At 37.2% G+C, this 72,089-nt stretch overlaps 2 protein-coding genes across 4 annotated transcripts; one reads left to right on the forward strand and one right to left on the reverse strand.

The window, feature by feature from the left end:
- The first annotated feature begins 27,318 nt into the window (after positions 1-27,318).
- Positions 27,319-31,746, forward strand: LOC132641217 (two-component response regulator ARR11-like). Of its 3 annotated transcripts, XM_060358131.1 has the most exons (6): positions 27,319-27,456; positions 27,562-27,721; positions 29,150-29,302; positions 29,386-29,754; positions 29,906-29,982; positions 30,340-31,746. In XM_060358131.1, exons 2-6 carry the CDS (start codon positions 27,577-27,579, stop codon positions 31,321-31,323), a joined length of 1,728 nt encoding a protein of 575 aa, XP_060214114.1. In that variant the 5' UTR covers positions 27,319-27,456; positions 27,562-27,576; the 3' UTR covers positions 31,324-31,746. The 3 variants fall into 3 exon arrangements, with proteins under 3 accessions (XP_060214114.1, XP_060214113.1, XP_060214115.1); XM_060358130.1 differs by lacking the exon at positions 27,319-27,456 and having other exon boundaries at positions 27,467-27,721; XM_060358132.1 differs by lacking the exons at positions 27,319-27,456; positions 27,562-27,721 and adding an exon at positions 28,145-28,596.
- A 180-nt stretch (positions 31,747-31,926) lies between these two features.
- On the reverse strand, positions 31,927-38,290 carry LOC132641216 (protein WVD2-like 7). Its single transcript, XM_060358129.1, has 12 exons — positions 37,976-38,290; positions 35,996-36,658; positions 35,540-35,908; positions 35,379-35,437; positions 35,150-35,215; positions 34,695-34,797; positions 34,534-34,605; positions 34,107-34,205; positions 33,850-33,948; positions 32,750-32,881; positions 32,511-32,642; positions 31,927-32,341 (listed from the first exon to the last, which is right to left on the reverse strand). Exons 1-12 carry the CDS (start codon positions 38,039-38,041, stop codon positions 32,120-32,122), a joined length of 2,082 nt encoding a protein of 693 aa, XP_060214112.1. The 5' UTR covers positions 38,042-38,290; the 3' UTR covers positions 31,927-32,119.
- Positions 38,291-72,089: the final 33,799 nt, after the last annotated feature.

Consider the following 72,089-nt stretch of genomic DNA (forward strand, 5'->3'; position numbering starts at 1 on the left):
TTGTGTGTGTGGTGGGGGGGGGGGGGGGGTCGTTATCTTGAACTATTTGCCTATAAGTTGAGGTTAATTATGTAAATGGCTAAAGACATGTTAGTTCAACTTAGTGTTCTCTTACCTAAACATTTGCACTATTTTGTAAGACTTGAACTTTTCTCTTTTTAGTTGACTTTAGAGCAACAACATTTGCATGTGATGAAAATGACAGAGCTAATGTAGCTATTATTGTTTCTCTATTCTGCATCAAATTCAACTCAACTATTCTAGATTTAGTTAATCAGGTCTCATATTCTACAACTTCAGCCTATGTTATGTTTTTGACCGTCAAAATCTTTAGAGAGAGACTTGTTTCAAACCATGTACCTTTTAGTTTTTCTATTGACACTGAGTTAATTAAGGCACAATTGCATACTTGCCACCTAGTCTATATATTGAGTATGATTTTTATCCTACTTTTTTGAAATGTGCATTTTTATACCTAGCTTGTAGATGTTGCGTACTTTTATCAACTCCTATAATTAATGCGCCTATTTATATGATTTTATAAATGAAAACATGTTTTTAACCCTAAAAGTATATAGCCTCGTCAAAGAGTCATTCGCAAGGCACATAATATCTTCTGTCAAAAAATAATGTCATTATAATGAGGTCCTATATTTTCTAAAGTGTTGTCTAAGTTGAAAAAAAATTACACATTTCAAAGAAGTAAGGCAGAAAAACGTACTGCTCCCTCCGTCCCAAGTGGTATCTTTTGGATTTTGAGAGTTATACAAATTTTTCTTCGACCATAATTTTTTCATATGTCTTATAAATATTTTAAATTGACTTAAATATTTCATGTTTAGATTCATGGTCAAAATTGAAGAGTTTGACTCTCGAAATCTGCCATATAAATTGGGACAAAGAGATTACTCTATTTCTTATAAGCAAGGTATTCAAAAGATACAATTAATGTAATTTGATATTTGAAGAAAAAAGCAAACAAAAAGACCAAAGTCCTACAGAACCGTTATAACAACAGAAATAGCCGGCGCCAAATAGTGATAGTTTCACGAGTCCGGAACCTAAATAAACCAAAAAAAGAAGAAATGAACCAAAATACCCAAGAAAAAAAGTGATACTAAAGTACCCTTAACGCAACAAATTACTACATTAAAGGACTTAACTGTAACAGCTCGGTTAAGTCCTTTAGCGCCATAATTTACTGCGTTATACTGACTTCTATAACACAGGAATTTCTTGCGTTATACAAGTCAATAAAACTAGGGCAGAACCTCCATTTTCCAACACTTCTCCATAGAACCTCCATTTTCGAACACTTCTCCATTCTCCTCCATTTTTCACTCTTTTTCCATATTTTACCCCCCATAAGTCATGTCTCAAAACTCCGAATCATCGTTTCATGCTATAGAACCCCACATATGTTATTGCGGTGTATTTTGCCAGCTCAAAATATCAAGGACCCAAGAAAATACGGGCCGTCGTTTTTGGCGTTGTAAAGTGCCCTAACTAAGTTTATTTTGCAACTTTTTATAGAGTTTTTGTCACACTATCTACATTTTCTACTTTACAAAATTTATTTTTTATTTTGTTATTTTATTAGGCAAATGGTGGGTGCTCATATTCTTGGTGGGAAGATCAAGTTCCCGTGGATAAAGTGGTGGCGCCGAAGTTTAAAAAGGCACTAGTTGATGGAGATACCGCGACTTTTTCGGCGTTTAAGTGGTGGCGCCGAAGTTTAAAAAGGCACTAGTTGAAGTTTAAAAAGGCATTGATGTAGCACGACTTTTTGGGCGTTTAAGTCCAAATGCCCTCAAGTTTTGTTACAGTGCTGCAACCTCCCTAACACGCCAATTTCATTCATCTGTCATTGTATTGTTGTAACGTTGATTGTATTTCTCGTTCGGGTTATTCGAGTATACGAAATATTCACCCAATTCCCATGACCTACCCATTACTTCAAATATGCCTCTTGGAAAGAATGATGTAATACGACTAATTTTTTCAAATTGGTTAAAAAATGGCATAATAACTCGATTTTCTGTGGTTTCTAGTTATTCTTCAATTTCTTTATATAACACTCGCTAGCAATCATATTGATATATAACTGTCACGCCCCGTACCATGGCCTGGGCGTAACACGACACTCGATGCCTGACTGCATGTGACCGAGCAAATCAATTGTCTGGTTGAATCAACATGTTATAACGGCCCGTTTGGTCGTTATTGTGTTCCCGACCCTTTTGATCCCTTTTCGAGTCTTTTTAGCTCATATTTGACCGTGAGGGCCGTTGGCATGCTTCCCAAGGTCATCAGACTTGATTTGGGTATGTTTTGAAGAAATTTAGCTTTTAAGTGAAAAAGGAGTTGACTTTTGGGTAAACGGACCTTTATCGAAAATTTGTCAATTCCGATAGGTCAGGATGGTCGTTTAGAACTTGTGTGTATATTCGGTTTGGTTCCCAATGCACTCGGGTGCATTTAGAGATAAGGGTTGAAAAGTTAGCTTTCAGGTATCGGGGCTTGACTTGGTCAACGAGACCTCCTATGGGAATTTCGAGGCCATGATTGCATTCGTAGCACATTTTTATGTCTATCTATATATTTGGTTTGTGTCCGGGAGGTTCCGGGATGTTTCCGGGTGTCGATTCCATGTTTGGATAACACCAAAAATTTCTTGTGGTAGGGTAGCGCTATAGCAGTGGGTTGACCGCTATAGCTGTTGACGGAGCAGATTTCTTATTTAAAGCCCTAAGTCCCTCATTTTTTATTATTTCGACTTTAGAGCTTTTAAAGGTGATTCTTGGGGGAAACTCATGGTGGTAAGTTCTTCTATCTTCCTTGCTATTTCACTTTCCATAATCACTTTAGGATTCTATTATCATGCTAGTTCACTAAGAGTTCAAGGATTAAAAGAGGCTTCAATGAGTTCTTCTTCTAGGCTTTGTAATCTTGATGTATTGATTGAGTTAGCTTCTTTAAACATGGAATTGATGACTTAAATCTATTATTGTATGATTTCTTCCTAATTAGTGGCTAATTTATAGGATTGAAAGTAAGGGTTTATACCCAAATTTGAGGCTTTTGCCTAGAATCCGAATTTAAGTAATTTGTTGGTTCTTCTAGCTTGTAATTGATGGGAATTGATCACCTAGAGCTTTAATTTCATGTTGAGACCTATATTTCTAATTTCACCCTTCTAGTTCATAAACCCCATTCAATAGGTTGGGGATTTGGGTCTTGAATAGAAGTAGAGTTTGAATGATGTTCTTCTTGATTCTAATTTCATGATCCGGATATGTTTAGACTTTCATTATCTCGAGGCTCAAAGGAAAGGAAAGACTAAGGTGTGATTGTCGGAGACTTTGGTGTTCGGCCTTCCAGGTAGGTTACGGTTTACCTTATGGTGAGACTTCGATTGGCGAAGCGCATGTTTAGATGATATTATCGAAGAATGCATGTAAGTCGTCGGGTACGAAGTTGCGATGGATATTGTCTTAGGTTGGGCCTTGTGATATTATTTGAGGCTAGCCATCCCGTGGTGTTGTTGACTCATCTTGATCTATTTACTTATTGGTTCGTTGACACACTGAGACATTGGTAATTATGGCTAGTGATATATCATGAATTTGATATTGCGGTACTTACTCGTTCGATACTGAGATGAGAATGGTGATTCATTGTGGCTTATTGTGTAGCCTTACTGTTGATGTTACTTGTGTGTCATGTGTGGTACTATTTTGGATTACGTTGGTTGTTGATATCACATTTCATCATATACATACGCATTTCCATGATACATTGACATATGCATGATTCTGGTACTGATGATGATATGTGAGAGAGTGTAGCCTCCGAGGTTTCTGCCGGATAGCGTAAAAGAGAGATGAGTGTTCGTTGCCCGAGGTTTCTTGCCTGGAACGATGGAGTGTCCGATGCCCGAGGTCTTTGCCGGGATCGTGAGTGTACTCGTGATCCGAGGTCATATTCCGGAGTGAGTGGTACATGGACTTCGCAGGTCCCCCGTGGGTCATGATCGCCAAGACGTGGAGTCATTCTGTCCGGGACGTGTTGTACAAAGTCGTATATGTATTACATTCATCCTACATGCATTATTGCATTGCATTGTATATTTATTACTGTTGATTGTTGTGATACTACTGTGAGGTATTGATTCGGATTGCTATATTGAGATTTGACACAGTTGGGTTTAGATGCTACAACATAGGTGATGACTTGTACCATGGATATGGCTTATTGTTGACTTGTACTTGTTGGTTTATGTGTTTATCTTTCTTTGTTGTCTTTATATACGTTAGCTATTCTTAGTCGTCCTATGGTACCTACTAGTACTTGTTGTTTGTACTGACCTGCACTTGCTGCATTCTTTTTTGGATGTAGAGTACTTGCCAGGTTTTGCCTCACCTCCTCGTGGTTGATTTTCAAGTTGCTGTTGAGTCTATTTAGGGTGAGCATGATACCGTTCGCTGCTCGAAGACTCCTCTATCTACTATGTCTTTATTTCAATTCTAAGACATATGTTTTAAGACTAGTGATATATTTTTATTATTCAGACTTGTAGTATTTAACTAGATGCTCTTGTGTGACCAGACCAGATACTGGGTGTATTTTTGTTTTTCGCTTTCTTATATTGTTATCGTCAGACTTCCGTTAGTCTATTTTCTTCCCCTTATTATTACCTAATTATGTGTTTATGAAATGTTGGGTTAAAGGTTCGCCTACCGAGGTGAGAAAGGTAGGTGCCCTCCTGACTTAGTGAAATTGGGTCGGGACAAGTTGGTATCAAAGCCCTAGGTTAACCGGTTTATAATACAAGAGCGTGTCTAGAGAGTCTTGTGGATCGGTACAATGAGCTTCGTCCTTATCTGCGAGAGGCTATAGGACATTTAGGAAATTTTCAATTCTTTCATTCTCTCGTGTGACTTCATTCAAATTGTACCTAGTCGATTCCAATTGGTATCTGAACTTTCTTATCTCAATCACCCACGGAGGGTGGAAACTCATCCTTGAATTCTTATACGAATGGTCGATCTATGACGTGTTATGAAATTGCACGAGATGTGTTATCCTGATTCGAACGCGTGATCAAGTTCAGTCTCTAGTATGGCCTAAGGATTCGATTGTGTGGAGTCGCGATTAGACTCGGTTGTTATGTGGAGTCGGGATTAGACTCGTTTATTATGGGGTTAGTGAGAAATAGGAAAGATAGTTCAGAGGGTTACGTGATCTCTATGTTTCAGCGTTGGGTTACTCGTAAGTGACAAGTGCATTGATGTCTTTACAATAGTGGGTTGCTCAGTGATATGACCGGTTGACTTTAGCTTCGTCAAGGATTTATTATGACATTGGTGAACCAATGGCGGGTCGACGATTCAACAACAGTAGAGTATTAGACTTCGGTATGTGAGAATAAGTGCAAGTTCGGTGATGACCATCGAATGTGGGCAAACGTATTGTGATCGCGAGTAATAAAGAAAAGAAGTTGATAATAAGGACATGAAGGAAGCTTTTGTGAAAATCATGTAGCGAAGTAAGACTTCTTAGAATATCTTGGATATGAGTACTTTTCGTGATATTGGGAAAGAAAAAAATTAGTACCTGACATGGTTGTCAGGATAAGGTTGATATTGATGCAAAGGCAAATTTTATGTTAGATTGTGAAAGGTAAAGGGGGTTTCGGCATGACAGAATGGTAACGATAGAGGTGGTCGTCTGAGTTAGGGTTGTTATGGATATTGAATTTTGTGGGAACAATTAGGCATGGTTTGGTAACGGTCGTACTTACAGGTTCACGTGATATCTCGGGGATGTGGTACTAAAAGTCATTCTTGATATAAGCTCATTGATGTTAAAGGACTACTCTGTTATTAAGTGAATCCTATGGTCACATTGTTTGATCAGTAAATTTGACTGGTTGTAGGCTTCTGAGGAGCTAGTAATCGACTGATAGAAATGACTTCAATTATGGGCGAGCGCGAAGAGTTAATGACTTGAGGGGTTACTGGTTGTTTCACTTAATTTGAGGAGAAATATGGATATTGTTTTGTGGTTCGTTTGACTTGGATGATTAGTTTAGAGGATCAAGTGAATTTGAGTGTTTATTGCTTGATAGTGATTAAGTGATTTGAAATGAAATATGGGAATTGAAGGATTACAATGAGGCATCTTGCTATCAAGTTTAATAGATTAAGGTTCGTAAGACTCTAGGTGGGGTAACATGAGTACTTGAGTCGTGTTTGGATTGCGTGGGCATTATATCATGACATTTAGTAAAAGAGTGACCGATGAGGTTGATTGGTGTCTTCGAGGTTAAGGGAAGAAAGAAAATCGTGGAAACAAGAGTTAGTGATGTGAGAGCTTGGTTGTGATTGTATAGTGTAGAGTGGGCTTGAGAGTTTATGGATGAGTTGGTATGTTCGGTTATGTCATAGACTAACTGAGGTCAGTAGTGGACTAAGGTTGGGAACCTTGTGTTCATTGGGTAAAATTGTCTAGATCCCTCTACTAGTGGTGTTATTACTCGTCTTATGTGGTGTTAGAAGAGGGATTGACGTGCGAATGGCTAAATTCTTCGAGGACTAGTAATGTTAACGATTTGAGTAAGGGATTAGTGAACATGGATACCTAAAATGGTGGATCAATGATAGGTTAACTGAGTTGGGTTCGGGATAACATTTCAGGAATTGAGTAAGGCAATTCGGGTAAGGACACTTCAGTGAGATATCTGAGGATATTAGTGAGACTGTTTGTGTGATACGTTGGATTTAGGTAGTGTTCAATTTAGAGTTGTCAGCTTTAAGAAAACTCTAATGTGTAGAGTGTGTGTGATCCTATATCCTGGATTGATTCGGCTAGCTTACAGAACTTATTATTATGCGGTATTCGATTGAGTGGATTCGAGGATTAGTTACGGTATCGATGATCGAGAATTGATTAGAAATTGGGAAATTGACGAGTCGATAAAAGGTATAGTTGATCGAGAGTCGGCAAGAATGAGGTACATCTTGGGATTACTTGAGTCAATTTGATTGTTGCGTCGTTGTCTTGCATATTCATATGAGATGTGATTGTTGCGTGAGCTTAAGGAAGAAAGTCTACAGAAATGGACTAAGTGATATGAGGAAAATCTTGTGAGGTTTGTGATCGGCAACTAGTGATAAGCATGTTTCGGTGAACCAATATGTTGAGCTTTATAATAAGTGGCTTCGTGATACGCCGTTGGATAAGTTTCGTAATATTCTACAATGAATGGGTTAGCGTGCTTAAGAGAAAAGCTTTGTGGAATCCCTATCATATGAAGACTAGAGTTATAATTTTGAGGTGAGACCCTACTCATGGTAAGATATTATGTTGCAAGTATTATTGACTGGATAGCTTGGGTAAGCACTTTGGATATTAAGGACTTGGGAGTAATTACGTGAGGTTTATTGCGGTAGTTGAAAGATTAGATACCTTCGAAAAATTTATGGGAATATCGAGGTGATACTATGAGAGGTTCAATGGTTAAATGATTATTATATGAGGCTTCAGGTTTGGCATTGAAAAGATTGGGGTTTTATCGGATTTGCGTATCGGGTAAAGGGTAAGAAGCATGTTGATTGAAATCGTAAGGTATAGCTCTTCAATACTAAGTTGATAACTTGAATAGGACTCAACTTGTGCAGTCGAAAGTGATAGACATGATTTGTTACGTGTGAGGAAAAGATTAGAAATGGCCTCCACAGTTGTGCGATAAGACTTTGATTGGTTTCGGACATTCGGAGTCAGTGAAAAAAACTATTAGAGGTATTCAAGAGTTGTGCATTAATTCAGGGTCAGCATTGTTCGAGTTAAGCTTAATGGTATATATTTATATTCCAGTGAGATATTTAAGGATTCGATGTGTTTCAGCTCAGATTTGAGGTATGACGGATTTACCGAGCTTTGTCAGGGTTTTTTAGTAGATTTGATGATATTTTCCGAGAACAGTTATTTGGATACAATAATGGTTTACAATGAGCTTAGTGCAGATTTGAGGAGGAACTATTGTGCGAGAGGTCTTTATAGTGACTAGTTGAGTTCCGACGGACTTTGCTCGGCGAAATATTCAGTGGTTTGGTTCTTGTATTGTGATTTGAAGGTTTAAGAAGACTTGGAACTAGCCAAGTTGGCTGTCAGTAAGGTCAGTTTTGATGGAATTTTGTAGAGAACTCAGGTGAATCAAGGATTCATTTCTGGCAAGAGTAAGTCATGGTTTCGGGCTTGTAGTGTGTGCTTATGTATTTCTAATAAATAACGGTGCGAGTAACGGCTTTAGAAGATGTGGGAGAAAGAATTAACGGAATCAGAGTATTTTATCGATTCAGACTGGGATATGGTTTGTGACCATGTTTCAGAGGATTACGTTGGTTTGGAAAAGTGTTTGTGGGGCCTATTGATCGCGTTCAGAGTTGCGGTTTTATCTAATTAGAGAATTTGAGCTAAGCAATTCGTTTATTCGAGGATCAGTTGCGAGGGAAATTCGAATATGGAGATGTGAGAATTGGAGCTTGAGCTAAGTTTAGAGAGTTGTGACTGGTAAGTGAGCCCGAGATGTATTGGCCTGTTTGAGACTATATGTTGTATTGATCTTGTGTTTTGTGAGTTAGTTTTTCACCAGGCCTGTCAGGTGTTCATCCGATCTTCCGTGTTTCTATGTCGAGGAAGTACCATTCCGATAGTCCTATATCATTCGTTGGGATTTAGTTTTGTTCGATAAGAATCTTTCCTATAAGGAGAAGTTTGATATGCGTTCTAAACATTCAATTGTTGCGAATTCAGGTACTTCCTGACCTCTCTTCCTTGTCGCTCGAGGACGAGCGATTGTTTAATTGGTATCTGATGTAATGACGCATTTGGTCATTATTGCGTTGTCGACCCTTTTGATCTCTATCCGAGCCTATTTAGCTTATATTTGACTAGCGGGGACCGCTGGCATGATTCCCGAGGTCATCAGACTTGATTTGGGAAAGTGTTGGGGAAATTTGGCTTTTAAGTGAAAAAGGAGTTGAGTTAAAGTTGATTTTTGGGTAAATGGACCTTTATGGAAAATCGGTCGATTCCGAGAGGTCTGAATGGTCGTTTAGAACTTATGTGTATGTTCGGTTCCCAATGCACTCGGGTGCATTTGGAGACTTGGGTTGGAAAGTTAGCTTTGAGGTATCGGGAGTTGGCTTGGTCAACGAGACTCCAATGGGAATTCCAAGGCCACGAGTGTGTTCGTAACGCGTTTTTATATATATCTGCATCTGTGGTTTGTGTCCGGGATGGTTGCATGTGTCATTTCCAAGTTGGGAAGACACAAGAAATTTCTGGTGTTTGGTGAGTGCTATAGCGGTGGGGTGACCGCTATAGCGGTAGCGCTATAGGTGGGGTGACTACTATAGATGCTGACGAATTAGATTTCTTATTTAAAAGCCCTAAGTCCCTAATTCTTTATTATTTCGACTTTAGAGTTTTTAAGAGCTTTTCAAGGTGATTCTTGGGGGAAACTCTTGGTGGTAAGTTCTTCTATCTTCCTTGCTATTTCACTTTCCATAATCACTTTAGGATTCCATTATCATGCTAGTTCACTAAGAGTTCAAGGATTAAAAGAGGGTTCAATGAGTTATTCTTCTAGGCTTTGTAATCTTGATTTATTGATTGAGTTAGCTTCTTTAAGGATGGAATTGATGACTTAAATCTATTATTGTATGATTTCTTCCTAATTAGTGGCTAATTTATGGGATTGGAAGTTAAGGTTTATACCCAAATTTGGGGTTTTGCGTAGAATCCGAATTTAAGTAATTTGTTGGTTCTTGTAGCTTGTAATTGATGGGAATTGATCCCCTATAGCTTTAATTTCATGTTAAGACATATAGATTCCTAATTTCACCCTTCTAGTTCATAAACCTCATTCCATAGGTTAGGGATTTAGGTCTTGAATAGAAGTTGGGTTTGAATGATGTTCTTCTTGATTCTAATTTCATGATCCGGATATGTTTAGACTTTCATTATCTCGAGGCTTAAAGGAAAGGAAAGACTAAGGTGTGATTGTCGGAGACTTTGCTATTCGGCCTTCCAGGTAGATTACGGTTTACCTTATAGTGAGACTTCGATTAGTGAAGTGTATGTTTAGATGATACTGTCAGAGAATGCATGTAAGCCTTTAGGTACGAAGTTGGAATGGATATTGTCTTAGGTTGGGCATTGTGATATGATTTGGGGCTAGCCACCCCGTTATGTTGTTGACTCGTGTTGATCTATGTACTTGTTGGTTCATTGACACGTTGAGACATTGGTAATTGTGGCTACTGATATATCATGGATTTGATATTGCGGTACTTACTCCTCAATACTGAGATGAGAATGATGATTCAATGTGGCTTATTGTGTAGCCTTACTGTTGATGTTACTTGTGTGCCATGTGTGGTACTGTTTCGGATTACATTGGTTGTTGATATCACATTTCATCATATGCATACGCATTTCCATGATACATTGACATATGCATGGTTCTTATACTGATGATGATATGTGAAAGAGTGTAGCCTCCGAGGTTTCTGCCGGAGAGCGTAAAAGATCGATAGGAGTTCGTTGCCCAAGGTTTCTTGCCGGGAACGATGGAGTGTCCGATGCCCGAGGTCTTTGCCGGGATCGTGAGTGTGCTCGTGATCCGAGGTCACATTTCAGAGCGAGTGGTACATGGACTTTGCCGGTCTTTCATGGGTCATGATCGCCGAGACGTGGCGTCATTCCCTCCGAGACATGTTGTACAAAGCTGCATATGTATTGCATTCATCCTACATGCATTATTGCATTGCATTGTATATTGATTACTGTTGATTGTTGTGATACTACTGTGAGGTACTGATTCGGATGGCTATATTGAGATTTGACACAGTTGGGTTTAGATGCTACAACATAGGTGATGACTTGTACAATGGATATGGCTTATTGTTGACTTGTACTTGTTGTTTTATGTGTTTATCTTGCTTTGTTGTCTTTATATACGTTAGCTATTCTTAGTCGGCCTATGATACCTACCAGTACTTATTGTTTGTACTGACTTGCACTTACTGCATTCTTTTATGGATATAGAGTACTTGCCAGGTTTCGCCTCACCTCCTCATGGTTGATTTCCGAGTTGCTGTTGAGTCTATTTAGGGTGAGCATGATGTTGTTCTCTTCTCGAAGACTCCTTTATCTACTATGTCTTTATTTCCGTTCTAAGACATATGTTTTGAGACTATTGATGTATTTTTATTATTCAGACTTGTAGTATTAGTTAGATGCTCTTGTATGACCAGACCAGATACTGGGGTGTATTTCTTTTGTTTCTGCTTCCTTATATTGTTATCGTGAGACTTCCGTTAGTCTATTTTCTTCCGCTTATTATTCCCTAATCATGTGTTTATGAAATGTTGGGCTAAGGGTTCGCCTACAGAGGTGGGAAAGGTAGGCCCTCATGACTTAGTGAAATTAGGTCGTGACACATGTGGTATACATTGAATGACGAATATAGCTTAACACATGCTGATCTACTAAAAGTCTTACTGAATAACCATAAATGGGAAAATATTGAGATAAGTCAGAAAGTATAAATAAGTAGCCGATAAGGCTAACACAAAAGGCCTGCTAAACATCTCACTAACTACAACTATAGTCTATGAAGCCTCTAAGAATAATAAAGTATGACTGTTTAGCGGGACAAAGCCCCCGGCATACCTGACTGACTAGAAATACTGAAAAGACTGTAAAGTGTGATAACGCCTCGAAGAATTGGGGCTCACCAAATAGCTGGTACAAAAATTCGAGCACTCTGAGTCGTTAACCCGTAAATCATTACCTGCATCTCATGCAGGTCTTAGGTAAAAAAGGATGTCAGTACATTTGAATTGTACTGGTATGTAAAACAACTAAAATAACAAATAAGTAATAAATGCTGAAACTGGAAATTATAAACTGAAACTGAACATAAGTACTCCCGTTCTGAATCAGAAACCACCTATTTATCTGAGTAAATAAGCTGCGGCCTCAGGCCTAATATAAAAGTGTACAAACCACGGCCTCGCGCCCAAGTATACGTATACATAACTACAGCCTCAGGCCCAAGATGCATAAAGCAAAAACTATGGCCTCAGGCCCAAATACAGGTGTTCAACATTCAGGGATTTTAAATCAGGAACTGAGAATCATACTGTAATACATGATGCTGAAATACTGAATCATACGGAGTTACATGATACTGGAATACTGAATAGAAATAGACTGAGACATGTATTCATAATAAACTGATTTTTCATAACTGAGGCTCCTAGGATATTGAACACGAGTCTATACTAATTGCGAAATGAGTTCACGGTGTTCGGAATGATAATCATGAATGAATTATGAAACTATGTCATCTAGAGAATATAAGTTCTACAACGATTAGTGGAAATAAGGCATAACTACTTTCTGAGGCAAATTCGTAATAGTCATAAAGAATGAGATATAGGGAGAATCGTAAACATTCCCAACGTAGAGAGTTAGCATCACATACCTTGACTCTGGCCTTCCAAGCATATCACAATGTTCGTCACCTCTTTCAACGATAATCTATGGCAATATATATGTATCAAGAGGAACCAATATTAACACTGATGCTCATATGTTTTAGTCACGTAGGCATTTTATCAAACACCTTATGGGCGTAAAGCTTCAAAGCCGTTATTAATGGTGTTTTCTTCACCCAATTCCCATCCTACTACTTCTAAGTGATTCTACAATCCCAAATAGATATAACTAACACCATTTTTTCATCACCTTATGATTACGACAATCCAAAACTCTAGCATAGTTTATATGATTCTCTTTATCAATCCCATTTACTATTCTCCCAAAAACTTATCAGTTCACAACTATAAATGATTAGGGAGTAGAAACATTACCTTTTTGAAGTTCAATCCTCTTGAATTCGAGTGCTAGGGTTTCTTTGCCCAACAATGATGTTCCAATCACAACTCTATCGATTAGACGGGTTTACTAAAGTTAGAAAGGGATTAGAGACTTCAAATCAACTTAGAATCATCATTGAGCTTACCTTGGAAGGTTCTTGAGCCTTGGGATGTTCTTTCTTTCCTTAGGGTGATTTTTCGTGAATAGAGGTGTTAGAGAATGAACCCCAAGCTTAGATATAAGTTAAAACGCGAAAATGCAAAATCTGACCAGAAAATCCAACCCACATGCGTTGGGCCTGCGTCGCACGCCCAATGTGGGGCCTCACTCAGACTTTGGTCAGAGAGAAGGTTGACCCACTCTGGGCCCGTGACGCATGGACAATGCTCATGCACCCTTTGCGCATCACGTGGCCAACGCGGGTGGCCTGCCACTCTGAGCGTTATTGTGACGCTCTTAACTTCTTGCTTTGATTTCTGTTTGGTCTAGTCTTTATATGGATAGAAAGGTATTTACATGTATTACAACTTTGATTGAGGAAACTTTTCCATGTTCTCAACTAATCAATGAGTTACAGGTGCCCGAAGTAGGCCTATCGACCATTTTCGCAAAACTTCCAAACCTTCAATTTTCTACTAGAACTCAAACGATACGTGTCCAAACTTAGTTCTAAGTTACGGGGTGTAACATTATCTTCCCCTTGGGATCATTCATCCTCGAATGATGATATGGGTTATAATTACATACTGACATTGAGAATCTATGGAAATACGTGAGCATAGAATATTTAACTGAATGACTACTGAATACTGAACTTGACTAAATACTGAAATACACGAGGGTTATAACACAAGATCTTAATGTAAAGGTTAATTACCTTCAACACTTTCGGCTTGCTCTTCAAATAGATAAGGGCGGCTTCATGTCCTCTTCAGCTTCCCACGTAGCCTTTTCAACAGATAAGGGTACTTGGACTTCATGTCCTCTTTGGATTCCCACGTACCCTCATCAACTTTCTGATTCCTTCAAAGCACTTTCACTGAAGCAATCTTCTTAGTTCTCAACTTTCGAATTTGATGATAAAAAATAACCACTGGAATTTCTTCGTAAGTCAGGCTACCTTTGACCCCTGTAATCTCCATAGGAACTACAAGAGACGGATCCCCATGAATTTCTTCAACATAGACACATGAAATACTGGGTGTACAATAGTTAATTCTTGTGGCAATTCTAAATTATAAGCCACTTGCCCGATCCTTCGCAGGATTCTATACGGCCCAATATAGGGGGGACTGATGTAACGACCCGTTTGGTCATTATTGTTTTTTCGATGCTTTTGACCCTCCTCGAGCTTTGTTACCTCACCTTTGACCCAGTGGACTTTTGACACGCTTCCCAAGGTCCTTGGATATGATTCAGGTGATTTTGTGAGAAATTTGGGCTTAAAGCGATAAAGAGTTGACTCAAAGTTGACTTTTGGGTAAACGGACCTTTTCGGGAATTCGTCAATTCCGAGAGGTCCTGATGGTCTTTTAGAACTTGTGTGTATATTCGGTTAGGTTCCCAATGCACTCGGGTGCATTTTGGGACTTAGGTTGAGAAGTTAGTTTTGAGGTATCGGAGGTTGACTCGGTCAATGAGACCTCGTTAGGAATTTCAAGTCCACGAGTGCGTTCGTAGCATGTTTTTATATATGTCTGCATATATGGTTTGTGAGCAGATGATCTCGTGTGATAGTCAGAATTTCGGATTGAGTTGATGAAACTTGAGAAGTTTCTGGTGTCTAGTGTCTCGCTATAGCGGCACCAAGATCGCAGCAGCCTTGTACATGTGGGAATGGACCGCGGAAGCGGTCATGGGACCGCTAAAGCAGGTCCGCTATAGCAGTCTGTCGATCGCTATAGGGAGTGATGACAGTAGTTGGCCTTAAATGAGTGTTAAAATCCAAAGTCTTTAATTCATTTCCTATTCCAAAACTAGAGCCATTTGGGGGCATTTCAAGGTATTTCTTGGAGGAACATCATTGTGGCAAGTCATTCCATCTTCATTGCTATTCCATTATTCTTTAATCACCATAGAAATCCCCTAATTCATGCTAGAATCCCTAAGAACTTGAGGATTAAAAGAGGGTTTAATGGGTTCTTTCCTAAATGATTTCTAGACTATACCACCTTGGATTATGGATTGGGTTAGCTTCATTTAGCATGGAAATGATGATTAGAAGCTATTGTAACATGTTTCCTTCATTATTAGTGGCTAATTTATGAATTGGGAGTTAGGATTTATACCCAAATTTGGAGGTTTCTTCTAGAATCCGAATTTCCCTATTATATGAGTTTAATTGGCAAATTATTGATGGGAATTGAACACCTAGACTACTAATTTCATGTTGAGACCTATAGATTCCTAACTTCATCTTGTCAGTTCTTAAATCCTATTCCATGGGTTGAGATTTGGGAGTTAAATAGGAGTTTGGTTTTTTTTAGATACTTTCTTCTTGATTCTAATTCCATATTCCGATATGACTAGACTTTCATTACTTTGAGGCGCAACGAAAGGGCAAGGCTCATGATTGACATTCGAGTTTGTTGTTTGGACTTCCAGGTAGGTTATGGCTTACCTTATGGTGAGACTTCGATTAGCGAAGCGTATGTTTTGATGATATTGTTGGAGAGTGAGTGTAAACCTTCGGGTATGAAGTTTGGGATGGATATTGCCTTATGTTGGGCCTTATTTTATGATTTGGGGCTAGCCACCCCGTTGTGTTATTGACTTATTTGCTCTGTGTACTTGTTGGCTCATTGCCACGTTGAGATATTAGATATTGGTGATTAGTTACATAGCCTGATTATGATATTGTGGTACCTTACTTTATTGTTATTGAGATGAGGATAGTGAATCGGTTGTGGCTTATTATGTAGCCTTATTGATGATATTACTTGTGTGCCCATGTGTGGTACTATTTGGGATTGACTTTGTTTATTGATATTACATTTGCATTGTATTCATACTCATTTCCATGATATATTGATATTGCCTTGATATGGTTCTGATGATGGGAAATGAGAAGGAAATACAGCTGCTTGAGAGATATTGATACGAGTAATTTCTGGGCTGTGTGCGGAGTGACTAATATTCCTCTGAGACATATTGGGTATTGAGTCAGTCATCTTTGGGCTGCGTGCGGAGTGACTGATATGAAACACTTATCTTCTGAGACATGTTGGATATTGAGTTATGTCTGGGCTGTGTGTGGAGTGACTAGCGCATGGACTTCGCAGATCCCCCATGGGTTATGCTGCCGATGATGTAATGTTCCATCATCGGAGTATATGTGTACGAGTACATTCATTGCATTCATACTTTATACATTATTGCATCAGATTGTACCTCTTGGTTATTTTGTTTTGTGGATTGTGATTGGATACTTGTGTTGGCTGAATTGGGACTTTATGCTATGGTTATGAGATGTTTTCAGATTTGACATACTGAGACTTGGTACAGTTGGGTTTAGATGTTATAACATAGGTGGTGATTTGTACTGTGGATATTGATTTATGATGCCTTGTACCTTATTGTTTACGTGTTTATCTTAATTTATTGTTTTTATATACATTAGCTTGTCTTAGTCAGTCTATGATACGTACCAGTACTTGTTGTGTGTACTGACCTACACTTGTTGCATTCTTTTATGAATGTAGAGTACCAGGTTGGATCTACTTCTACCCCTCGTGGCTGATTATCGAGGTTGCTACAGAATTTATTCAGGGTGAGCATGATGAGGATCGCTGCCCGAAGACTCTTCTTATTGTCATGTCTTATTTCTATTTCAAGACATTATTTGAGACTTATGTATTATTCAGACTTGTAGTATTTGGTAGAGCTCTTGTATGACCAGACCAGATACTGGGGTTGGATTTTCATTACTTTCTCATTTCTTTATATTATTATTGTGAGACTTGCGTTATTCTATTATCTTCCGCTTTACTTACGTTTTTATGATTGTTGGGATAAGAGTTTGCCTACTGAGGTGGGGGAAGGTAGGTGCCCGCACGATAGTGAAACTGGGTCGTGACAACTAAGTTTCCTCTTCTTCCCAAATCTCATAACACCTTTCATAGGAGAAACTTTCAAAAATACCCCATCATCAACTTGGAACTCTAGGTCTCTATGCCGCACATCCAAATAGGACTTTTGGCGACTCTGAGCCGTCTTCAAGCACTCTTGGATCAACTTGACTTTTTCCATAGCCTGATAGACCAAATTTGGTCCTAACAACTCTGCTTCGCCAACTTTGAACCAACCAATTGGCTATTATACCTTCGCCCATACAGAGCTTCGTACGGTGCCATCTTGATACTAGAGTGGTAGTTGTTATTATAAGCAAACACAATGAGGGGTAGATGATCGTCCCAATTTTCTTTAAAATTAATAATACACACCCTCAACATATCCTCAAGTGTCTGAATGGTATGCTCTGCCTGGCCATCTGTCTGAGGATGAAAAGGTATGCTGAGGTTCACCCTTGTGCCCAGTCCTTTTTGAAAGGATTTTCAAAAGTTCACTGTGAACTGAGCACCACGATATGATGGACAAAGGAGTCCCATGCAATGGGACGATCACCTGAATGTATAACTTAGCATAATCTTCTACTGAATCTATAGTCTTCATTGGAAAGAAGTGAGTTGACTTGGTAAGTCGGTCTACAATCACCCAAATCGAATCATGCTTCCGAAACGCGCAAGGCAAACCTGTTATGAAATCTATATTTATCATCTCCCATTTTCAAAAGGGAATTTCTATGTTCTGAGCTAAACCACCAGGCCTCTGTTGTTTGGCTTTCACCTGCTGATAATTTGGACACTTAGCCATAAAATCTGTTACGCTCTTTTTCATGTCGTTCCACCAATAGATCTCATTAAGATCATGATACTTCTTTGTGGAACCTGCGCGAATGGAATACCTAGAATTGTGGGATTCAGACATAATCCGCTCTCTGAGCCCATCTACATCTGGAATGCATAGTCTGCCTCTGTACCTCAAAGTACCATCATCTGCCCTTGTTCAAAAGCCATCATCTTGTGTTTGTGAATCCCTCCTTCAGCTTCAATAAGTAGGGATCACTAAACTACTTTTCCTTCACTTTGGCTACAAAGGAGATTCAGCCCTATTCTGAACAACAATGACACCATCTTCAGAGTCCAGAAGTCGAACTCCTAGATTTTCTAAGCGGTGGACTTCCTTCATCATAGTTTGCTTGTCTACCTCAACATGAGCTAAGCTTCCTATAGAACGTTGACTGAGAGCATCAGCTACCATATTTACTTTCCCTGGATGATAGAGGATATCAAAGTCATAATCCTTGAGCAATTCGAGCCACCTCCTCTGACGAATATTTAGCTCTCTTTGCTTGAAGATATACTGAAGATACTTGTGATCTATGAAAATATCAACATGAACTCCATATAAATAATGGTGCAAGATTTTTAGACCGAATACCACAGCTTCTAACTCAAGATCATGAGTCGGATAATTCTTCTCGTGAGACTTGAGTTGTCTGGACGCATAGGCTATAACCTTATCGTGCTACATTAACAAGCTCCCTAGGCCAACCCGTGAACCATCACAATAAACAACGAACCCTTCGGTCCCTTCTGGTAGTATCAAGACTGGAGCTGAAGTCAACCGCTTCTTCAACTCCTCAAAAATTTCTCACAAGCAACTGACCACTGAAACTTGACCTTCTTCTGAGTCAGTCTAGTCAAAGGAGCTGAGATAATGGAAAATCCCTTTACAAAATGCCTGTAATAGCCTGCTAGCCCCAAGAAACTTCTTATAACGGATACTGAGGTGGGTCTAGGCAAATTCTTCACTGCCTCTATTTTGTGAGAATCCACCTTCACGCCTTCGCCTGAGATGACATGGCCCAAAAACACTACTGATTTCAACCAGAATTCACACTTAGAAAATTTCGCTTAGAGCCTGCAATCCTGAAGTGTTTGCACACTATTCTGAGATGCTCTGCATGATCAGCCTCAATACGGGAATACACCAATATATCATCGATGAACACGATAACAAACAAATCAAGATAGGGCTTGAAGACCCTATTCATAAGGTCCATAAAAGTTGCTAGTGCATTCGACAACCCAAATGACATCACCAAAAAATTCAAAGTGCCCATAACGAGTACTGAAGGCTGTTATTTGACTTTCAACTAATGATGCCCTGATTTGAGGTCAATCTTCGAATCATACTGGGCACCCTAAAGTTGGTCAAATAGATCATCAATTTTGGAGAGAGAATACTTGTTCTTGATGGTAACCTTGTTCAACTGGCGGTAGTCAATGCACATACGCAAGGACCCATCCTTCTTTAGGACAAACAAGACCGGTGCGCCCCAAGATGAGACACTTGGCCTTATAAAACCCATATCTAGAAGGTCCTTCAGCTGTGCTTTTAACTGTTTCAACTTTGCGGGAGCCATTCTATATGGAAGAATAGAAATCGACTTAGTGCCGGGAAGTATATCAATTCCAAAGTCTATCTCCTTATCGGGAGGGACTCCGGCAAGATCCTCTGGAAAGACTTCTGGAAACTCTTTGACAACGGGTACTGATTGGAGAGTTGAGGTCTGGGTATCTGTATCCCTGACTCGGACTAGGTGATAAATATACCGCTTAGAAATCATCTTTCTGGCTTTGAGATAGGATTATAAATCTACCCCTGGGTACTATTGAATTGCCCTTCCGTTCTATGACTGGTTTATTAGGAAACTCAAATCTTACTATTTTGGTTCTACAACCTCTGGTGGCATGACATGAAGCCAACCAATCCATCCCCATGATTATATCAAAGTCTACCATCTCCAACTCTGCTAAGTCGGCTACGGTACTACGGTTATAGACTAAAACTGGGCAACTGCTATAAATACGTCTAGCTATAACTGACTTTTCAACTGGGGTGGACCCTTCAAAGAGTTCATGCAACTTTTCTGGTTCTATCCTAAGTTTCTTAGAAATAAATGGGGTTACATAAAATAAGGTGGATCTTGAGTCAATAAGGGTGTAAACATCAAAAGTGAAAACTGTTAATATACCTGTGACAATATTTGCACGTGCCCCTGTATCCTGACGACCCACTAGTGCATACAAGTGGTTTTGAGCTCCACCTGTATTACCGGACTTTGCTGCACCACGCCCTGGTTTGGGCTTGAGACTTACGAGGGGCTGCTGAGTTAGTGGACTGAGCTACATTACCTCCATTATTCTGCCTTGCTGATGGAAAATCCCTCAAGAAGTGGCCCTGCTGACCGCACCCAAAGCAACCATTTGTGCCCGAATGACGCACTCCTAGGTGCTTCTTACCACACGTGTTGTAATTAGGGTACTCAAGGCCTCTGTAGCCCACACTAGCCTGTGACTGTGAGCGTGCTTCTCTGAAATTCTGGCTTTTCTTATTAAACTTGGACCTCTAAACTGGGGCACTGGCGGTAGACGGAGTAGGTCCTGACGACCTATTCTTAAATAACTGTCTGTTTCCACCTCATCGAGATGCCTCATGACTGAAACCACCTGCGGACTTAGCTCTTCTACTGAATTCACTGTCCTTTTCTTTCTGTAGATTCTCTTCTTCCTTCATCCAATCTTCATTACCTTGAACAAAGGAAACCATCTTAGTAATGATCATCTCTTTGTTTTGAGCAATGATATTAGCATCACCATATAGGTCGGGTATAAGTCCCAACACAAATTGCCTAACTCTGGCCCTCATATCAGGGACCATATGCGAAGCATACTTGGCTAAGGAAACAAACTGAGGTAACAGCCATTCACACTCATATCATTCTGCCTGAGTCTCTCAAATTCATAGGCCTTTGCCTCCCTGACCTCAAGCAGCTGGAAGTGATCAATGAAGGCATCTACAAACTCATCCCAAGTTGACGGCGACACATCCTCCCCGCGAGACTGTTCTCACGTCTCATACCAAATGTGAGCAATATTCTACAACTGATAAGCTTCCAACTCTGCTGCCTCCGTCTCTGAAGCATGCATAGCACGAAAGATGTTTTGAAGCCCATCAATGAAATTTTGAGAGTCTTCCCCTTAACAGTTCCTGTAAACATTGAAGGCTTCATATGCAGAAATTTCTTTGTCCTAGAACTGTACGACCCTCCACTAGCCCCTGCGCTAGGGGACGTTTCCTGACCCTGAGCTTGCGTAGCTATAATCTAGGTAAGCAGCTCGATAGCTCCCCTGACATCCATGTCTGAAGCACTGGGCTACGGAGTAACTGGGGGATGGACTTCCGCAGGCCTTTTGCTAGGTGGGGATGCAGAATTTGTTGTAGCCTTCTGAGTTTGAGGCTCCACGTCTGGAGCAACATTAGTAATAGCTCTCCGGCTGGTAGCTGAAGTCCTCTTGGTGTACTTTCTTTTTGCAGGCATTTTCTGAAATACGTAATTTGCGTAAGTTTGAAAAATTCCTGAAAAGTACTACTTTAACTGCACGATCTAGAGTATGAAAGAAGTGAGACAGTCCTATATGTCTTGGTGGTCAACTGTTTACATGTGTGAAGCTCACACACAAAAAAGAGACCCCGCTGGACACGGCTTCATAGACAGCCTAAGCCTATTAAACCTAGTGCTCTGATACCAAGCTTTGTCACGCCCCGAACCATGGCCTGGGCGTAACATGATACTCGGTGCCTGACTTCATGTGATCGAGCGAACCAACTGGCTGGCTAAATCAATATATGGTATACACTGAATGCAAAATATAACTTAACACATGCTGATCTACTAAAAGTCTGATTGAATAACCATAAATTCGGAAATATTGAGATAAGTCTAAAAGTTTAAATAAGTAGTCGATAAGGCTAACACAAAAAGCCTGCTAAACATCTGACTGACTGCAACTATAGCCTATGAAGCCTCTAAGAATAATAAAGTCTAACTGTTTAGCGGGACAAGTCCCTCGGTATACCTGACTGACTAGAAATACTGAAAAGACTGTAAAGTGTGATAGCGCCCTGAAGAACTAGGGCTCACCAAATAGCTGGTACGAGAATTCGAGCGCTCTGAGTCGTCAACCTGTAAATCGTTACCCGCATCATGAGATGTAGGCCTCGGGCAAAAAAGGATGTCAGTACATTTGAATTGCACTGGTATGTAAAATAATTGAAAGAACAAATAGGTAATAAATGTTGAAACTGGAAACTGTAAACTAAAACTCAACATAAGTACTCCCGTTCTGAATGAGAAACCACCTGTTTATCTAAGTAAATAAGCTACGACCTCAGGCCCAATATATAAGTGCACAAACTACGGTCTCAAGCCCAGTATATGTATACATAGCTATGGCCTCAAGCCCAAGATGCATAAAGAAAAAACTACGGCCTCAGGCCCAAATACAGGTGTTCAACATTCAGGGATTTAAAATCAGAAGCTGAGAATCATATTGTAATACATGATGCTGAAATACTGAATCATACTGGAATATTGAATAGAACTAGACTGAGACATGTATTCATAATAAACTAATTTTTCATAACTGAGACTCCTAGGATATTGAACACGATTCTATACAGATTATGAAATGAGTTCACGGTGTTCAGAATGATAATCACGAACGAATTATGAAACTATTTCATCTAGAGAATAGAAGTTCTACAACGATTAATGGAACTAAGGCATAACTACTTTCTGAGGCAAATTCGTAATAGTCATAAAGAATGAGATGTAGGGAGAATCATAAACATCCCCAACGTAGAAAGTTAGCATCACATACCTTACCTCTGGCCTTCCAAGTGTATCACAATGTTCGTCACCTCTTTCAACAATAATGTATGGAAATATATATGTATCAAGAGGAACCAATATTAACACTAATGCTCATGGTTTAGTCACTTCGGTGTTTTATCAAACACCTTAGAGGCGTAAAGCTTCATAGCCCTTATTAATGGTGTTTTCTTTACCCAATTCCCATTCTACTACTTCTAGGTGATTCTACAATTCCAAATAGATATAACCAACACCATTTTTTCATCACCCACATGATTACGACAATCACAAGTCAACAATCCATAATCCTAGCATAGTTCATATGATTCTATTTATCAATCCCATTTACTATTCTCCAAAGAACTTATCAGTTCACAATTATAAATGATTAGGGAGTAAAAGCATTACCTTTTTGAAGTTCAATCCTCTTGAATTCGAGTGCTAGGGTTTCTTCTCTGAAGAATGATGTTCCAATCACAACTCTATCGATTGGACGGGTTTACTAAAGTTAGAAAGGGATTAGAGACTTGAAATTAACCTAGAGTCATCATTGAGCTTACTTTGGAGGATTCTTGAGCCTTGGGACTTGTTCTTTCTTTCCTTAGGATGATTTTTCAGGAATAAGGATTTTAGAGAATGAACCCCAAGCTTAAATATAAGTTAAAACGCGAAAACCCGAAATCTGACCCGAAAATCCGACCCACGTGCGTTGGGCCAACGTCGCACTCCTAACGTGGGGCCTCAATTAGACTATGGTCAGAGAGCAAGTTGACCTACTCTGGGCCCGTGATGCATGGCCAACGTGCACACACCCTTTGCGCGTCTTGTGGCCAACGCGGGTGGCCTGCCACTCTGAGCGTTTTTGTGATGCTCATAACTTCGTGCTCCGATCTCGGTTTGGTCTGTTCTTTATATGGATGGAATGGTATTTCCACATACTACAACTTTGATAAAGGAACCCCTTCCAAGTTCTCAACTAATCAAGGGGTTACGGGTGTATGAATTAGGCTTGTCAACTATTTTCGCAAAACTTCCAAACCTTCAAATTTTCTACTAAAACTCTAACGATGCGCGTCCAACCTTAGTTCTAAGTTACGGGGTGTAACAATAACATTGATTTTACATGAGTTATGCATGGTGAATTTATGAGATTTCTGAATGACAACGCTGATTGACAACACAATGCACACGTTTGACCACTTTATATGACACACCTATATAACACTGATTTTACATGTGTTATGCATGGTGGATTTATGACGTTTCTAAATGACAACACAATGCACGTGTTTGACCACTTTATATGACACACCTATATAACGCTAATTTTAGATGCGTTATGCATGGTGGATTTATGACGTTTCTGAATGACCACACTGATTGACAATACAATGCATGCATTTGACCACTTTATATGACATATCTATATATCAATAATTTTAGATGTGTTATGCATGGTGGATTTATGATGTTATAAACACAATGATAATTGTATTCATTAAGGTTAAAAAAAACCCACATTTTCAGAATGCCTAGAAATATTACATTCAATAGTTAGTTTAGAAATAGACAAAAAGGCGAAGGTAGCTCAAGGAATCCCCATGGTAGGACAGAAACATACACAATTGAATCTTATTTTGAAAAAGATATGTTAGGATGGTTTTTCCTAATCAACTCCATCCGCATATGAAACTTCTTCTCCTGGTGCTCTGTTGCAGCTGCCCACATACAATTGTTCAGTGTGGGCTTCAATATGTCTTCTGAAAATTTGCCTTCAAGTGTCTTAAACAATAACGATGGTGGGCAAAAGGCGGTTGCCACCCATGCAAGTCCCACATATTGCTCAATATGCCAGCATTTCTATCAGATATAACGCATATACCCATTCGATCCTTAATAACGTGTTGCCTCAAGTTGGTAAAAAAACAAACCATATGTCTCTGTGCTCTCATTATCTACAATTGCAAAAGCCAGGGGAAATATAGACCAACTGCAATTAATGTAGCTTGATGTCATATATCTCGTACACATGTGTGCCACCTATTGATATTACTGGCCGACAACGAGCAAAACCATCAATACATGGTTTGAATGCCCAAAACACAAACTGAAAAATATTACGACCACACTAGGTTTTGACTTGAGCTTCCATTCAATAACAGTACCAGCATTGAAGTGTTGTAGAGCCGTAATGCATCTCGGCAACATCTTGAAAGAGCCCTCCCAATTGCCATAGACAATCTCATGTGCACGCCTACGCCCAAGATTTGCCTTTCGCCTACTTATGGTTTTGCGATATACTTTCAGAACTACTGTAATGCAGTCTTTAATTTTGAAGTTGGGGAAGTTTCAATATCAGCATTTAGCAACGAGGAACGTTATATTAACATCAAAATTAAAATAAACTTGAGTGAAGGGGGTACATTGGTCTTACGCAATGTCGCTAACTAGCACACCAGCAATCATATTGATATCTAGATTGAAATGATCATCTGGGCATTCACCCATATCATAAGTGTGATTTGGATAGAAGTTTGAAATAGTCCACATCTTATCATCAGTCTTCTTACCACAGAGCATCCATTGACAACCTTGATTTTTTCGCCTATAGACCAATCACCAATATTTTCGAGTGGAATTATCAACTTTGAACTCCCTGGATGCAAAAAATCTTAACATCCCTTTGCTACGACTTTTTCGAGGTGAATATCATGCCTTTTTCAACATGAACATCCTCTTTAATAAGATCGTTTGGCTCTTTCCACAATCTTTGACGAATATGATTATCATCCTTAGTAAAGACAAAGGCATCAGGGTGACCTTGAAGATGATTAAAATAGGGAATCTCCTTGAAATGCCACTGAATCGGGGTTGCTTCCGACGTTGGTTCTTGCTGCTGAAATTGGCTTTGCGGCATCGACTTTTGCTAGTGAGCTGGGTGCTGTGAATTCAGTTCTTCCTGGTGTGACGGGCTTTGCATCATCGCTTCTAACAGTTGTACTTGACTTTGAGGATTAATATCATCCTTACTTTCACTCGCTGGAAAATGGACTCCATCCTCTGATTCCTCCACATTAGGTATGTCGTCACTATCACTCGATCATGATTCTATATAATGTGGATAATGAACACCATCTAGCAAAAGTCTTTTCCTACAGAAAATAAGTAAAATATATTAACTACCAAACATCAAAATATATAGATTATTTAATATAAAAATGATGAACCTACTGATAAGAAATAACATTGCATGGGTTTGAGGAATGATCCGCATTTGGTGCCACGAGCTCATTTTGTGTAAAATTTTTCCTACACAAGAAAGTAGAGTATTTTAACTACTAAACATCAAATATAATACTATTGATGTTCAAAAAGTAGACCTATTGATAGTAATCAACTGCATCGAAACTTGAGGAAGGAGCATCGTTTTGAATAATTTGATAGGCTGAGGATGTTCCATCCTGATTCATCCATCTTGATTGAGAGGACTGCCGATATTATTCATATCAGGTGTATAACCCCAAAAAATTACAATCAACATCACTATTATCATACAAATAATAAACATATGATAATAATAATAATGATAATAATAATAATAATAGTAATAATAATAATGAATATTTACCACTGTCCATCAATTTGTTGGCTTAATGCTTACAGAGACATTTGACTCCTCAAAATGTCTTCATAAGTACGCATGTCAGGATAAGTGTTAACATGAGTAGGCTCCGCATCATCGACTTTAGGCTGAATTTCCCGGCGACTTCTAGACGGGGCTTCCCGAGGAGCCCTAGCTGGGACTTCAAGACGATTTATGGGGACCTCCTCGACATACATCTCAAGGGCGTTCAAAGTGATACATTCCCTATAATCATCCAGCGCCTTCAAAATCTGTCAAAGAGACATCATCTACGACATTCCACATGCCATAACTAACTAATCCTTGAGGTGAAAAAGATATCGGATATCTCCCTATTACAGTTAAATAAAATTCTCGCCTACTAACTTGAAGTCTACTATACCAGGCTTGGAGTAGTCTTGAATATTTTAGGTTAAAGTGGAAAACTAACATAGTATTTTGGGGAAATATCATAACGCAAACTATTAGACTCATAAATAATTTTTTCATCCCAAAATAAAGAAACCCTAACAGTTGGAACATCCTCCATTTTTTACTAATTTAGAAGTTGGAAGAATTTTTGTCTTTTCCTTTCGTACAAAATCTGCTTTATATAAGATTTGAATGAGTTTAAAGGTGCCATATAACGCAACAAATTATTGCGTCATGCAACTTTACGTCAAATCAAGTACGGATGGAATCTATTGAAAAACCAGTGAAATTATTGACTTGTATAGCGCAGGAAATTCCTACGTTATAGAAGTCAGTATAGCGCAGCAAATTACTGCGCTAAAGGACTTAACTGAGCCGTTACGGTTAAGTCTTTTAACGCAGTAATTTATTGCTTTAAGGATACTTTAGTACAATTCTTTCTATTTTTTCTTGGAATATTTTGGTTCATTTCTTATTTTTTTGGGTCATTTAAGCTCCGGACTCATAGTTTCACTCATTTTATCCCTTCAAAAACCCACAAAACTGTCCATTTTAAAACTCCTTTTTGATCTCTCAAAACTTTTTTGTGTCCCTCTCACTCACTCTCTCTCTCTCTCTCTCTCTCGGACACATCACATATAAAAAACAAAAAACAGAAAACAGAGTTGTAAGATTATAACTTTTGTTTATTCCTATTTATATATATTATGCTAGTACTAGTACTAGTGCTAACTAATACTAACACACCAAGTTGTACTCCTGTGTTTCCCAGAATCTGGCTGTTTTTATGATGGAGAACGGTAAAAACAGTGCTGGTTTTTCTTCTCCAAGAACTGATACTTTCCCAGCTGGTTTAAGGGTTCTTGTTGTTGATGATGATCCTACTTGGTTGAAGATTCTTGAAAAGATGCTTAAGAAGTGTTCTTATGAAGGTTAAAAGACACCCTTTTTACTCTTTTTTTTGTTTGTTTGTTTGTTTTATTTTGTTGCATCATCTTGTATTTTCAAGCTTGAATTATGTTTTTACCACTTGAAAAAGACACTCTTTATACTTTTTTTTTTTTTTACTTTGCTGTATGATCTTGGATTTTCCAGCCTGAATTCTGTTTTTACTACTTCAAGAAGACACCCTTTTTACTATTTTGTTTTAGTTTTGTTGGATGATCTTGGATTTCAAATAGTTCATTTCCTTAGCTTGATGTTAAGGCTATATTTCATAGTTAGTTACCTTTTTTTTTTTTTTTTTTTGGTTAATTTTTTTTTTCATTTGCAGAATCTTGATGCCCTTCTATGTGCATGTGAAAAGGTGTCTACTGTTTAGGGCTAGAAAGTCCTAGAATGATGTACTCCTGCGTGTAGGTCCCAAAGATAGGGAATATTATTACAGTACTCATCTGTTGATTATTAGAATATTTTCCATTGAATCATTAGAATGGAAGAGTGGATCAAAAAGTAAATAATGCCTTTTATGTTTGAAATTAACTTTGGGTTCTATGCTGATTTAGATTGTTGTTTCTGCAAAGTTTAAATACTACTTCAAATGATCCTTATTTTTCCTTTGGGCCAAGCTCATGGAGGCATCAAAGAGGAGGGGAAGAAGACTTAATTCTTAGGATTTTCAGACTGACACTCAACTTTGCCTAAAAGAACCTTCTTGAAGTTATTTTTAGGCAGACTGTTGAATATTAGATTTTGTTTCATAGCTCCATTGAATTTTTTCACCTCTTTGGGGATGTAAATGTATCCCTTCGAGTTCTGAACTTCTTCTAATTCGTCTACGTGGAGGTCATGCTTGAGTAAAAAATAAGTAAGCTCTTTGTGGTTTGATAATTTAATTGGTCTATAGCAAGTTGGAGTTATTTGATGAAGTTAGTGCTATATATTGTAGCACGCGAACTCCTTTATCAATGGCTACTTTACCACATTTTTGCCACTAATATCAATTGATGATTTCTGATTATCTTTGAATCAGAACTTTTACAAATTCTCATACTTGTATGGTGCAAAATTTTATTTTCTAACTCAGGAGTTAGGTCGTCTATAACTAGCTGTGTGTCGTGCTTGTGGTTTTGATGTTGATGCAGTGTTAAACTGATAGCTTGTTCTGAACTTTTACTGTAAGATACCAATATGCGTGTTACCTCTCCAATTGTATTACTTTGGTGCTGATGCAGGGAGCATATTGTTGCTAATGAGCCACTTGCTCATAATTTCCCATGCCCCACTGAAATTTCTAGATTGCTTGCTTGAATTATTGACGTTTTATGCACAACAAAGATATCAAAGACTTAAAGTAGATCCACTTATCTTTAATTTGTAGTTTTTGGTTTCTGAAGACCTTTGTTACTGGTTTCTTTCAGTAACAACATGTGGTCTAGCACGAGAGGCTCTATATCTGCTCCGAGAGAGAAAAGATGGGTTTGACATTGTGATCAGTGATGTTAACATGCCTGACATGGATGGATTTAAGCTTCTGGAACATGTTGGACTTGAGATGGATCTTCCCGTCATAAGTTAGTTCTCTTTCATTTAAGACTAACTATGTTTTGTTCTAGACTAATTACTAATTGTACTGAGTTTTCATATACCTTTCCAGTGATGTCTGTTGATGGTGAAACAAGCAGGGTGATGAAGGGTGTTCAACATGGTGCATGTGATTATCTCTTAAAGCCTATACGGATGAAAGAACTTAGGAACATATGGCAGCATGTACTCAGAAAAAAGATGCAGGAAGCAAGGGACATTGGAAATCATGAACTGGACCAATATGATGAAGTGTGGATGCTTAATGGAGCTGAAATCCTTTCAGGAAAGAAGAGAAAAGATTTTGAGAATAAGCATGATGAAAAAGAAATGTCTGATTCAAGATGTGTTGATTCTTCTTCCATGAAGAAAGCCAGAGTAATTTGGACTATAGAACTTCATCAGAAATTTGTCAAGGCTGTAAACCAGATTGGATTTGACAGTAAGTTCATTGAAATTTCTTTTTGCTCTCAAGTTAGTTGCACCAAATGATAAAACCAAAACTTTAGTTCCATTCATGAACTTTTTCTCTACATATTTGTAGTAGTTATTTTCTTGGGATATTGTGATAATTTTTTTTTTATGTTCTGCAGAAGTTGGTCCCAAGAAGATCCTTGACTTGATGGGTGTCCCATGGTTGACTAGAGAAAATGTTGCTAGCCACTTACAGGTGAGTTATTGTTACAACTTGAGTTTCTTATGAGGGACATTGGCATGCTTTGCCAGCATATACAGCAACTTAAGCCAAAACTTCTCTCTTGTAAAAAGTTTCATGCAAGTTGCCACACCCTAGAATCAGGTCCAGTTAGTGAAAAGGTACCTGTCTTTAGATCCAGGGATTGCAATTAAGAGATATTTTATGGTGATTAGAGATAAATAAAGAAAAGATGGCATGTCCATTCACCTTAGTTTGGGATAAAAAGTGAAACTCCTTAATTTACTATGTTAATGTGAAGGGTCTTCTCTGATTGAGGTTTCGTAAATTTAACGGTGTAAAAGATCTCATAACAATATTATTTTCTTGCAGAAGTATCGCCTCTACTTGACTAGGTTGCAGAAAGAAGATGAAGTTAAAGGTTCATTTTGTGGGATGAAGCATCCAGATGTTTCTTGTAAAGAAACTTCTTCAAGTCTCAGCCTTCAGAATCCAGTGGATGTGTGCACCGATGTTACAAAAGACAAGCATGGTGGTGTTTCTGAAGACAAAGCTATTGTTCATAATGGGAAGGTAAAGGGTGTTGTTTCAATGCCAACGGCAGAGCCTAGGTCTGTGGTTGAAGATAACTTTGATTCTCAGACTGCTGGTTCAAAGATAGGCCTCAACGATTCCTTTGGATTGATCAATACTGATGTAAAAAGTGCTACGGTACCCACACCATATTGCTCTACTGGAGAAGCTCCACAACTTCAATACAAGCAAGACTTTCAACCACATTTTCAATCAGAAAATGGGTTAAGTCACCAGCCACTGCCTGTGCTTTCTCATCAAATTCCAGTTGATCGCACACCAGCGACAAGGATTCTCAACCATGTACCTTCTCGTGAAGAGAGGGACAAACATCCAAATACAGAACCTAAACCTTCTTTCTTCAAGAGCAAAAGTGAAGGAGCAGGAAAATTTTCTCCAGTAGAAAGTACTGTTAACTTGTTTCAACCTGTGAGCCATCATCAACAAACAAATTTTCATACTCTTGAGCAAATGCCAAGTACTACATGGAGTGCGACGAGTCACAATGTAGTCAATGTTCCGCAATCAAGCGCAAGAAATCTAACTTTGGGAAGTGGATCAATTGTTGCATCTCTAGGCGGGGACATGTGTGGTGCTTCTATTCAAGGGGAATGTTTTCCAGCTAATAATGGTCTTTGGAACATAGAGCAATTTGACTACAATGATCCACATCCCATTTCTGGAGTTCCAACATGCTTGTATGATACATTGAGGTTTGATTATGAGTATCCAATTGATTCATTGGATGGTATTGTGATGGACCAAGGTCTGTTCATAGTCTAACCTTTATCCCGTTGGAAGTTTTAGATGGTAGACGTATATATGCATTGCCCAACAATGACTGCCATGTTTTTTCTCTACTAAAGATAGCTTCCCATGAAAGGAGAGGGGGGGGGGGGGGGGGAGGGGGGGAGGGGGGTTGGCTTGTTAAGGAGGTGCTTTTGATTTTGGTGGAGTGGAAGATTATCTTCACAAAAATGTACTTGAGAGCAATGGCAAATTTTTAGTACAATAAGCAAGTTGCTTGAACAACTTGCTAGTCAAAGCATTCTTAATTATCTGGTATTGTAAGTAGATTTAGTGAGGGCCAGCATGCAAATTGTTGTATTACCAAAAAGGCGCTTTAGCAACTTGTTACTATTATGAAGGTTTATACAAGACCTGAAAGGGAAACTGCTGGAGTTTTGGTCCAGTCAAACTCTCCAATCACTGTTTTTATTCTGTATTAGCTTTGCACAGATGCCATACCATGTAGCTTTACAAGATTTTAAAGAAAGCTGCTGTAGTTTGGTCCCGTCACAAACTCTTGAGAGAATCATTATTTTTATTCTGTATTAGCAGCATAGATGCCAAAATCTAAGTTAAAAAATTTACAAATTCAGCCAAGACCACAAAAGCTCATATTTTATTTACATTCGGTTGTTGCGTCATTAGGAATATTGAAAAATGGAACATGCAGAATTTCACCACTTGAATGGAAATACAAAATTGATACCCTAACCGTATTAGACATTTGGAGCAATGTCTTAAACAGCCACAAGTGTCCCCCGAACTTCAAAATTGAAAAGCAGCAGCTGTCTTAAACTTGGATATTTGGAGAAGCATTTTCCCGCGTACTCTCACAGATAAATGATTTGGGGTTGTCTGATCTACCTTCCACTGGGAAATGGTTTGGAAGGCTGTTTTCCCTTTTAACATCTTTCGATCCCTCAGGCTTCCCTGAAAGCCTCCAAGGTTGTCGCTGTTTGTTGTCTTGGATTTCTGACACTGGCTTCCTACGGAATTTAGGTGAACAAGGCATCTGAAAGCCACAAATGGATAAAGGTGAGAACCAAAATGTCTACAATTTCAGCAGCAAACAATACTTTATTAAGTGTCCTTGACCAATATCGGACTTCAGCAAGTGACATGCCTAATAGGACAGATCTCTATCAAAATATCTAGTTTTGTCAATGGAAAGAGAATAGTACCTTCTTCAATTGATTACTTGATGTTTCTCTTTCACGATGAACGCTTGCATTTGGTTCAGTTCTTGATTGATGAATGCTTGCATTTGGTTTAGCTCTTGATGTAACCACTTTAGAACTACCCATGGCTTTCTCCTGCAAAATGAGACAACTCTCTTAGCATATTGTTGTGAAAATAGAAAAACTTCTCATTGATTTGATTAACAACGTATAAGAGGTGCTTGCATTTGATTGAATAGTACCTTCTTCATTTGATTACTTGATGATTCTCTTTCACGATGAATGCTTGCATTTAGTTCAGCTCTTGATTGATGAATGCTTGCATTTGGTTTAGCTCTTGATGTAACCACTTTAGAACTACCCGTGGCTTTCTCCTGCAAAATGAGACAACTGTCCTTCCTTGGCATATTGTTGTGAAAATAGAAAAAGTTCTCATTGATTTGATTAACAACGTACAAGAGGTGCTCTTTATATATTAATCTGAGGCTATGTAAAAATTATGTATGATTTTCTCAACTCAAGCACAATGAATTCACTTGATATTCTAACATGCTTCCTTCAAACTCAAAGTCGAAAGGCCAACTTGAGTTTTGCTTATTTTGAAAAATTGACATTGAAATCTCACAATCACCAAAAAGGGGGGAAAAAAAAATGTCTGGCATTCTTTCATCCGGAAATAGAGAAGCAGTACACAAGAAGGAAAGATTCTCAATCACTAAAAAGAGACATCGTGTTGCAAATACCCAGAAATATTATCAGCGGAACTCAATTTGGTAGAACAATGACAAGAAATTCAAGATTTAGAGGAAGAGGTTAGTTGTGTAAAAAGTAGCAACATCGATCGCTAGAAAGAGAAGGGTGGTTGAATGATCCTAGAGGAGCGGCGTCTAAACGGTTGTCCAGAGATTGGAGCACTAGTTTCCGAATAGAGGAGCGTCTTTGGGCACCAAAAGGAAGAAAAAAAGAAGATTACATTGGCTAGGCAGGAAGTACAATTGGCTGGTACCACCTGCCGGCAGCAGTATGACTCTCCACCAAGATCATAGAAGCTCTGATATCATGTGAAAATAAGCTTCTCATTGACTTGATTAACAATGTAAAAGAGGCACTCCTTAATTATGAGTCTTAGGCTATGTAAAATTTTTATGATTTTCTCTATTTAAGCACAATGAGCCTAGACGTATATGAATCTAGACATATATTCCCTTGATATTCTAACACCGCCGAAAGAAATTAAATCTTCTTCCCTGCTTTGGCACATGAGACCAATTCCGCCTCATTGATTCAACAAGGTTGCAACTAATGGTGACAGCTAGCTTGTCATTGGAAAAGAGAACAGTACCTTCTTCATCTGAATACTTGATAATTCTCTTTCCTGATGAATGCTTGTATCTGGTTTAGCTCTTGGTGTAAGCACTTTAGAACTACTAGTCGCTTTCTCCTGCAAAACGAGACAACTCTCCTTCCTTAGTATACTGCCAAATGAAATTCAATCTTCTTCCCTGCTCATGAACATGATTACCAGTTCCACCCCCATTGATTCAACAACGTTGCTGCTAATGGTAACAGCTAGCTTGGCAAGGGATAATAGAATAGTACCTTCTTCATTTGATTACTAGATGATTCACTTTCATGATGAATGCTTGGATTTGATTTAGCTCTTGATATAAGCACTTTAGAACTACTGGTGGCTTTCTCCTGTAAAACGAGAAATCAACTCCCCTTAAAAAGAAATTCAATCTTCTTCTCTGTTCAGGCACATGAGACCAATTCCGCCCCATTGATTCAAGGACTAATGATGACATTAATTTGGAAAATGTGTAAATTCAATTCCATGGATAAAGTGAGATGGTCTGCAAAATACACAAATTCATATCTTTGGTGATTTTATCTATTATTGACTTCCTTATTCATTCCATGGAGAAAGGAAGACTGATAGGTCCCCATTCCTAATTGTATGCTGAGTACCGTTTAGTAAGCCTATATTTAACATATGGTGCCTCAGGAAATTAAGTATGGGAATGACCTTTGGTTTGGCTTGTCGCTGCTCTTTTTCTGCCTCCTCGGTGTTCAGCTTTTGCTCTAGCTTCTGAAAAAACTGAAGTGCAACAGATTACAAGTGACTTATCAGATTCAGAGGATGAAAAAAGGAACTGAAACATAGACGTCGATTAGCTCTTCTTGTACCTCTCTTCTCTTTGCTGCTCTTTCTTCACTCCTTAAGCTGAAAGGAGAAAATACAGTAGGGGAACATGCTACGTTTCCATGCTTGTTTATTGATTTGAGGTTTCTGCTCCAAAAGGTAAAAAGCTTGAGCTCAATAAATCCCAACTAAAGTAACGTGTAAGGCAAACAGTTGTTATTTGCAACATGGCCTTTTATTTGCCTCTACTTGCATCACTTAAAATTTAATACATAAAAAATAGCAGAAAGGCACTACATCGAAAAAAAAATATATTGAGAACTGGAACTATTATTAAAGTCAAACGTTAAGTCCATGCATATAAAAAAAACAAAGCTCACTTTACATTCTTCCCTCAACGGATAAAAGAAAGTCCTTGTCAAACTGAAATCAATAAGCAAATGGTAAAAAAAAAAAAGGCAAATTCCCAAACAAAATATGAGATGCCAGAAGATCTCACCCTGAGTGTGATAGCGATTCACCCTCTTCTTTTCTGCTTCTACAGTATGATTGGTCAGTTCTAGCCCTGCAAGCAAAGAGTTTGCCCCATTCAATAAAATGTTTAGATAACAGATGTACATTGGCAGCTTCATCAATAAAGAAAGTCACAGCTTCTGGAGAGACATTTGAATGCTCTATCTTGTCTTCATTAACCTACTCTTTCAGTTCTTAAACAGTACGTACTTTACCTTCTACTTTCTCGTTGAGGGGTTTCAGAAGGACGCTTTGATATCCCACTTACCGATGCCTGCATTTTTCAGAAAGAGTTAAATAATATGATACGATCAAATAAAATAACAGAAGAGCAACTTATGCAGGAGAAATTAAGGACAAAGATCAATTAATGCACCAGAGTTGAAGTCTGTTGAACTTTGCTGTCTCTAGATGTTTTGGTGATGGATCTTACAAGTCTTGAATTCACTATCTTTTCAACAATCGGAGACAATCTTTTCTTTGTTTCCTCTCTGTGAGAAGAAAACTTGATTGACATGTGACGAGATTTTGGATTTGGTCGCTTTTTGTCAATCAAGACTTTTCCATTCTTTCCACTAGTTGGAGCAGATTTATCAGTCACTATAGGTTGCAGAGCTGTCACCGGTTTGACATGAGATTTGAACCTTGATGATTCATTCTTATTTGTTAACCTAGTCGTTAAGGATAATGGTTTCTTCAGCTTCTTCTTCATTGACAGCATTGATTCTCCCGCCATAGCAGCATTCTACAAGATTGCAGCATGTTCAATTAGATATTAAAGAATCCCGTTTAACAAAAAAAGAAAAAAAATAAACTAGGTAATGGTACAAACCTTTGTTTGTGTCTTCTCCTTCAGTTGTGCTATATTATCACTTGCCTCTACAACAACATTTTCCGGCTGATCCAATGACTTGACTTCATTCTCTACTGGATAAGATTGTTCGATAGAGTTTTCGGTCCCAGCAATTTCCAAGTTAATTTCTTCATGAGCAGGATAACTGCCAGAGGTAGTTGTATTATGCTCCTCATTTCCCTGCACTTCTTCAATACCCATATCACTGCTATTCTCTGGCAACTCAAAGCGCATTGTGCAGTTATCAAGGTTTGGATTTGTCACATTCAAATGGCCATTCTCAGTGGACTTGGATTCCCTTTGAGAATCATCAATAATTTGAGTTGTCACATTCAACTCTTCCTCTTGTCGTTGCGTTTCTTCAATACCCACATAACTGTTAGTCCCTGTCAATTCAGAGTTCACTGTGGAATGATCATTGTTTTTCTGCTCTAGCAACAAGGCAGCTTTTTTAGCAGCTGCCCTTTTATGTTGAGCCTCGAAGTAAGCTTTCTTCTCAGCAACTGAACCAGGCTTTGCATACTTCTCAACTTCCTCAAGATACCGATTGTGAGTAAATGAGGACCACTTCTCCCAGTCCAGTGATTCAGACATAAATCTTCCAAATGATACTGAGGTTGTTAATGCACGTAAAGGGTCTCCCTGTAATGAGGAATTTTCCAGCTCAGCTTCTAAATGCCAAACTTCCCACAGATCAATGTAGTAGAATTGCAAATGATTTTTCAATCCATACATTAATATTCCCCAACATGCTTATTGAAAGCAATTTCCATGACTAAGGGTGTGTTTGGGTATGAAGGAAAATGTTTTTCTTAGAAAATGCTTTCTTGGAAACAAGTGGGTTTCTTACAAGTTTATTAGTGTCTGGTAAGCAAGCACAAAGATATTATCCTAAGAACATTTCTATGTAATCTAGCAAAACACAATGGGGGTGAGGGATGGGGGGGAAGTGGGGGTCCAGGGGTTGGGGGCGTTGGTTTGGTGGGTGGGGAGGAGACAATTAACTTGGCACGTCCCCAATGGAGCTTGTTTTCTGCATTTAATATGGAAGTCATTTTCCTCATTTTTAAGGAACTTGTTCTCCTAGATCTCAAAACATTTTGACACATATTCTTCCTACATACTAAACGCACCCTAAAGTCGATTCAAATAGCTCATAAACTATGAAAAAATAACAGAATCCTAAAATAAAGAACAACTATACTTCTGCTGAAGCAGAACACACAAAAATAAGCTCTACTTTAGGGACTATAGATAACGTTAATTCAATAAAGAATTGATGATAACAGCACCAACAACAAGAATAACGACTATACCTCAATGCCAAACAAGTTGGTATTGACATTATGAATCCCTTAATTCCATTGCACTCTATACAATTTGGACCAATTTCATTAACAGAAATGATAAACAGTACATTAATTATGTCAACATTTTAGACTCAAAAACCACAGTAGAGAAACTAAACCTACTGCTTGAATTCCCAAAAACCCCACCCAGTAGTCAAAAAATTCATAAACTCTTATAGGAAAAGGTACAGAAGATTGCATTTAAACACACCCATGATCTCAATTATGAATCAGACATAATATTGACAAAAAATCAATTTTTGAATTTAGTTCATAAACCCTTCTATCCAAAGAGGCAAAATATTGCATTTCACCAAGATCCATTAGCTCAAATATTCAAAAAAGGAGAAAATTGCATTGTTACCATGACCCATTTTCTCAAATATGAAAAAATAAATAAATGAACAATTAACACAATTATGATAAAAAAAAAAAGCAGTAAACTTCCAAGACCCACTAGCTCAATCAAGATTTTTTTTTTTTTTTTTTTACCAAGAATAAGGCTTTTACCAAGGGACAAAAGATTGCAATTTACCAAGACCCACTAGCTCAGGCTTGTTACAAAAATAAAAAAAGAAAAAGAAAAAAGAATGTTGTTAATTGGACTAACCTCAGTACGTTCTTGAGAAGGTTGAGAAAAGGATCGTACCAAACAAGCTGAAGAAAATTCACCCATTTCTCTACCTCTAAAAATAAAACCCCCAAAAACAACCCTTTCTTGAAACCTTAAGTGTTTTTGTTCTTGATAAAAATAAAATTCAATTTTCTTGGATATGCAGAAATGTAATTTGTGTTGGAGAGCTTAAAGGGTGTTGATAACTGATAAGATTGGAACGTTATATTTTCAGACAATGACCTATTTTTCCATTGAAATCAGAGAGGAGGAGCGTAACGGCTAGTTTTCTTTCTTTTGGATTTTTTCTTCAATATATTAACTCTGCTTATAATAAAGGGAAAAGGCTCAAATTAGTTTCATTTTAAAAAAAAACAAAAAAACCTATAACCCTAGCCCGAAGAAATAGTTTTTAAAATAAATTGCAAAGCAATATGGTCGCATTTAATTGATCATTTTTCACTTGCCATGTGTCACTTCTATTAGATTGTGGGGGTATTTCTAATCGTTTTTATAATGGCAGAGGTATATTTGACTACAAAGTACAACGAGAATAAATATGGCTAATATTCGATAGCAGTGGCGAAGCCACATGTAGTTGAAAATTACACTGTGTAGCTAGGTAAATGTTTTCTTTTTATGTACACGTATGACATATTGACACCCCTTTGCTTTTTCGTGGATTTACTTTTTTATATTTTGATCTCATTTAGTGAAAGTTCTGGCTCCGCCACTGTCAGATAGTAAAACGGGGTATATTTGAGCCTCAACTTTGCTAACTGTGTATATTTGACCGCACAGTATAACGAGAATAAATATGACTAATATTTGATAATAAGGGGGTATATTTGAAGCTCGACTTTGCTAATGGTAACGGTATATTTGATCGCAAAATACAACGAGAATAAATATGATTGATATTCAATAGTAAAAGGGTATATTTGAGCTTTTTCCCCATAATAAATCTTAGCTGATCAGGATATAGTTTGAATTTTGTATTAATTACTACCCCTAAATTATTACTATCTTTCTAACTGCGGACATTACAACGGCTCAGTTTCCTAAGTTTACTTGGGTTACACGGATGCACCCTTTTTATTAGTTGTCTTTTCCTTTTTCTTTTTTACGGCATCTATATTAGGACAACAGCATAAAATTATCCGAAAAAATAAATAAATCTCTTATAAAATGAAGAGTTGGCTATTAATTTGAAGAGGTAACGTTCAAAAGTAGAAGAAACATCAGTTTGGATTAGTTTCTTTCTTATATTTATTGTTGATTTATTATTATTAAATTAAGCAATACTAATATTTATTATTATATATATCACCCGTATTCCGCTTGATTCCATCCTTGGACCGGTCAATTCTTTTTTGTTTCATCAATTCTTTTACAAAAAACAAATATCAGAAGTTTCTCCTGGTAGCAAATAAAATAGAGAAGAAGATATGTAAAACAGCAAAGACAAACAGGACCTAAAGTATCAGTCCCATTTTGGGAATTAAATGGACCTAAGTGCTAATATTAAAAGACAGATTGAGACTAAAAATAGTACTAAAACTAGCTGAATAAATGGAGCCCTAACGACTTTACCTACTAGGTACTTACTCCACAAGCCTCGAGTACCACTAAATTCAGCTTCTCATCTTCATTCTTGCATCAGCAACTACCTGTCGTCTTAGAATTAAAAGATAGGATATATATAGTGTAGGAATAGGATATATATACCACATCCTAATTAAATGAAAAAAGGATTATAATGTAGTGTTTATATATGTGACCCAATGTAATAGCGTAAATACACAATTCATAGTAATAATGCTCCCCTTCGTTGTCGTCCTCCTCCTCCTCTTGGTTTTACCTATGTCATTCTCCCGCCCTCTTTCCCCCACCACCCCTCCTTCACCACCCTCCACTATAGAATACATACCATCACCCACCACCCACTATCAGCCCGACACCCACCCACCCACCCCTCCTTCACCACCCCCTAATCCCGCTCGAAAGAAGAACATGCTTCCCGCAATTGCTACCTATGGATTCCTTCTGATCATGCTTTTTGTTTTTCTCGTGGCTGGAGTGCATTCATGCCAGATTTGAACTGTTTAAGGGCAGCCCGGTGCACTAAGCTCCTACTATGCGTGAGGTCCAGGGAAGGGCAGATTTCAACTGTTTGGGTTCTAGATTTTAGAATACATATTAACACAAATAGATTGTTCAAACAAAAGCTACCGGCTTGTAGTTGGTTAAGGTGGCATTTTGGTTAAGTAAATAGCATAGTAGTGCAATTGTTATGTTTTCAAAAATATCTTCCGCTTTATTAAAGAAATTAAGGTTTTTTCCCCCCAATTCTTGCTTATGGCAACAACTTGATTATGTCGATAATTTGGACTGTCATGATATTAAATGCTTTTTTGATAATTTAACTTTGATTCTTGATATGTGCACAGAAAAGATATTGGGTCATTATATCATATTGGTCTTTAAACATTTAATTTGATGGATCTTACTTATTCAAAAAACTAAACATACAACTCTTAATGAATCTTCAATGCTCAAAACTGTGTAAATATGATTGATCACATTGTTGGTCCTTATCATCATATCATATCTATATATCTATCTATACATTATAAAAGCATGAATAATTTTTGCTAAATGTTGAACGACGAAAATATCCTCTAAATGTTGATCGACTTTTATGCTCTTAAAGATAAATTATGTCTTGATAAAATAAATCCATATATTCGTAAGGTCTTCTAATCTTAATCAAGTTCAACCTTTTAGTTGTTTTAGGATTGAGACATAGTGTCGTAAGTATTCTTGAAGGCATACCTATCCTACAAGGACAAAAACTCTTTAAATGACTCATGTTTGTAAACGGAAGGTCATCTTTCTAAAAAGGAATACTGTGTAGAGAATTTTTCTTGTCCATTCATTGAAATAGGAACAAGTATATCCAGGAAAAATAAATGAAAAACTAATTATTCCTATACATTTTGTCTATCTCCTATTAGCTATACTATAACAACTTTTATTCTACTCATTGCTAGGAAGTTTCCTATATGTACAGATGTACTAAATCAATGGCCAGATTTATTTTGTCAACTTTCAATGGCTCTTATTGATTTATAACTAGATGGCGTATGCCCGTGCCAGTGGTGGAGCCAGGAACTTTGTTAAGGGTGTTCAAACTTAGCCAAATAAATTTTCTTTAAAAAGAATAAATGGGTGCACCAGATTTTTTAAATCAAACTATACTATATTTAGTTCAAAAATGACTTTTAAGATTTGTTTACTTGAAATAAGATTAATTAAAAAGTAAAAAAGAAAAGTCAAACTGAGATGTATAGGTAGTTTTGCTCTTTAAAAGAGTAGAGTAAAGCTATGAGATGTTGTGAATTGGTACATGTTTGTTTTGCTCTTTAAAAGAGTAAAGCAAACTTGGGTGCTCCAAGAGCTTTTGAACAGCCTTTATCACTGGACCAACTTCTCTAGTTGATTTAAGGGTGTTCAGAATACAATATACCATGATATAAGACAATGTTTCACCTACATGCACAATATAATTTTCCGGCGAAGGGTGTTCGTCTGAACACCCTTGGTGGGTTGTAGCTCCGCCCCTGCAGCACGAGTCCAACACTTTAGATTATAGTGTATCTATATGTATGTAGTTGTGTTTAGGTAGTGATAATATATGTATATTTTATATTGCTAATAAACATACATAAGTTTGCACTGTTTTTATGCATATATATATATATATATATATATATACACACACGATTAATATAACATTATAGTTTGTGCTCCGTATCCAAAACTTTATAATATTAGTGTTTGTTACGAATACAAAGTTTGCAAAAATTTATTAATACTTTTTAAAAGAGAAGACTTGTTTAAAAGGAAATTATTTTCCTCTCTTTGAGACAAAACAATAGCAATATTTAAGTATCAGTTGATACTTTGACTTTTAATTCGATTATTTTAAAGGTGTAAAATATTCTATTGTTAATGTATGTAGATTGGACCTAAACAATATTTATTATTTTTTATCAAATTTTGATTTGGATAATTCTAATTCAAATTATTAAATTAATTTTACATGTTTAAAATGAAACAAAGTAGAAATTTTATTTTCTATTTAAACGAAGAACTACTATTTTTTAATTTTTGGTGAATATTCTTGGTTTAGCTCATTTTACTTGTCATGTTGTCTTTTGCACGGTTTTTTAAGAAAACGTCAATTAGACTTATAATTTGACTAATTTACTTTATTTATTAGTTGATCTCCATTTAATATTATTTTTTCTTTTACGACATTAATCTCTTTTTACATTTATTAGAGTAAGAATAAAAATAAAAAAGTAATTAAATTCTATCTTATTTTAAAATATAAATATTTTAAGTATATTTATTTTCGTAAACATAACAAATAAATGACATGGCAGAATATCAAATACAACAGTGAAATATTTAGATTAGATCTCAGGCTAATAGAATAAAAGAAAGGAAATTGTATGGTTTGACTGCTTAACATTTTGAAGAAAAGCAATAATATGGGGTCTACATTTTTTGTTGTACAATAATTTCATTTGCTCCCACTAATGGGTTGATACGCATGTGGCAATGAATTCACCATTATTGACTTAATGGAGATACTTTAGGAATTACATGAATATTGTTTAATTTTTTAGTATGGAGTGCCCTTTTTTTTTTTTTTTTTGACATTGCTTGTTTTTTTTAACATGGGGTCGACTTTTTTTATATTGCTTTATTTTTTTTAATATGGGGTCCACTTGTTTTTTTTAGACGAAACCACTCTGGATTATATAGTGTATCTATGTATATGTCGTTGGGTACAATTGTAAAAGATTTATATATTGGGTAGTGATAGCATATATATTTTATATTGCTAATAAACATACATAAATTTACACTGTCGATGCATATATATAGATGAACATTAATATATATACACAAATGTTATTTGTTTATTAAGTGAAATTATGTAAGCATGATAGAATAGTGAAAAGTAAAAGGAGTGTAAAAGTGACACGTGGCCAAAAACATAATTAATACCTGTCACTTGAAATGATATCATCTGTTGTGATGCAATTTTTATGAGCAGGGGCAAAATTGAAAAAGTACGAATATATTTAATATTAAGCTATAGTAGGATTCTACTTTTACTAATGAAAATGGCAAGTGCTTTGACCAAATTGCCCTTGGTTGATGATCCACTTCTTCAACTCATGCTTTTATATAGTTTAGTTTTAAAAAAGGGAATTTGTCTATTACAAATTAAAAAATGGAAGAAATTGCACGAATTGTCCTTCAAATGGGCTGGTATTTAATTTTTGCCTTTAGCAATTAATTTTAGAAATAATTTCAATAATATACAATCCAGCATAAAATATTATATCCACGTAGTTATATTTTTAATTTACATCTGTATAACCAACTTCTTTTACAATAGGGTTTATACACACGATATACAACATTATACACTTACTGTACATAATGTGTCGATCTTATAAAAAAGTGTATAGTAATGTATAAAAGAGTTATTTTGGGTAATATTAAAAATATGAGTCATTTCAGGTAAATATTTTTCCCAAATAATCATAGGCTGTTATTTTTGCTAAACTTAATGCGTAGTGGCTGTAAGTTTTTAATGGCGCGGAACATAACTTGTGAGATACTATGATGCAGAAATATATATTTATACCCCACAATTTTATTTTTTTATTTTTTATTTTTAGGGACAAAAATTAAACAACAACACAAAATAAGGGCATAAGTGACAATGAGCCTAAAAAATAGGGAGAAAGTTTTGGTAGGACCCACAACACACATGTGGATCCTCACCTTATTTTTTTTCTTTTTTCTTTTTTACATGAGTAGGAGGTGGATCTCCTAATTCTTCACGTGAATCCCACCTTAATTTTTTTTATCTCTACTATTATGAAAGAGTGGGCTCCACCTTAAATTTATTTTTTATTTGTACTATTATAGAAAGGGCCTCACCTTAATTATTTTTAAGATCGTTTATATTTCGTCTTCTTGATGTTATTCCTCATTATTGGTGTGAGACGTATGTGTCTAAATTTATACCCAAAAGTATAAGTTTTAAATGTTTTGCTTTTATGACTTCTTTAGCAGTTTTTGTATTCAATTTAAATCGTTATTTCTTTGTCCCCGAACTTCTCTTCTTTACATTTTCTCTAAGCGTACCTTTACCATTTTCTGAATTTATTATCATTATTTACCTATTTTTTTCTGTTACAATTGTCTTCATCTTCTTCACGTGGACCCCACGTTAATTTTTTCCTAGCAGTTGTCTCCTACTTCTTCACGTGGACCCCACCTTAATTTTTTATTTTTATTTTTGCAATTGTCTCCTAATTCTTCACGTGAACCCCACCTTAATTTTTTTTAATCTCTACTATTATAGAATATTGGCCCGCCTTAATTTGTTTTTTTTTAATCTCAACTATTATAAAAGATTGGGGCCCACCTTATTTTTTTTTAAACATTTTTTTTACTATTAATTTTTTTTTAAGATTGCTCCCCTCCCCCCCCCCCCCCTTTTTTTTTTGGTGGGGTGGGGCCGCAGAAGAGGGGGGGGGGGTTGGGGACTGACGACGAAACTTTACTACTATATAGAAACTCATGTTTCTATACAGGAGTAATTCCATTTCTCCTTTGTTGGGCTTTCTGGGCTCAATCTTACTTCTGCCGCCCTTTTATTTCGTTGGGCCCAATCTTTGCATTATTTTTGCAAGCCCAATCTCTCTAGTTGTTGTTGTGAGCCTAACGAAGACAAATCCATTTGATTATTCTTTGACATTGCTCTTTTGTTCATAAAGTCTTCTTTCTCAAATCCTTCTTCAACTTTTGACTTTGATACTGTAGATGATAATGTCTTCAGTAATTTAACACTTTCCTTTGAGCAAAGTTATATGCACCCGGCTGAAAATATAATTGTGAATTGGTATATATGAGTTCAATTTTTTAGCTATCTGAGCCTACGTGAATCGTCTTTATATCCTAGAATGAAGCATGTAAAGGTACTCATGTTTTAAATGTGTCACACCCTTTTTTTTTTCCGAAATAAAAAATAAATTTGATTTGTTTTTAGATAAAAGGGTTTTTCCAATTAAAGTGACGTTTTGAAAAGGGATTATTTTATTTATTCAGAGTCGTCACTTGGAATTGAGTTTTGGTGTTCCAAGTCACCTTATTGAACCCCTAATCAAAAGGAAAGTTGACTCTTTATTTATTGGTCTGTGAAACAAAAGATCGGGTAAGGAATTCTGTTGACCGGGGAGAAGATATTAGGCATTCCCCAAGTCCCGTGGTTCTAGCACGGTCGCTTTATCGACTTATATCTGGCTAAAATCAATTCTTGGATAAAATGTATTTATTAGCTATGCCTATGATTTGCTTAATATTGTTTACCTGTTACTAGTTTTGACTAAAACGCGTAGTTGCTACCTCAATCTCGATACACAGAAAATTTATAGCTAAAAGTATTTCTCCACTAATTAAGTAAAATAAAATCCATTAAATAGTTGAAATATTGTGATTAATTGATTCAACTTGTAAAATCATCTAGTGCCAAAGTGTAGCCGGCATGAGCATCTTTAATTTATTATTTATAAAATAGCTTTGTCTTGGGGCATCAGCAAACTCTTTGTCCATTTCTTCTTTAAAATAAAATCAAGTATATATGATGGATATATTTCTTACAATGTCTTCTTTGTCCTCTTCCTGCCCCAAATTTAAATATCTCAAAAAAAATACTACAAAGCTTCCACTCTCCAATATTAAATACCAAGAAATTAAGCTTGCAAATCTATTCCTCCTATACACATGAAGTAAATATCCATACAAACAGTAGCCAGACACGTCCTAAATATCTAAGAAAGATCACTCCACATTCTAAAAGAAAAATTAATCTAAGCTATATTCATGATACTATCTATTGTTCCTTTCTTTTCAACTCCAACCCCACAACACGTTTTTATATATATTTTGGGTCTTGCCATATCATGATAGTATAATTCTATTTGCTTAATAAAAGACTTAACTATTTAATCTAAGTTACTGTTTACTTAAACAACTATAAATTAAGAAAATATATTAAACCAATAAAATTATATTATGCTAACACATGAAAAGATATTTCAATAATAAAGACCTATAAACCCGAACACGTTAACCAACAGTGAGTCAAAATACTATATACTTGGTCTAACTTAGTTGAATCGATGTTAGTTTCATTGTAAACTTATTCCTTTCTATTTTAACTAAGCATGGATTTCAACCAACCATTTAACACACAAGAAATAGTCACATATGCTATTGAATCATTTTAAAAAAAATAGCAAAACATCATCAGCATTATAGCATGAACTAAAATACTACACCATTTAATTTATAAATAAAATTATCCACATACACAAATTTACTTCAATCAAAACAAAGAACAAAAAAAAACTTAAATGTGGAAGTTCCTTTATAAATCGTGAATCTGCTCGTTGACGGGAGAGTCAAATAAGAACCAAACTCAAGTTTTTAAAGCTATTTTGCTAAAAATACTCTTCTTCTTTTTTTTTTTTTTTTACTGAAATTGTTCTTTTGTTGTTGCTCTCTCTCTTCTTTTTTTTTTTTTTTAAAAAAAAAACCTAACACCTATAAATATTAATGCTTGTGGTATTGCAGATTTGGTGTTAGCATATAAAAGTGCAAATCATACTACTCAAGTGGAAACCTTTTAACTTGAAAACAATAAAGTTGGCTGAAAGCCTGAAAAGTCCTACGACATTACTTTCCTGCTCAAACTTTGTTTTCCTAGAAATTTCATGTATCGTGACAAGTCTTCAACTAATTTAAAGGGCTGGACTTCTTTTAAGTGTCAACACATTTGCGTATTAAAAAAAAAACATAGTAAATTAAGTACCAAAAGAAAACGTTTAACTACTATACCAAACATTAAACCAATAAGCATTATATAACATGGCAAAACAGATTAACCAAAGAAATGAAAAATTCATTTAAACACTTGAAGTAATCATAAGTTTTTTAAAAGTAGATAACACGTAATCAAAGTACAACTTTTTATGCTATTATAACCAAACGCTGCACCTTTATTTGTAAATTAACAATTACACGTTTCATCAATCTTATCCTTAATTTAACAATGCAAAAATTTGAACGTGATTCATAATATAAAGTCAAAGAATAATAACCGCTTAGACACATATGAAATATTAACAAACTTCATAATATTGAAATAAGGTCTCATATAATCATGATATTTAATCATACAAGGAAGATGGACTGTTACCTTTGCGCAGATTACTTCGCAACAAGAAAACAACTATACTCTAACAATTTCCAAAGTTAACAGTGCTAACTTTCTGGTCCACAAACGCAAAACCGTAAGCAGAAACCTCGAACTCCAACTTAGCATTCAAACCAAACCTCTTTCGAAATTGGTACTTTTCTCTTTGCTTTCAATGTATTTTTTTTTTACTGTGTATTTTGCTCTCTTTGCTTACTGTGTTTTTTTTTTCTACTGCTTCTGATGTGTGTGTGTTTTTTTTTATACTCTCTGTTGTTCTTCTTTTTCTACCCCTTTTGATATCTGTGCGCATAGATATATATTTGTTTTTTGTGAAGGATCGTGTGAGAGGAAGGAGGAGGAAAAAAAGGGAATGGGGATAAGGGATAGTAACGTGAAGTGAGGGGGTTTTAGGATTTGGTTATTTGGTGAGAGTTTTAGAGGGGTGGGGAAACGTGTAGGTTAGGGATTTTGTTTAGGTCTGCAGATTTTTTTTTTTAATACTAATATCACCACATCAAACTCAATTGTCTTATCACAAAAACAACTGTAAAGAAAACATTGTATGGTGTTTTCATGTATGCACCTATAGACGGGTTTGTAGATATGTCAGTATCTCTTTTTTTTTTTTTTTTTTTTTTTTTTTCAGATTTCTATTTTGTTGTTCTTCATAAGATAAAAATAGAGATAAGAAATATTAACCAACTAAACATAAAAGGTTAAATGAAAAAAACATAGAAAAGTGAAATAGCTAGCCCAAAATAAAATGTAACTAGGAAAACTACTAAAATTCAGTAGCTTAATATTAAATCCTAAATTAGAAGAAAACATATTTTTTTGTAATTCTTTTTTTTTTTTTTGAAAAATGAAAACCAAACTTATCCTAAAATGTGACTCTTATTTTTGAAGTTTTCGATCTTTAAATGTAAGACTTACTAAAAATGAGATAAAAATTTAAATATCTAACTAAACCTAAAATAAATATTTAAACACTACAAATGATGTAAAACTCATGTTCGGTTAAAAATTAGGTGTTTACAAAATGTAGTTCGAGTATTTGTTTATTTTCTACGAGATTTATAATTTTCTTTATCACCTGAAGCTGAAGTCTCTGTCAAAACCTGAATTTTTATTTATTCGTCTGTTTATTTTATATTTTCCAATATCATGTGATCCAATAGTTTTTGTTCCTTGAGCAAGAAACCCACTTGTACGGATACTTACGCGGTGTATTACGCTTTTGATATTTTAATTCTTAAAGGTGCACTGCCAACATTAATATTGATGTCAAATTATGAAATTGGCTCATTTTACCGTTAGAAAGGTATTTTAAAGATCTACAACTTTAAAGAAGGAAGGTTTTCCAAATTCCATATAGTTTTTTCCGTATACTCATTTTAAGAGCGACTTGGTGCAAACTCACTTGAAAACGCTCTCCGTAGGGTAGCTTTCGACTTTAATTTGCCTAAGGACTCTTTTTATATCTTGATTGAGTTTCAAACATTGTTTCTACACTACTCATATTGGTTTCATTATACCCCCGTCTTACGAGTCAAATCTTAGGCCGAATGCATGAGGTGTTACAGAATCTCTCTGTACCCCAAGGTTCATTTTGTGGCAAAGGCTTGCAGATATCTAACTATTTCAAGGTATGTACTCTCTGTCATTGTTCTACAGCTTGGTTATGGCCTTCTATTTCAAAATTTCCATGCTTAAGCTGCTAGATTATGGCAAAAATTTTGGTCCTTAAATAAGGGTTTTGATTTCTTGGGGTGGGGAGTTCTTGGGTTATGGAAGGTTATTTCGTCGTTCACACTGTCCTATCGTTACTTTATACTAAAGATCTGCTTAAAATGGGGTGGTTTATGTTGGGGTGGGGATGTTTGGTAGTGGTGCAATTTTTGATATTCTTGCTCAAACTTTTGGTGCTCATTGTAGTTGGAATAGAGTGTTATAGGTTGTAAGAGTCGTGCATACTATCATGGTACTTGATCCTTGCCAAAAATGTGTAAACTATGGTGAAAATTTGGGTTTACTAAAAGTTGGGTTTCGAGGGTTTCACAATGGAGAAGACGAGCGGACCCTCCTTCGATCAGCGAAAGCGCTGCAACGATAGAGTGTCGCTGGGAGCGGCAGTCACAATTTAAAAGATGCCCGCTATAGCGAACACCTGCTCAAGGCATCGCCATGATGGAGACTTATCTGCTGTAGCGGTACATTCACCATTATGGCGGCTCTGCCGCAGCGGTACTACTACCACCGCAGCAAAGCTGCCTGAGGCAGAAACTCGCATTGCTTAATCATGCATGCCCTACCACTGTGTAATCTATATGCCACATTATTCTAACTCAATCTTTCCTTTGCAGGCTAACTCTCTCATTTTGCTATGGCGAATCCACAACAACAACAATAACAACAACCGCATCAACAACAACAACAACAACCAGCTGCCCCCATATATGTTAGGTTCGCCTCCCATGCTTGCAAGAGGCGTTACATGGAGCAACAGACTAAGGGCTTACTCCATGAGCGGGCCTTTCTTATGGACCGGGTGGAAGAGCTATCCCCGGAGTTCTATCAACTCTTACATCACATGGGTTGGGGTCCGCTAGTCGAGGAGCCGGGGGATATTAACTACAACTGGGTTAGGGAATTCTATGCCATGCTCCCTACCATGGATTGGACTGCCCCAGAGCCGGAGATCACTATTAGAGAGGCCAACATAAAGGTTGGTGCTGAGGCTATCAATGTTGTTCATGGGTTGCGCAACCTTTCACAGGCTGAGCTTAGGGCGAAGGACCACGAGGGGAACGGGCCATGGTTGGTGAGGATTCTAGTGAAGGAGTCCAAAAGGAAGAAGACTACATGGGTGTTACCCGTTCTGCCATTAAGAGTCGCCACTTTAATCCCGAGGCTGGGAGGTGGCTGAACCTCATTGCCCGACGAGTTCACCCTTTGAACAATACTACTGATGTCACTTACCCCCAACCCTTTATGGTTGCTTGCATTTGGATGGCGTGCCCGTGAATGTAGGGATGCAGGTGATTGAGGAGTGGCGGAGTTTTATGGCCAAGGCTGGGCCGAGCTTGAAGTTTCCCACCTATGCCTTAATGCGGGGGTGGCCTTGGAGCCTGGCGACTGCTATGTTTAGTGCAATGTCCCTTTTGACCCATTGAAGGTGAAGCGAGCACAGGGCAGGGGCAAGACAAGGAGGGTTGACTCGGACGACGACGAGGACCGCGATTGCTAACAGGGCGGCGACGGGAGTGGTCATTCACATGCCCCGAGTACCTTAAAGCACATGGAGACGGATATGATTGCGGTGAAGGCGGTGATGATGGGGTTTGCATGGCCTTCCATGGAGGTCGGGTCGTCTAGCGGTGCCGCTGGTGCGGGCTATTTTACTCCTGATCAGATGAAGAGGTATATGGATGCCCAGACCAAGATGGGGAATGCTGTGGATGCCTTGCAGGACGCCTATGGATATTTGGCCCAGGCCCATGTGGATCTCCTGGAGGACTTGCACTAAGAGAAGAGGAAGAGCCGAGCTAGGGACAACCTGTTCGTGAGAATGTGGAAAGGCGTCAAAAGCCTTTTGAAGACCCTAGTCCCGAAGGCGAAGAACCCTAAGGTGACCACCAGAGATGTCCACCAGTTCTCCTTCCTGAGTGCGTGGCTTGGCAGTGAGGACTCTAGCGACTCGGAGGACGGAGGTGACGAGGCGACCAGCAAGGGAGTGGCTTAGAGACTACCCCTTTTATTTATATCAGCTTGGTTATCCCTTGCCTTTGTAGGGCTTGTTGTTCAGACAATGTATTGTCTTTGGTTTGTTTTGGAATGTTTGGATATTTTTCTTTTTGTTGTTTTTGGTGCGGGTGCCCCGGTTTTAGGGCACTCGTAAGACAATTTCCCTAGTCGGGCCGATGTTTTTATACAGGTACTTGCTTTGAAATTGGCTTCTTCTTGACTTTTGTTGATGAATGAACAGGTTGGGAAAAACAGGGAATAGGGGGAAAGTTACTGGTCTTGTGGCACCACTACGGCGGTCACTTGACCGCTGCGGCGGTATGGCTATGACGAGGCGGGTCTCGCTGTAGCGATACTAGAGATGCGCTAGGTCCGCTGTAGCGGGTGAGTACCCGCTATAGCGAGTTTGCTGTAGCGATCTCCATGCCGCTGCAGTGGTGCTACAGTGTTAGGGGCGGATAATTTTCCACCCAATGAGGTCTCGCAGGGGCTCGTTCGTTTGCTTAGCGCGTACCAACACGGTTTTCACCTAACAAGTACGGATGCACTTTCGACTTGCTAATCTTCCTAAAATAACACACAATTTATAACACTTAATATTAGCACAGAATTCCGATTTGTTTAGACAATTAACACGCATCCTACTCATAGAAGGTCTTCTTGAGTCAATATAAGGAGATAACAATTGGAATCGACAGATACCAATTAGCCCGTCAAGATACAAATTGGAATCACCCAGATACCAATTGGATTCAACTAGGAGACGACGTATTGGGAGTAGCACGATAGAATGAATGAAGAGGAAACTTCTAGATGTCCTATAGCCTCTTGCGGATAGGTACGGACGTCATCGTACCATTCCACAAGACTCTACTGGACATTTGCTTTTGTACTTGTGAGACCGGTAACCTGGCTCTGATACCAACTGTCACGACCCAAATTATGGGCCGTGCGGGCACCTACCATATTACTAGAACCCTTACTAATCAATCCAACATTCAGCAAGTCTTATTAATAACAACAATTTAATGGTCACAAATTTAAAAGTAAACCCTCATATTGACTCCATTATTGATACAAGAAAACTGAACAATTTCCGAAATCTAGTCTACACATGTACAAGAGATCCTATTACACAAGGATAAACAAAATAAATGACACAGCCTCTGCCTGGAGTGAGATAAGCCAGACTGTAGGAAGATGTCTGGTAATCCACAAGAAGAAACTTCAACTTTAACCTGTAACATACCTAGACCCAAAAAGGATGTAGCATGAGTAGTTTCCGTACACCTTATGTACTGGTAAGCATCATAGGTCAACTAATATTAGTTTACGCAACACCATATAAAATCAATAAGATAAGCAGATAAGTCAACAGGCACCCTCAAGACTTCCCATATAGATTATTACGCCGATACGAACTCTCATCTCTGCTCCCAGTTATTTCAGTTCTCTTATTCCCACAATAATATCGGTTATTCGACTATTCAAATGTAGTCCTATCTCGTATTCCTTTATACCAATTAATTAAGTCTTATCTCCTCATTTACACTAACGTCTAATTCCTGATTTTTAGCCTTAGAGCCTTCTATCCAGTTCACTTACTAGGATATGATGCATCCATGAAACATACTCACCACACTTCCCCCAATCATGGAACTCTCTAAGTCCATCAGACCCAACACAAAAGTCTACCCCTTTGTAATACGCTCCTACACTCAACTTCATATTGCTCAACACTTCACACAACACAACACAATTATAGGTGATGCACAATGCAATATGATAGACTGACAGCACATAATCGTAAGGACATGGAAGTATGAAATTCAATGCAAATGCGATGCGAAGGCCAAAATCACGCTATATATACATGCTAACTAATGTCATTGCTCAGTAGTCATGACCTGCAGGGGACCCATGGCATCCATGTACCACTCGTTCCAGATCCACTCCTCGAACTCGAGTCACAATCAAGGTCACATCCTCACCCCCGGTCAAATGTGCCTTTTTATAAATGTAAATATATTTAACCTTACATCACCTCCAATGCTCTATTATCACACGGTACCACATATTCGTTCCAACTCGGCCATAAGTCGGAAAGCGCAACTGATGCTTACTCAGACTTCCCGCTTCATGCATTACCTCGTAACCACATACAATTTATGCAGTGATGCCAATGAATGAAAACAATGTCATGAATTATGCCCTTAATGAGTGTAGCACTATTATGCCTTCCTTCAATCCACCCAATGCAATCCTCTTTATTAACAAGAATGATAATCATATGAATATTGCAATATATTTGACAATAAATTCGGAAATAAAATAAACCTAGGAATAATTTCTCTAAACAATGAAATACCCCTTTTTAACCACGACAAATAACCGCTTCCTATTCCGTAACGCATAAACATCACAGTAGAAGCACTCATGTAACACATAGTGTTTTTGACCCATTTACCCTTGTTGACCCTTCCCTAAGTCCTATTAGTATGATCTATGACTTAATGAAGTCATTGGGTTGGTTCCCGCAAAGTTCGAGTGTAAATTGGGTCATTGATGGAGAAACTAGTTAAGTTAACGAGTTAGAGTTGACCACGGTTAACGTCGGGTTAGGATGACCCCGTGTCAATATTTTGAAAGTTCCAATAAGTAAAATATGATGATTTTGAACTTGTACACAGGTTTTGGTGAGGTTCCGAAGAGTTCCAGATGGGTTTGAGTTTTGTCGCTCTCGTATTCGATGTTTTCGCCATAGGTATTTGGATAGAAAGTTCTCCACATTGATCAAATGACCTTTTTATATGATATTTGAACCATTAGATCTGTGTCGAAATTACGAAGTTATAGCAAAAAGAATTGTCGCGTTTCGCCTCCGTATGAGGGAGTTATGACAATTTTTATGCGGACTGTTCCAGCAGGTCCGCCATAGCGGGACTGCCGCAACGGCCATGGTGACCGCTGCAGCGACCGGCAAGGGCAGAACACCCTATTTTTGTAGTCTAACTCCGAACCATTATCCACAAGACCCCAAAGTCAGTTTTCAAGAGAGAAAGAGGAAAACTTCATTCCATTCATTAGTGAAAGCATCTTAGAGGGTAAGTCCCCACCTTTATTTATTCCTTTCCCTTTCTTCTTCAAGTTCCATGATTAGTTTAAGGTCCATCAAGGGTGGGTGAAAATCGTAGAATCCTAGAATTAGTAAACCCTTAAATAATTGATGAGTTATTAATTTTGTTGTTGATTAATCATCTAGGAGTATAGATTACCACTTTCTAGGAAGGGAATTTGATTTCTTATGGTTGAAATTTCATGTTGAGACTTAGGGTTCTAATAAAAATGGGAACTTTGTCCTATAATCTGTTTGAAAGGGATAAAATTGATTAGAAACCCGTGAACTGAAGGTTAATGATGGTAGAGATAGAAGTTATGATAAATTCACCATTAAATGATGGTTTCATCCATTGAAAAGGGTAGAAATAAGTGGTCTTCTTCCCCAAATTATTGTTCTTGTTTAAATACATGGCTTGTTGCTTACTTTGGATCATATTGTTAGACTTTGACCGTTCCGAGGCGCTTCGGAAATAGAATGCTCGTGTGGAGTAGTTCGTGGCTCCTGTTCTGCATTCGAGCTAGGTTACAACTTACTCTAGTTAGACTTTGATTAGTGAAACGTATGTATTGTGTAGAATTGACGGGAGAAAGCATGATTAAGTCTCTAGACATGGTGTTTTGGTTGGATATTAGCTAGGTTGGTATGACTTTTGATTTTGTGGGCTCGTCTCCATTACTTTATGTATGAAAATATGAGGTGTAGTTGTGTTCATACTGTGGTGATTCGGGATGGATTTCTATTAGGTTGATTGTTGTTGATGGTGGATTGTTGTCCTGTTAGTGTGATTAGACTTATTACCTAAATTGTCGTATTGTACTTAGTTCTCTCTTATTGTGACACATATCATCGGAGAAAGGAAGGATAATGAGTTTAGACTTGAATTGTGATATAAACTTGACAGTACGTAGATGAAAACTTGATGTATGATTTACTGTTGACGATAATATATAGAAAAATGGAGCATCTTGGTGATACAAGACTTAGTTGTGAGGCGTACTTGCTATGTGTAGAAGTAAAGAGGGACATATACTCTTATGTTGGTTGAGACGGTTTGTATGATTTATTTCATGGTTGAGTTTATCCAAGTCTTGATATGATTTGTGGCTTTGTGACTTGTACCTTCGCTGTTACTTTATTGGTTTGCATTGGTTTACCATGTTTACACTTATTTATGCATTCATACACTCATACATGATGGAAATGGTTCGGAAATGATTCATGGAAGACTTGTGGCATGACGCCTTGTGTTTGACATTGATATTGCTAATTGTTCGTAGTCCATACATACTAATGAACTGGAATACGTTGAGACATACATTGTGAAGTGAAATTAGTGAAGAAGTTGATATAATCTTCTTGTTGAACTAGTGATACTATTTGATACATGGTACTTGATAATCGCTCATTAAACGCATTTGATAGGGGGTGACGATGTGGCCTAGTTATGAGCTCGTGGTCCGAGGTTCATTCCGGAACGAGAGGTATATATATGTGAAAAGACACATTTAATCGGGGGTGAGGATGTGGCCTTTTATGTGGCTCGGTTCCGAGGAGTGAATCCGGAACGAGTGGTACATAGACACCATGGGTCCCCTGCAGGTCATGACTATTGAGCTATGACAACAGTTAGCATGTATGTACAGTTCGAGTGATTGGCCAGTGCATTGCATTGCATTGCACATCATTACATTTTATTCTGCATTTATATGCTCGTTTAGTTCTGATGTTGATATGGATGTTGAATGTTGTGATATCAATATGACCATTGACTGAGTTAAATTGTGGATTAGTGACTCTACTTAGGGACGGAACTTAGACTTATGATTATCAGGTGAGATTATTGAGACTTGACAGACTTGTGGTTTAGAAGCTTCATCTTAGGCTGTGACTTTGTTATGGGATATTTTGTGACTTGGATTTGAGTATTAAGTGCCTATCTGTTTATCTTATTGATTTTATGCTTATATACATGAACCAATCTTAGTCGGCTTATGATGCTTACCGGTACATAGTGTTTGTACTGATACTACCTTGCTGCACCTTTTTGAGTGTAGATTGTGTTCCAGAGATTCTATCCAGACTATATCTCTAGCTTGAAGCTAGTTTGCTCGATCAGGTCCTAGGGTGAGCTTCTACCCATGCCATGCCACCTGAAGATCTCTCTTTCCAGATGTCTACTTTCATTCCAGACATTATTTATTAGTATATTTGACATATATTTCATTCTTTAGACATTGTTGGTCAGAGTCCTTGTACAATGATTTTCAGATTTTAGGGGTGTAATAGTTAAGATTTCCGCACTTATATTATTTATTAGTTATGACTTGGTTAGACTATTTATTCATTCACTTATCTATTGACTGTTAATAAATGATTAAAGAAGCTGAAATTGGCTAATGGGTAAGGGTTTGCCTACTAGTGATAATAATGTAGGTGCCCGCACGATCGGTAATTTGGGTCGTGACAGTTGGTATCAGAGCCTAGGTTCGTGAATCTCGTTGTACAAGGACGTGTCTAGCAGAGTCTTATGGATCGGTACGAAGAGCTCCGTACCTATCTGCGAGAGGCTATGGGACATTTAGGAAACTTCCATTTCTTTAATGTTTTCGTGCTACTTCATTCAAATTGGTGTCCAGACGATTTCAATTGGTATCTGCTCTTCCTTGTCTTATTCTTCCACGAATGTTGGAAACCTCTTTCCTAAACTTTTATGCTAGAAGTTTGTGTTATGGCATGGCCTGATATGGCACTAGATGCGTCTTGCTGATTCGGATGCATGATCCATGTTCAGTGTTCAGTTGCGACTTGAAGTTTAGTTGTATGGGTTGTAATTTAGACCCGATTATTTTGTTTGCATAATATTGCAAAGAAGAGAACATTGGATTGATTAATCTTCACTATTAGGAATGGAACAGTTGGTATCTAACATGCTTGTAAGATTAAGGGTGCAAGCTGTACTAGATTGAAATGCGTATAAATTAGACCTCCATTGAGAATTCTAAGGCCATGGGTGAGTCCGTAGCATGTTTGTACATTGACCTATATGTTTAGTTTGTGGTTGTAAGGCCTTGGGTAAATAGTCGGGATGTGGAGTGAAAACTAAGTAGAAAAATCATGCTTACTGGTTAAAAAGGTCCGCTGCAGCAGAAGGGGGATCACTGCGGAGAGACCGTAGTAGCGGACAATATGTCAGCATATCAAAATCTGGGAAATGGGAAAATTCGCTATAGCGGGGCCTGACGGGCAGTTATTCTAGATATTTCCTAAGTTAAAACACTTAAAACCCTGTCATTTCCCTTCATAGTTCTTTAAGCATACTTGAGAGATTTTGAGAGCTTTGTACCTGTTGTGTAATGATTCAGCTAGCTCCTACTACTACTGGAGTTACTTCTCGGTTAAGTTAATAGAATGAAAAGGAAAAAAATTGCTCGAATGGTGAAGGGTGTTCTAGTTCGACGAGTAGGACATCAAGTGATAAATTAATGATGAGGTTTGACTTAACTCTAGTTCTAGAGAGCATTTATGGTGAATTTGAAAAGTTTTTGAAGTTGTTTCTTCCGGGGGTAAGTTTATCTTTTCTAATGATTGTTTATCGTCTTAGGCTTAAATTAATGGTGCAAATGTAGGGGGACTATTTGGAGAAGATGAGTTTCTACCTTAGAATTAATTGAATAATAGGCTTTAAATATTAGTTTAATTGGTGAGTCTTGCCAATAGTAAGATGGGATTTCATGAAGTAGTAAATCATAAGCTTGAATATCTAATCTAAACTAAGATTGATCAAGGATAAGAAGGGGGATCATTCGAAACAAGAGCTAATAATTTGGGAGTTATGTTAAGGTTGTACAATGTGAAGTCGACTCGAGGGTTATGTATTAACTGGTAAGTTCTAGTATGTCATAGACTATGGGGGCATTGGTTAGATAACAGAAACAAAGACTCTAGTGGTTATTGTGTTACTTATGGCTGGTGAGAGATGATATTATTTATTGTACTATATTTTCGTAATTACCTATGCAGTTATCGAGCTTGAATATATGTTTGTTGGTTGGTGTTCCCGAGTTGTATGACATTTTGCTAAGTTAAGGCTTATTTTTGAGATCTCTGAGTTAAATTCCGTCGTATTAAAGTGATGGTGATCGTAGTTAAATTAGTTGTCTAAGTGAAAAAAAGGGTTAAGTATGAACTTAGTGAAGCAGGTGCCTGAGTCATGGTATGTTGAGATAGATATGAGGAATAATTAAAAAATTTATGGTAATTGAGATTTGTCTAAGAGTTAATATACTATTGTGACTTCCTGATAAATAGTAAATTTGTCATAATGTGAGAAATATAGGGGTGTTAAATAGTTCCGATAGGATGAGATGTTATGAAGAGTGTCCTAATGAATTAATCTCGAGGAAAAAGGGTAAATGAGTTTGTGGAATAGATAAGGGTGTTGGGTTTCACGTGGTCCTTTTGTAGTATTAAGTAAGTGATAGAAATAGAGGGGTTCAGGTAAGTCTGTGATAAACTGTTACTTAGCTTGAATGGTTGATAGGTAAAAGGTTGACATAGTTAGTATTAAACAAAGCGTGTTGAGATATGAAATCTCAGTTTACTGATCTAAGAAAGATGTTCTGATCGCATTGGTGATCATAAGGGTCTAAAGAAGTTGTAATCATTAGAGGTATAAATTGGGATTAGTATGATCAAAATTCGATATATTAGATGACACATCTATTAAAAAGGAGGGTGAAATATAAAACTAAGTATAGAAAAAAAGCATCCACTGGTCTGTGAGGTCCACTGCGGCGGACGTCCGTTCGCTATAGTGAGACCATTGCGGCCGTACTCTGGTCGCTATAGCAGACCATATTCTGCCCGGGCCCATTATTTTCAACTCTTTCCGAAATTGATTTTTCCCACTGTTAATCATTTAAACACCCTATGGGGCTTACTATTTAAGATGTAGACCTATATTAGGCATGGGTTCGCGAAGTATTAAATAATGACTGAGTGGGTCATTACATTGGTACGTGGTCATCCAACAGCTGACAATGGTTCACCCCGAGTAGTCCGTTCCACTTCCTGTCAATTTGAAAAATCTCACTCTAGCATTTGACTAGGGTAGAGCCAATTCAAATCCTAACGGACTAGCGCATGATGACCTAGAGGGGCTTTGGATATTTTAGATGTATCTAAAACCCATTAAGGAGACCACCTTGTGTAAAAATGGTCTATGACCCGAAAGACACCGCATCCCACTATGTGCTAATGGGAAACATTTTGTGTGCCTATGTGTTAAACCATTGTCCATGGGGTGGGGAATTAATCGTGTTTTTTTGTAGATGAATACAAATATGAATTCGACATGGTTCTCAAGGCACCAGACATGCTGAAAATATGGTGGGGTTGGATGAATACCGAGGAACAAAGGAAAGTTAGCAAGTGTTTAGGAAATCTTCCCTCTTTGTTAGTCATGACCGGGTGTAGGGAGCTGATCGAGATAATCACGAGTTATTGGGACTGAGATCAGATGGTATTCAAATTTGGGGATGACATAGAGATGGCCCCGACTTTAGAAGAGCTTTGGGATGTGATAGACAACATCAGAACTAGTCTAAGAAGAAGAAAGAAACCCGACCAAAACCTCCTTATCCCATATAAGCCTACCCCTAACCAAATCCTAATTTTTTTTCCTAATCCCAAGCCAACTAGATATTCGGTCCAACTGTAGCCTTTAGAGAGTTACTCAAACGGTTTGAGACCAAACAAGGATTTTTGGAACACCCTACAGAGTTTAAATCCTTTGCTGAGTGGGAAGACACCCGACCTTTGGTCTTCCCCATTTGCTTACTAGGACTCATGGTATTCCCGAAAGATAGAAACCAAACCATAGACACCCGAGTCATTTCAGTTGTTGACACCTAATTTTTGACCTCTCATAATTTATTTTAGTTAATCAGAGTCCCTGGAAGACAAGATAAAATAAATCTGGAGTTTTCAAAGGGTCAAGTTGATTTTATAAATTGATAAAACAATTATTGTGATGCCATAAATTATTCAAGAATTAATGGGTGAATTTATGATATTTTCTGAAGTATTTACATTTTTAAGATAATTGTTTATTTGGTTAAAATGAAATTATGGAATACTTTATTTCTTCTTTAATCCAGGGAAATTTGATTAAATAAAAGAACTTACGATTTTACCCCTCCATTTGTAATGTTGTGCCCATATTTCTTATTTGTTCCTATTTGTGTGATTATGTCTACATTTATTTTATTTTTGGTCATGGCCACAATTGAAGTGATCCAATTCATGGATTCAAGGCAATTAGGGTCATTTTGCAAAATTAGCTTATTAGTGGCCTTAATTGAATTAATCAAGCTCATTGGTTTAAATTAGTTAAGGCTACTATTGCTATTTAAATTCAATTGATTAATTAGGCTAAGTATGGCCATAATTGAAATATTCAATTGGATTAGAATTCGTTAAGGTTAATTTTGCAAAGTTTAAATTAGTTACATATTTAATTGGTTTTGAAATTAATCTAGGCTATGTCTTAAATAGGGTTGTGATTGAAATAACCTATTAATTATATCTCTTAAATTTTTAATCGTTTTAAATTTATGTCCTTTAAAATTATGTCCCTTAAAGGACATTTTTGCAACCTTTATTAAATTAGGGCCAGGTCCAGCCTACTTAATGGCTGACCTAGCCCAACTCGTCATCTGATAAGGGGGTAAAACCACCAACCCTTTTTCATTCTCACCCAAACATACCCTAAGTCTTTTCTCTCTCTTTCTTCCTCTTGCATGCTAAACCCTAGCCGCCGCCTATACTCTCTCTCTCTCTCTCTCTCTCTCTCACACACACACACACACACACACACACACATCTAAAAATGGTAAAATGCAGAGAGCCCAGAAAGTGCACAGCTTTTGCATGATCTTTTCTATGCAAGAATTAATTTCAAGCTTAGTTTTCACTTGAATCTCTCCTAAACGCGGTAATCATCCTTTTCTTTTAATTTTCTTTTGAATCATTAAGTTAAAAAGTCGATCTTTTCTGTTTATTTGTTGTAATGCATATGTTTTTACTTGAACCTTATTGGTTGGGGACGAGTAGGTTGGATCTAGTCAAATGAAGCTCAGATCTGACCATTCGTTTGTTGTTGAAATCATTTTAATCCGTAGATATCATTTTACAAGTCTAATTTCTAAGAAAACTTGTTGTCCCACATCGATATTTTGAGGGTTTTCAACAGCTTTGGGGTTTTATAAATAGAACCCCTACCCTCACCATGAAACAAGTCGAAAAAAGTTTGGACAACCTCAAGAGGCTAGAACTTTGAGTTTAAGCTTCTCATTATAAATTTTTTAAAACTTTAACTTAAAAAAGTTGGAGTTTCCTAGTTCAAAATTTTTTGCTTTCTTTGTTGTTTTGTGCCTGGTGTGGCTAAGTACGAGGTTTGGATGCACAAAGGCTTCAAAATCTATTCTTGTGTCCGGCTGCACTTTAAAAGGTAATTTCTTATCTTGTCATTATTTATTTAGTTTTTGTTTATTTAGTTGTTATTATTATTTAGTTGTTGTTTAAGTTGTTGTTTATTAGTTGTTATTTAGCAATTGTTGCTTAGTTACCTGTTCATTATTTAGCTTTTTAGTGCTTCTGCTGTTTATCTAGTTTGTTGTTACCTATTTGATGTTTGTCTATTAGTTGTTTATTTGTTGGTTGTTGCTGTTACTTAGTTAGCTGTTGTCGTTTACCATTTGTTGCTTAGCCAGTTGTTGTTATGTGTTAGCTGGTGCTGTTGTCTATTCAAGTTGTTGTTATCTGTTTGATGTTGGTTTATTAATTGTTAATCATGGGTTATGACCATTTTCAGTGCTTGCCGTTATTCATTTAACTATTTTTGTTTCTATAGCTATTGTTATTTATTTAGTAGTTATTATGGCTTATCATATGGTATAGCACCTATTGATTGTTGATAGCCCACTAGATGTGATTAGTGTTGGCCTGCTGTGTCAATCCTGCTCTAGCTTAGGCAAATTAGCCAAGATAATTGTTCATTATTTTGTATGATGGGCTAATGATGCTAGGATGGTGCTTATTTAGTCAGTAAGGAATCTAAATATACACCTGTTTTGTACAATATAGTTGGTGTTACTTCACTATAAAGAAATGAGCTGTTCTTGTGTGCTGAGTCTTTGTTAAAATTAAATGGATGAATAGGGCATACTTTGAACTGCCTTTCTAAAATAAAAAATGGAGCTAGATTATAAAACCAGGTATCTAAGTGAAGATTAGCGAAATCCTTTTAAAAGTAGTACATGTTATCCATGACTTAATTGTTTTGTTCTGTAAATACTAAATGTGTCTAAATTTTGGGATTTTATGCATTCAATCTTACCCATTTTTTGAAAACTTAATGAACATTTCAAAAGATCATTCCCTGTTAGCATTCCTTGAAGATGAAAACACTGAGTCCATTTTAGAGTTTTCCATAGCATTAGGGGGTTCTGTGTAAAGTGTTTCTCGTTTTAAAATAGAATGTTGTCCTCATGTTTAATTTATTTGATAAGTCTGAGTGTGAAGATATCAAGCAACTTATTGTTCCTCTTCACTGATTACTCTTTTTAGACCAAACTAAATATTTCTTGTTTCTTGTTATTATCATCATGTCAAAACTCAGTTTTAAAACATGGAAATGTTTCTTGTCATTTGTGTGTGTATAAAAAGATACACATCTTACCTTATTAGCTTTAGACTCCCTTAAATATCAAACTTTGCAGTGATCAGTAGGCTCAATGGGACTTGTTTGTTGCACAGTCAATATAGTCATGTATGCTTGTAATCTTAGACTATCTTGGTATGCCATACTATGGTCTTGAACCCATCATCTCTGTAAGGTTAAAACATATTCTAGTTCAATCTGTGTGAAATCTAAGTTGCTCTATAGATTGTTGTTTTTATGAAGTACTTCCTTGAGTCACTCCATGGACCTGGAAACCTGCAGTTTAGTCCTATGTCTTGGTTGTGTCCATCTATGTGCGGTTACTTCTCCCACGCCATATCTGAAAAGTCATAGACAGTTTGTAACTCAGTCATTAATTAACTGTTTCTATTTAGTATATGTACATATATGTTGTGATTGTATTTGGCTTATTCATGATCATGTGGTATGGTCCTGTCCTTCACTCATTTTTGTAAGCATGTGTTTTCTTGCTTATTTGTGTTCACAGGTTAACTGCTACTTGCCCACTCCATGTTCATGAACTGTAACTGTCTTTACCTGTCCCATGGCTATGTGTTATAGTTTATTCCTGTACATATATTGCAACTATTCTTGCTTACCCTGTGTTCTGCTTCTGGATGCTATTTACCTTATGTCTCTACCTTCATCTGTCTTGGTTAACCTGTATATTAGTTGGTGTTGTTACTTGTGTGTGGATGAGGGGTTCTGTGTCATCCTCTCTTCTTCTTTGGTTATACTGATTTGGAAACTAAAGTGTTTATTTGGAGGCCTAGTTTGAACCTTCCCCTGGTGTCCAGCCATGCCGGAGGTTCGAGAAACCTCTTGGAACTTGTACGGCATCAGTAATAAAGGGGGGGGGGGGTGATGACTTCCCCTTTTCACTACTTAAATCCTTATCAGTAAAAGCCAATAGGAGATAAGAGTTGTGACAGTTTCAAAACTCGTAAATAGCTTTAGTGTATATTAGTATATATATATGTGTGTGTGTGTGTGTGTATGTTTGTGCGAGTATACTTGTGATAAGTTCAGTAGATATTATCTAACCGGGTCCCCTTTTTCTTTCTTACTCCCTGCATGGCCATTTGGGCCAAAGTCACAACCACCCTATTGGGCCAAAGGCTCAATGGGATAATTCTTTCAAAAAACAAAAAAAAAAAACTCTATCGAGTCCGAGAAGGAAAGGGAAGCAAATATACATATATATATATATATATATATATATATATATATATATATATATATATATATATATATATATATATATATATATTGAAGGCCCAGTCATGGGTGAAAATGATATGAAGGCCCAACCATGAGTGAAAATGGTTAAGGGGCTTGGTACACCCCAAGTCTATTCCTTTTTTTTTTATTCACTTTATTGCTTGTATTCTATTTGTAAAACTCACATTATTATTGGAAACCAATCTGGTTAGAATTAGACATCTTAGGCAAACGGTTCATATGCCATTTAGATTGACTTTAGGCCCCTAAGCGAATTTTTTAAACCCGAATAACGTTTTCAAAAGTTTTAAAAAGAGGTAAATCAAACGTGTTTTTCATAACAGCCCTTAAACTTGCGAAAAAGGAATTGATGGTAGCAGTTAAAATTTTAACCAACTATTCGTCTTGCTTTCAAAATACAAAGTGCACACCTTTTTCTAAAGAGGATTATGGACAAAAGATTTCTATGTAAATATTCGCCCAGGTTTTAAATTATATGTCATGCTTTATTTTGGAAAAAGTGGTATATTTTGGACCAAGTCCACATGATAAGAACATTAGATTTTTGGGCCGAAGCCCACCAAACTTATCATTTCAAAAGGTCTCTTTTAAATTGGGCTAAGCCCAGATTAAATGGTTTTTGCTTCAAAAACAAAGATGGTACATTTTGGGCCAGAACCCATCACACCTTTTTTCCAGAAAAAAAAAGCGAGTAATTGGACTGAAACATTTTTCTCAAATAGACACTTAGATTAATGTTGAAAATGCCCCTTTTACCTTCAAAAATTGTATTTGGGCGTCCAGTCCATTTTGTTAGAGTAAGTCTCGATCCATGATCTTTTCAAACGGCCTAATTTCAAACTCGAATCAGATCCTTTTAATAAGTTCTAAAAAACGCCCTTCTCGATAAGTTTGAAATATATTCGTAATCTCAAAGCGATAAGTGAGACATTCTAAACGTGTATGTGGTCAACCTGAAAGCCAAGTGTGGATTAAGCATGAAGTGAAATATGTACACTTCTTTGCCATTTATATAATAAAACCAAAACAACTCTTTTTGCTCCTTTAAGAGGAAATTATTCGTATCCGGATATTATAAATCCGAACCTAAATATCCTATATATAAGGGAGATATATTCAATTCTTTTTTTTAAACAATTTAAATGATATGCAATATTGACAGATTTTTATAAATGCGGGAATAAATACAAAATAAACAGTTCATTCAAATACTCATACATTGGAATTCGAAGGTCAACCGTATAGTACGGTTCCTTAATACTAGGGTACCTAACACCTTCGCTAAGGGATCATCAAAACTCTTACCTAGAACTTTGGATTAAGAAGGATTTGTCACGGTATTTGAATAAACACTTCAAAACTAATTTTTCTAATTTCCTTAAAATTAGGTGGCGACTCTTTTAAAACAAAGTCCGAAAGAGCACCAACGAGTTCGAAGTAGCTTTCCGAGCGCTAACCCCGCCCACGAAATGCGAACCGTAACATCAGTCACCCATGCTATCTTTCACGGTATAACCACAAATGGGGAAACCAAATACTTTGACCTAATCGTCGTCATACTTTCCGACATAAACCGACCCTTAAGCATATGCTGAAATCGTTACCATTACTTCTAAGGGTGTAACCTACTCCTACAATGGTGGACCATTAAGCACTTGATCAAGGTCGGAAGGGGGGGGGGGGGGGGGGGAAGGTACCCAATATTTGAGCAAGCAAACAAGGAAAGATGACCTTGAAGCTCATTGTCCAAACATGGGACAACAAACCAAAGAAAATTGGGATTATATCTTCTTTAGGCTCAAAGAGGGTAGCGTACAATGGATGTTCGCCGATTTCATATCCGATTTTGTTGTTGTCAAGGGGAGAAAGTGCCCATTTATACCACTTATGAGAATTCAAGGGACCCGCCCTTATGTGCCTGCCTGAGTACTAAGACAGTTTGGTAGGACCCAAATCATACCCTAAGTAAAAACATAGGGGAATTCATTGTCGACTACGAAGAAGACAGGATCCAAATGGGTGGAGATATAGTCCGAGAATGGAATGGTCGTATTATTTGGGGTCCGAAGAATTTAGCCCAAAATAGATTCAACCCGGGTTGTGATGAGAATTATAGCGATTGGTTGAGGGCCCACTTGTAGGGCACCCTTACTCCCGGATCTATCCTTTATCATTGTGTCCAACACAAGTCTTCAAAGGCCGAAAACAAGGCCCGCTTGATCCAAAGGCGAGCCGATGATACAGATGCAAAATATTTAGAGAAAATTGAGTACGATCGAACCATCATAGATAGCTTGACACAAGAGTTGGATTTAACACATGACTGCCTGTTGGAGCTTGATGATCAAATGAAAAGAATAATGGATGACACCACATTGATGACTTTCACAGACAAGGGGTTTTTGATGGATGTCGTGCTGACATCGACTCATCTCCACATTCAGACCACCCCTCGAAGGGCCTAGAAGGCAAGGATCGAAAGAGTTTCGTCATCATCTACCGGAGGACAGTTCTGCAGATCTTATTTTTATGCTTTATGATCTTTTGTAATCCCTCAAGTGTAAATATTATTAATAGAACTGTGATTTATGGGTAATGGTTTAATGCAAATGGCACATTCATGTTTTAAAATCAACTAGGTTGACTGCTTTAGAATCGCGACTAGAATAATTTATTGCATGATTATATAATTAAATACTTATGTGTTTCATATATTTCGTTTAAATGATTGGTTGGTCCCGTGTTCCGATTACTATACTAAAGAAAAACACATGGAAATACCAGTTAGCCAAAAAACCACAAACACTAACCCTTTGCACAACCTAAAATGGTTGATTTGTTACCAATGGACGGACGAAGAAGTCGAAGCAACACCGCTAGTGAGAATGAAGGGTCGTTTAGTAGGAAGATTCACAAGCTAGAGGAAAAGATCGAATTGGTCCGAGCCATGATCAAAGAGGCTGACTAAATTTTGAACCTAGTTTAGAATCTACCAAAAGAGACTACAGAATTGGAACATTACCAAGAGAGCCCGTCAGGCAAGGCCAAGGGAATGGCACCAAGTTACGTGCCTTTGATGGTCAAAATTGAGACTCTCGAGGAAGAAGATAAGGATCCCAAGGAGGAGTCCGAACCACAAGAGGCCACCACTTGCCGCCTCTGGTGCCCAAGAGGAGGACAATGATGTAACCCAAGAACTCATTCGTCCACCATCACCAACTTAATGGGCAATTGCGGTTAAGTCCATTTCTTGTCCTTAACGTGCCACACCGAAGCATATACAAGGCGAAGAAATCTTCAAGAAGATGAAAAGTGTAGGTGCTACATATGTTAGCCATAAGAAGTTACCACCTTGCGCTCCAATCTATGCGCACAAGAGGTGCCCGTTTCACAAGAATCAACCCGGACACACTGCGAACGAGTGTTTAGCTCTAAGAAGAAGGATTACGAGAATGATCAATGATTGGAAGCATGTAGTCTTGAAACTCCGTGAGTATACATCTATAGCTCTGGAAGTTGCATGCGTTGTACTTGCCAGGCTATGCTCAACTGCTTTCTCAGTTGAATCAAGTATCTGCATCCAAATTATATGTCACAACTATGAGGCCAATATATAAAAAGTGACCAAGTAAAACCAGATACTAAAGTAAAAATTCATAACTGGAAAAGATAAATCAGAAATCAAGTGAATCCGAACAAATTGAATGATACAGTTTTTAATTACAAGTAAAGAATCCTCAAACATGTAGTGATGCCAGAACTGAGAGTAATAAAATATTGTTGGTGTGTGTAAAAAATGATGGTATGAACTAGAATGTTCTCAACTCTCAACTTCTTTCTACAGGCATATAGTATAAATGATTTGGACACAACAAAATCATTCTCGAATAGAAAATTGTTAGAGCTCCTGACAATTTGAGCAAACAGTAGAAGTAGGAAAGCCTCAAAGTGAAAAGAAACAGAGAACTTACTTTCTCTGTATTTTTGATAGATTGATTCATCATAAGACTAATTTCTTTGAGCTTCCGCGCCAAAACAACCATTTCATCAGTCAAGTCCTCATGAAGTTTCCTACAAAAGATGAAACCATCTGAGAATTGATCGAGGAGACTCCACGCAACTACCCTCACCCCTCCCAGAAAAAAGAAAAATGGCACAAGTGATTAATTTCTCTTTTTTACTTTTCTCCTACAAAAGAGAAAGACTAGACAAACATAAACATAGTAGCAAAATGCAGGTATAAGTGTCACAATTGCAGATGAAAAAACACCAGCTTAAACTACAATTAAGACGAGAAACCTAGTCTGAACATAAAACTAACCAGTTCACATGGTCATTTGCTTTCTCTACATTTAATTTACAACGTATACCTTCTTTTCCTTGTCTCGTTCTTAGCAACTAAGTTGCATCAATTATTGGCATCCGTTCAAAAGCATTTCAAGAATTGGACTAGTTTAGTAAATGCCAACTTCAACGTTCAGCTAGCTTTGTTAGTATGTTATCCATACAACATAAAAAACTTGTGGATTTATAATCTTTCAACTGCATGGGCCATTTTTTTTTTTGCATTAATTCTATGAAAGAAACATTAAAGCTCCTTCCTATGATGTTGATCAAACCAATTTTCGCAGTGGCTCCCACCTTTAACAAAAGGCAATTGTCGATCAGTATGAAGACTCCATTTCTAGTTTAAGCAAAATGTATTGGAGATTGATGGGATTTATATTACATTGATCATTCATTTATTTTGATGTACATGGGTCAAACGGAGTGTGCCATGTGCATGGGTATTTCTAGTGGATTCTTCAAACTACACTAAAAATTAGCCAAAAAAATGCATGTAATCGTAGTCAACTTCAACAAACATAGAATGGGCAATGGGGTAAAAAAACATCAGAGCTACGAGTCAGTGTAGTATGTATAATTTATTCAATTTCAGAGCGCTCAAAACACAATATATATATATAGCCAAAAAAATTAGCCAAAAAAAATGCATGTAATCGTAGTCAAGTTCAACAAACATAGAATGGGCAATGGGGTACAAAAAACATCAGAGCTACGAGTCAATGTAGTATGTATAATTTATTCAATTTCGGAGCGCTCAAAACACAATATATATATATAGCCAAAACAATTAGCCAAAAAAATGCATGTAATCGTAGTCAAGTTCAACAAACATAGAATGGGCAATGGGGTACAAAAAACATCAGAGCTACGAGTCAGTGTAGTATGTATAATTTATTCAATTTCAGAGCGCTCAAAACACAATATATATATATATATATATATATATATATATATATATAATACACAAACAAAGATGAACAGTGAAGTGAAAGATGCTTCTCTTCAGCTAGATCAATTTCAAAATGCCAACTTAACTAGAATGCACCACCTACCACAAAGAGAATTTCAAAAAGGAAAATATTTGTAATAATAGATCCTTATTATCATTTAAGATGTTAGCTATACAACATATAACTCATAACCCAACAAAAGACAGAAGTGGACAGAGCACATAAAGGATTCCTCGCTCTGCTCCTGTCACAACCCAAGTAGCCATGAGTGGCTCCCACATAAATTCCCTAGTGGGTGAACCATCCCCTTACCCAATTATCAAAACATTTTGAAATAATTATAAATCTATAACCAGAATTAGATCATAAAACTGTCTAGTCATGCCATCAATAAATAAAAGTGCAGAAATCTAACTATTACATCCCTAAAGATCCGAAAGTCATCGTACAAGAAGTCTAAAACATAAACTGTCAAAGGAAATAACGACTGTCTGAAATAACATAAGCAATGTCCGGAACGAAAGTAGACATCAATAAGAGAGGATTTTCAAGCGGCCTAGCATGGATAGGAGCTCACCCTCAAATCTGTCAGAAATTGGCCTCACGCTAAATATGAGGTCTGGTAGATGTCTTCGGATCACAATCTGCACTCAAAAGAATGCAGCAAGGTAGTATCATTACAAACACTATGTATAGGTAGATATCATAGGCCGACTAAGATTAGTATCAAGCATAAAATCATAAAATCAATAGAATAGACAGATAGGCATAACAACACATAACCATATGAAATTATCATAAACAATCATTCAACACCGAATAAGATAAGCCCACGCAAACAACAACCAACAAAAGTAACTCAACCTATGTCATCACAACTAAAACCGTAACTCACGAATATCTCAACTTTGTCCGTATCCGTGCACACATGCTAAATAGTATTGTTTTCCCAAATAGCCATGACATGCAGGGGACCCATGATGCCCATGTAACACTCGCTCCGGAACTGACAACAGATCACAAGCCCATAACTAGGCCACATCCTCACCCCCTATAAAATGTGCCTTTTCATGTTTATACGTTCTTTCTCATCTCAATGTATTTTTGTTCCAACAATCAATAAATAATGTGAACTATCAATGAATCAATATCAAGGAACAAAAGTCACCATGCCACAAGTCATATCAAGACTCAAGAAGTCAATTCATCAATAGCATGAATAAGGGATTACTCCAAGTTAACAAGAACAGTATTCATTAACTTCTTCTCTATCATATCATAATAGTTCGTCACATGATCAATCAATCAATATCACACTTAGGAATTTCCAACCACACTTTATGTCCGAAGACCTAATCATGCTTTCTCCTATCAATTTCATAACATATACAATTAACTAATCAAAGTCTAACTAAAATAGACCGTAACCTACGTCAACGCAGAACTGGAACAATGCAAGCTATTCCATGTGAGCCTTTCCTTTCTGTAACGCATCAGAACGTTCAAAGTCTAGAAATATAGCGCTACTTAAGTATTCGAATCATCTACTCAAACAGTGCAAGATTTTGGAAAGGAAAACCCACTTATTTATACTCTTTCCAATTTGTTGAACTATCACTTATGGTGAACTCATCATTACCTCTCTCCTAATGATTATACTATTGTAATTCATGGGTTTCTAATCAATTCAACCCTTCTACAAGGCAATTTTTATGCTAAAGTTACCATCTTTATGAAACCCTAAGTCTTAATACATCATTCTCATCCATTAGAACTTGAATTCCCACCCTAGGAAGTGATACTCTACAACCTTAGATGAATAAACGACAATAAAATCACTAACCCATTCATTATTCAAGGGTTTTTTAAGTTCTAGGGTTTTAGTCCTTTCATTCCCCATTAGAGAACCTTAACTAATCATGGAACTTAAGATCATGATGGAATGAACAAAGTAAAGGGTTAAGACTTACCTTCCAAAAGTATTTTAGCCCTAGACTTAGAAATTTTCCACAAATGTTCTTGGGAACTGTTTTGGAGTTATGTGGGGAATGAGTTCAGAATAAAGAATATAAAACACTGATTTTACCTCCCGTCGACCGCTGCAGCGGTCGATGTTCCTCTACAGCGGTCTCGCTATATCGGGAACTGACCTGCTATAGCGAACCTCATTAAGTCCCGACACATCGTGGCGGTACGCCTCCCCTCGCTACGGCGGACTCGCTACAACGACTACCACTACTATAGCGGTCCATGTTAACCAGTAGCTCTGGTTTTTTCACTCAAATTCCCAATTATTCATCTCTGATCCTACAAACACAGCCCAAACATGCAGATCAATGTAAAATCATGGTATGGAATCATCCATGGCCTCGTAATTTCCAACGAAAGTCTAATTTTACTACGTCGCTCCCTAACAGAAACAAATCAAGTTTTTCAACAAAACACTACAACAACAAACAATTCAGGTTCTAGTTTGTAGACTTCTACATCTTTGAGTTATTATTAGCTCATTTTTATCTTCGGGAAGGTACTATCAAGGGTACAATGGTCAAAACCCCCATAACGACCTTGCAGGTCCTTACATCAGATACCAATTAAACAACTGTTAT

The sequence above is a fragment of the Lycium barbarum genome, chromosome 5 (assembly GCF_019175385.1).
Source record: "Lycium barbarum isolate Lr01 chromosome 5, ASM1917538v2, whole genome shotgun sequence".
Taxonomy (NCBI): Eukaryota; Viridiplantae; Streptophyta; class Magnoliopsida; order Solanales; family Solanaceae; genus Lycium; species Lycium barbarum.

Excerpts from the sequence above, each read along its gene's own strand:
- LOC132641217 (XM_060358131.1), top strand. The coding sequence starts at position 27,577 with ATGATGGAGAACGGTAAAAACAGTGCTGGTTTTTCTTCTCCAAGAACT. Across the intron at positions 29,303-29,385 it reads GATGGATCTTCCCGTCATAA|TGATGTCTGTTGATGGTGAA; the intron begins GTTAGTTCTCTT and ends ATACCTTTCCAG. Across the intron at positions 29,755-29,905 it reads AAACCAGATTGGATTTGACA|AAGTTGGTCCCAAGAAGATC; the intron begins GTAAGTTCATTG and ends TATGTTCTGCAG.
- LOC132641216 (XM_060358129.1), bottom strand. The coding sequence starts at position 38,041 with ATGGGTGAATTTTCTTCAGCTTGTTTGGTACGATCCTTTTCTCAACCT. Across the intron at positions 32,882-33,849 it reads CAAGTATTCAGATGAAGAAG|GAGAAAGCCACGGGTAGTTC; the intron begins GTACTGTTCTCT and ends CTCATTTTGCAG. Across the intron at positions 32,342-32,510 it reads CAAGTAATCAATTGAAGAAG|ATGCCTTGTTCACCTAAATT; the intron begins GTACTATTCTCT and ends TGTGGCTTTCAG.